We start from the raw sequence: 67,923 nt of genomic DNA on the forward strand, positions 1-67,923 counted from the left end.
AATGTGACAATGAATATATATATGTTCTTGTATAACTGAAAAATTGTGCTCTACACTGGAATTTGACACAACATTGTAAAATGATTATAAATCAATAAAAAATGTTTTAAAAAAAATAATGCTTGGTCATTAGCACAGTCTTACTTCTTGCAAGGGCATTTGTTTTCTGTGAGCCTAGACACCCACTTGGGTTTTTTTTTTAGCCAGGAAGCAATTTGTCCTCAGCAATAAATGCTGAAAATAAAAGTTCCAAGGGATTTTGAATCAAAGAAAATCTTATTCAAAGAATAGCTCACAGCCCTAGAGAATAAACCAACTTGAAATTAATCTGTTCTAAATAGGTTTCCTATGTTCTCTCCATACACCATGGCTGGATTCTAGCTATGCACTGTTTGATATAAGGAATTAAAGGTTAGCCTTTCTCCCTAAAATAGAGTAAATTGTGATTTCCCTTGTATCCCTGCTCACCTCCTCTCCAGGTAACTTCTGAAGAACTGAACAGTATAATTCATAATATAATGACCTGGGTTGTGGCTGCAGTGACCAGTGTATTATACCCAGCCATCACAAAATACGAAGAAAGGTTGCAAAATAGTATATACCCAATGCCTGATGATTCCACCCTCTCTTCAGATAGTAAGAGTTGCTGTAGCACATGCTGTGAAACATTTCTATATGAAGCAAGTAAGATGGTTCAGGCAGAGCCCTGTGCAAAGGCAGCTGACAGGTCAGTAGGGCAACCAGCAACACCTTTAAAACCATCTTCTGCTCATAATGAAAGAACAGTTGTGGAAAAAGCATATGACAGGAAAGGACACTTAGGAAAGGACCCTAAAATCCCTGAACGTAAATATAGTGAGACTGCTGAATCCTACAAGCTTAAAATCTGTAAATCTGATAGTCACCTTTTTGCACCTATTAAAACAAGCACAAGGAAATCTAAAGATGCTGCCACTGAAACAGATGGCTTACAATGCCCGCTGTCTTCTGATGAAAAAGCAAAAGCTGTAAATGAGATGCCGGAGTTAAATAATGTTAACTTTAAATATCACCTAAAAGGGGAAACTGAGCGGATTTTAGAAAATGTTTTTCATGAAATGGTGTCTGAAGTAACCCAGTCCATCCCCACCCTTTCCTCTGTTACGGCCAAAGCTTTGGTTGACCAAACTCACACTGACAAAGGAGACTTGCTCTCCACTGTTGATATTTCCTCAGCAGCTGCTGAAATTATGGAAAATGTGCTTAAGAGGCTACAGTCTGCAGTTGAGAAAAAATGTATTGAGGAATTTTCACAAGAAAATGTGTCAGTTCACTTTAAATCAGACTTAGTCAGTGGAGAAAATTTCTTTTCTCCAAAAGAAAAAACTTCAAAAGCTTCACTGCCTTATGCTTTGGAGAAAATGAATGATATTGCAGACGATATGGTTCATGTGATCTTAGAAAAACTGACTGCTCTTGCATCTTCTAAGCAAAGTGAACTTACTCATCTTGAAATCACACCTGACTCTGCTTATCAGCCACTCAGGAAAGAGCCAACATATACGTTCCTTCAAAGAGCCAGCAAGAGGAAATCCATTGCTGAAGATGATGCTGCCAATTTGATTGGCAAAGAAGAAATACAAAATTTAATGTCAAGTATTTTTTCCCAGCCCTCTCTGGTTGGTTATATAAAGGAAGCAATCAGCACTATACTAGGTTATATACAAATTGGACTTAATAATGAAAGGGTCATTGCAAATAAAGAAACAGTGACCATCTTTCAGCTACTTGGTGATATCTTGGCTCAGCTACATCAGAAGCCAGTGAAAATAGATGTCCAGAAGAGTAAACTTACCAGAATGAGCAGTCCTCCTGGCACTGAAGAAGAGAATAGACTCACCAGCACTGGAGTAGTTAATGGTCCTAGAAATAGATGCCTATTTCCACCTATTAATGTTCCTGGCATGGTCCTTTATTCTGAAGATGAAAATGAAGAAATAGACAAAATTGTAGAAAATGTATTGATTTCAACTATCAAAGATGAAAAAGCGAAATTACAAGAACAGTCTCCTGATCACTGGCTAACAAGGGAAAATGCTGGTTTTAAATACAAAAGAAATACAAACTTACTTACAAAGCCTGCTTATCAAGACAAAGTAGCATTTCACAATTGGGGATTAAATACTGACCTTTCAACTTTTAATATTAAGGATCTTTTTAAGGACAAGCCAGGTTGGAATAAAGACATTTTGTTTTTCAACCAAGAAGAAACACATCAAATACAAAAAGCCTCTGAAAATATAATTACAAGTGTTTTAGCACAGACACTCAAAGATATATCTTCTGGGCCTTCTGATTACTTAGATTATAAAAATGGTAGAGAGACTTCACTTCTTACCTCAGGAAAACCACAAGATCTGTCACATCAAGAATGGATGGACCAGATGTTCTCCATGTCAGAAATCCATACAGTAGCTCAAGAAATTGTAGATGCTATATTAAAAATACTTCACATAGCTTCTAGTCACATTATCGGACATTCTTCATCAGTACGTCAAACTGGTCTAGATAATGGTGATGTACCAAATAAAGAGCCATTAGAAATATGGTTTGAGAGTAAAAGGAAGATGAAAATTTTATCTGCACTTGGCATAGACCCTACAAAACACCCCTGTTTAGAACCTGGAGCAAGTGGATCAACATCTGAACCTGTAGTTTACATTAATGATAAGATCATTTATACAATTTTTAAGAAGCTGAACTCATTTATTTGTCCAAAATTACAAAACTGCTTCAAACCAGAAAGCCATGCTGCCCATTCAAACCCTGAACCTGACAAGAAATCTGTGTTTCGATTTTACCTTAGTGCTTACACAACTAAAGTGGTAAAAATTGTTTTGGATGCTATCCAGAAAGAACTACAGTACAATAAGAAAAATATAAATCTTAGGAAGAGTAGCCCTCCCAAGAACTTTAGAGATACAGGATTTTTTGCTGACACTGAAAAGGAATTAGACTCTTTTGTCACAAAGCTAAATAATGACATTATGACAAGTTCATTAGCAACTTGCATTTGTGAGGTATTAAGTGGGAACACAGATAAAAGCAATATTTTACTCCCTTCAAATAAGCTATGGTCTAAAATCTCATATGGAACTGTTGACATTGATCAACAAAAACTTTTGCCTTCTCATTGTCCTCACATGCAGGAGGAAATTCACACATATGCGAGATTGCAAGTGTTAGATAGAATTGGAGATACCTTATATGACATGCTGTGCAAGCTCATAGGAAACCATCCACATTCTCCCCTATTTGGTGATCAAAACGAAGAGTGGATCACTGAGAATTTGAGAACAACCAGTACATTGCAGTCCAATATTAAGTTTATTTCTCATACAATTCTAGAAGATATTGTTACAAAATTATGTGGTATTGAGAAAGACAGCATTTTCAAAAATTCGGAACTTAAAGGTATGTCAGAGTATATTGACACTGACAGCCTGTCATTTGCTTTACTTCTTCAGGAATTGAGCAGATGTTCTGATATAATCTCCAGCATGGTGTCCAGTGTGACCCAGCCAGGTTGTCAAGAGGTGACTAATAACAAGGGGAAAACTACTGTGCCCAAAACAGGAACCACAAAAGGAAAGTGTCTAAAGAAACTGAAAACCATGGCTTCAGATATCCTTGAAATGGTTTTTGCTACATTGGAAGGGTTTGCCAATAAAAATTTAGAAACTCTGGGCACTGTGATCAGTGGAAATAAAAAGAACAACAGGACATACTGGGAAAGTGGAAATACCAACATTTGTGGTAACGCACTTGAAAAACAGTTGCAGTCGACTTTATACATGCATGCAAAAAAAGTGTCAAGTACTATTTTGAAAGCTATTCAAACTGAATTAAATGTGAGCTTGCCAGATTTGGAAACATGCATAAGCAAGCCACTACAGGAGAAACAAATGCTTAAGACTCTAGTCAATTTCATTTTAGATGCAGTTTCTCCAGATGTATTTAATGAAACTGAGCCAGAAGAGAGAGGCATTGAAAATTACAGATACAGGCCAACCTATGGAAATTTTCTTCCTGGAGGAGCGGACCCAGACTCATATCTAGAAGATCCTACAGATAGAGAGAAAGAAAATGCTGGAGAGGAAAGACCAAAAGAAGAAGAAACTAAATCAGATTCTCTTCAGCAACGAGAACTAGAAAGAACATTTAAAAAAATTGAAGTAGAACTCAAAGAGTCACAGAAGTCCCCAGTTGTGCCCATCATAAGAAATATTTTGAATGAAATTTTTCAGAATGATTTAATTGATCAACTAAAAATGCGTCCTCTTCCCCAGTCCCATTTATGTGACATTCCTCATGCTGGTGATGAGCCAGTTGCTCAAACATCTGTTCAATCCCTGGATAAAACAGTGGGCCCTTTAGTGTCTGAAGCAGATGTAACCATTGTTGCAGATAATGTTGTTAGAACCATATTTCAAAAACTTTATTCTGCTGCCATGACAGATAGAAGTGTAAATGAAAAGTATAATACTGTCACTTTTCCAGCAAATCTCTCTTTGCCTGAACATGCCAGTGGAGCAAAGGCTCCTGTTTATTCTGCCATACTGGACAGAAATCCGTGTACACTTCAGTCCACATTCAGTATTGGTAAACTGACCAAAATAAATGTAGTTGAAGATATTATACAGTCAGTATTGACAAGTTTAGAAACATTTGCTACTTCTAAAGTAAAAGCTCTATTTTGTCCTCATGTCAGCTTCACAGTTCCAATAGCTTTACCTTTACAGCGGGATGAGACTGCTTTAAGCCAACCACGGATATCAACCAAAGATTCATATTCTGATGATCAATTTTCCTATTGCTCAGTGGATCATAATAAGTCAGGAAAGACCACCTCAGTGTGTCAACTGACTACTTCTAAATTAAATATATATGCAGTAGAAGTGGCTAGACAAATTTTACAAGGAATCAAACACAAGTTAGATAAAGAAATAAAAAGTCCATTCTTAACTCATAATGTTGTGGGTTCTGAAAGTATTCCAAGTCAGATTGTTAACACACTGTTAGATATTGTGTCTACTAAAGGCAAATATGAAAAAAATACATTTGACAGAGAGACTGATCGAGATCGGTCAGAAGATATTGTTGAAAAGCTGTTCAGTAAAAGTGATTATCGAAAAAAACTTCAGTCTCAAATACAAGATACCATTGAAGGTATCTTAGTTGACATCTGTGAGGAAACAATAGATGAGAATAATCTCCCACTTGCTGTATCCACTTTTAAAGGTAATATAAGTGGGAGACATTTAGAAGCATACTCTGAAACGGACCCTGAGTATGCAAATAAGGCTATTCTAACACTTTTAGTTCCTAAGGAGTGTGTTGCTATGATTTCCAATGAAATGGTAGATATTGTTCTTCAAAATCTCACTTCTGCTATCATTCTTGGCATAAATGCGAAGGATTCCATTTCTCCAAGATTTCCCCTGATATTTTCTGGTGCATTGCCCAAAGCAGAGCATCAAAAATCCCCTGTGATAGACTCAATGAATGAAAGGGAAAGGGGGAGATTTCCATCTGCAAAAAAGGAGAGAGATGTACAGCTGAAATTAGCTTATTCTGATGATAATCAGACAACTGTACTTAAGAAACAAGATGCCAAGAAATCTCCTGACCCTTGTGAAGAAAATGCTCACTTCATTACTAAAAGTATCTTGAATAGGTTAAAATCTTTTGCCACAGAAAGAATAGATTTGCTATTTATTCTTGATACTGAGACTAGAGAAAAACCATATGTTGGCCCAGAATTTACATATTGTAAACGAGACGACAGCATATTTCTTGAATCAAACCAAATGCCACTAGATGTGAATATCCCGAAAATATCAACAGCTAAAACCGTTCTCAGTCAAGAGGTCACAAATTACACATTTGCTAATTACAGAGAAAAAAATGGACCTGCAATTCATATATCACCAGCTGGTCTTAAGGAATATGCTGACATAATCGCCAAGACTATTTTGACGCTTATAAAAAATGATGTAGACCTAGAAATCCAAAAGATGTATTCATATCAAAACAATACTTCATTCCAAGAAAACATCATTGCAAGTAATACTGTCAACAACATCTTAAAGAACTTACATGATAAAATATCTTTAAATGCGAGTGGTTTTTACTCAAAGTGGGACCCTGGTCTTTTTACACAACTAGCTCTACAAAATGAAATATTGCCAGGTCAAAGAAAGATGGAAGATAACACCGAACTGTCTCTATGTTCAAAATATTCTGATCAAAACCAAGTTATATCAGAAGCAGAAAACCAGAAAAGGGTTTTGGAGGAAATATTTAGAAATGGAGAATCTAGAAAGGAAAAAACAACTGCTTTGCTAAGTGCAGTTAAGGAAATTTTAAAGAAGGTGTATCAAAGGGTAATGGAAGACATAGACTATTGGCATCTATTTAATGAACTCCCCCACTTTACGTCTGATAAAATTAAAACAGCACGAAAAAAAGCCTTCCAGTCACATATAAGCAGTGTTGCGAATGACATAGTTGAAAGTGTTTTCAGAAAAATGTTCTTAATAATTATGACATCTTTATATGAAAACAGTGAGACCAGGGGAGAATTGGAAGTATCTGGAAGTGATGAATTACTGATGAATCCATCATCCTTTAGGGAACTGAAACAAGAAGGAAAAAGAAGTGTACCCCCTGAAACTGTGATACCACAACTTTATTCTTACACAGGCATCAGAAGTGTCACTTCGTTGAAAAACACCTTATTGCAATTTTCTCCATTGCAAGTGGGTGAAGAATTGGTGCAAAAGGTTCTCAGAAAGATCACAGATTTTGCTTTGCTGAATCTAGGAGAGAGTTCGTCCCCTAAAAGTCAGTCTGATGAAATTCAGTATCTGAGGCCATGCGGTTCTAAAGCTAGTCCCAAGGACAGCCCTAAGACAAGTTTTAAAATAAATTTTAAAACAAAATCAAAAGTTACTTCTTTGGCTAAGTTTGGAACAAAACCGCAGCTAGGACCTAGTGGAACTAAAGCCAAATGGAAAACCAAGTTAGGTCCTAGAGAGAAGACTCTAAGAAGCAGGTGGTCCAAGACTGCCATTGGACTACCACACCTGCTATCAATACGGGATGCCAGAAACCCCTTAGTAAGAGCAAAACTCCCCACTGTGGAACTAAAAATGTATGCCAAGGATATAGTAAGTAATATTCTGGAAACAATTGTAAATGAATTTCAAGAAGTGAGGCAGAATAGAGCAATGGTAGAAGTAAATGCTTTACCTTCTGATCAAATCGTGACAGCAAGTGAAATAGTTAATGCAGTTTTGCAAGGATTATATGCTACAGAGAGCAATTTGGCCAACCCAATAAAAGGCGCATACTCAGATGATCTCAAACTTTCACAGGGGTATTTTAGTACAATCTCTCTTGCAAATCCAGAAGCCCATTTTTCTTTGGAGAATGTTTCTTCACAACTCAAAAAAATCTTTCCTAAAGAAGATATTTTTAAACAAATGTTTGATAAATGGCAAACAGAATCAAGTGACATGGATAACGAAAAGTATAAGCTGTTGATGGTAGCTGAAACTGTTTTGAATGAAATTTCAGTGAAAGCAAAAGAATTAGAACAATCTGTTTCACATTTAAATTTGTCACTTCCTGGGCCTTGTGAAAGCAGGCACCATAATTTTAATGGCACTGCTTCTAGAACTGAGGGTTCCCAAGCACAAATTAATGTATTTGGCCAGGAAATTGTTGAAAAGCTATTTGAAAAATTAGAATTGTGCTTCTTGACTCAGATGTTTACAACAGATAGTGACGAAACACTAGAAAGCAAAGAAGAAACTACTGCTAGAAGTAAATGTGGTTCATTAAGAACAAACAACCTCAACAATGTACCAACTTATAACACAAAGTTGAAAGACAAAAAGGTGGGGGGCTCTGGCCACCAAATCGCTCAAGAGATCTTAGAAGGGGTTCTGAACACCTTAGAGTCATTTGCAGACCTACAGTTTAAACATGTCTTTACACATGCTTTTTCTGAAATTGTGAGAACACCTATTGAAAACTTTTTTGCTGTACAACAGAAACCATTAATGAAAACGATATTGCCCAGGTTACAGCGACTGAGTAAGTTTACTGATGAATCTAAATCAAGTAGTATGATTTCCCAGGAAAACATACAGAATATACTTGTACTGCTTTACTCATTCCATTCAGAATTGCTTACTTATACTGTTAATACTGTCAATGACATGCTTGGTATAATTAAGAACAAACTAGACAAGGAAAAATGCCAAGTAGAGCCATATTCAATTAGCATATTTGAAGAAAACATTGTAGCAAGTGAGAACATCAGCACCCTGATGGACCAGTGCACTTATTTCTATGAGCTGATGATCAAAAGCCATTCAAAGGAAAGTCTGCTTCAAGGAGCTATAAATGCCTGCACTGTTAATTGGTCCAGATTTGCAATCGGAATGGGAATGTCCACTTCAGAGTCAAAGGGAGTTAGCTGCCGGGATGATCCTCCACAAATCCCTGGCTTATTGTTTTATTCAGAAGAAGATAAGAAAATAAAGGACAAGACTTCCTCAAGTATACCTTCGTGTGTCAGATACTCTGCAGGAGATACAACTAAAACCACAGAACCAATGGAAGGGCTCAAATCAGAGCTTAAACCATCATATTCTAGAAGTGAAGCCCAAATCTTCAGTCATTTTAATCAAGCTGTGAAAGGAAAGTGCTCTCTCCTAGAAAGCACTATCTTACAGAAACCATCTCAGAAATCCAGTGACTCTGCACAAGCAGCACTAGAGTACCCCATGTCCTTCAGAGAAATGGAAGAAGGAGAAAGTCAAAAAGTGCTTCACTGTGAGCCCCCCAAACCAGTTGTTCAGCCAAACCAAATACAGACAACCATTTCTCCACTCAAAATATGTTTAGCTGCAGAAAATATTGTCAATACCGTGCTGTTGAGTTATGGCCTTCCAAGTCAAACCCCACACACTAATGAAAGTATAGAAACTATGAAGCCATTTTTAATATCAAAGGAAAGACCTTTCTCTGTAATATCTGGAGAACAAAAGGATGAGAAAAGCTTGCTTAAAATTTGGGAAAAAAGAGTCAGCTGTGAAACTGAAGAAGAAAACAAAAGCTTTGTGGCAAATGGAGAAGATTCCACTTTACTGGAAAAGTGGAAAAATAAATACCCAAAGTTAGAGAAAATAGCAGATCTTGAAGAAGCTGAAGTCATCGCTTTTGCAGATCAGGAGCTGGGACCACATGAAACCCATTTAGTAGCAAGATATGTTACCACATCTGTGGTCACTTATTTCAAGAACTTTGAAACCAGAGGTGAGTGATGGATGACTTTAGAAGAGTTAGCATAATTTTAGGGAAAAAAAGTAAATGATAATTTTAAAAAACTACATTTCTGCTTCTCTGAATATAGCCTTAGATTTGGGGTGGCTGTTCATGGTGTGATTTTCAACTGGTCAGAATGCTAAAAAAAAAAAAAAGTGACACGTTTACATAATTTTTATATGGAGGAGTGTTTTTCAATTTGTCTTATCTACAGATGAGGTTAAATGGGCATAATTTAAAGTGGGATATTTTGGCTGGACATGAGGTATGACTATGAATGATGTCTTGCTTGGGACATACAGCTCCTCTAAAGGCAATTCCCAAACAGAAGTTCCAAGAGGGTTTTTTTTTTAAGTTCTTTTTAAAAAGGCTTCTTACATTATAGTCAGACCTCATACATAGTTAATTGACTGTAATGATCCAACTTCTTTTTGAGGTATACAGTTAAAGTCTTTGCAGTTATTGGTTATAGAGTTCATAATAACAGTGGCATTAAACTTCTTGTTCTGTTCGTGTTCCAGTGTTCTGACCTAAATTCTTTTTAAATATAGAGTAGACAGTAAGCACTCTAAACCCATGCTTACAACTATAGTATCTACACTCCCTTTCTATGAAAGCTTACATGCATATATTGGGTTGAACCATATGAAATAGCCTTTTTATACGTCAAAAAAACTGTCAAACATCAGCAGTTCATTCTGTTCAGTGTATTGTGTATTGTATAGTCCCAAATGGGATAATTAGCTGAAAGCCAAAAATGTTTTCAAGAATTATATGAGATCTCTAGATATCACTGGAATCACCCTAGCTCATTGCAACTCTAAAGCTGGAAATCATTTCTCTGCCCCAGGATTTCCAACTTCTTAAAGCAACATAGCTATCCAAGGAAGAAACCAGAAATTAGAGATTTGAATACTCATGGGCTATTTTCCTAACTTCCCAGCAGAAGTAAAGATTCCACAGGTGGGAAATAGAAGTTTGAAGAAAACCTAGTCCCTTTCTTGACTAGGTTTTTCTATTTCTTGAGTGAGGTACATTCAAAGTGAAATTCATATATAAAATATTGCCAGTATTCTGAATGTCAACATTTTCCCTTAATGCATGTTAAAATAGCAATGTTTTCTGTTTTAAGGTCCTCTTGATGAAAAAGTACCTATTGTCTCCACACTGTTAAGCAAAAAACATAAATCAAAACAGCCTCTAAGAAGCATAAATAGTGATTCTTCACTTAATCAATTTTGTGAACATCTCACTGAATTGGTTATCTCCTACATGATTTCAAGCATTTCCAATTGCACTGAAGATGGTGGAACAAAACAGAAATCACTGGAAAACCAAGATGCAACTTTTAGCAAAGTTATTTTAGTTCATTCCCAAGTGTTTGAGAGCCGGTCAGTTTCTATCAGAGGGCTTGCTTTAAGCATTTCTGAAACCATTATTCAAATCCTTTTTAATAGTGACATATTAAAGGCAGACACTACACAACAAGTGGTTTCTGTGAAAAAAAAATATATTTACTGCGCAAAAGAAGTTGTGGCTGACTTCGATGATCTCTTTCAGGATCTCTTGATAGGAGTGATCCATGTTCTGTCTAAAGAAATAGGAATAAATCATCACCTTGACAGCAAAGGAAGAAAAAAATCACCTTCCATGGTTAAAAGCCATAATTTGCCCATTTGCAACAAAACCAAAACTATGAAAAGACAGATAGGTGCCAGAAGTTGGAAGTCAGCTCCTACTCACCAAGTTAATCAACTAGCACAGAAAAATAAACTAAATTCCCTAGCATGCAAGTTGGACACTCTGGTTGGCAGCCTAAAAACTCAGGAATCCAAAGAAACAGTCGACAAAATTTTCAATATTGTTTTCAATTTGTTTTTGCCAGATGAATGTCCACATTGGGATATGGATTCTGGTAAAATAGCAAGAAAAATGTTCCTATCTTCAAATAACCAGGAAAGTCATAGAATTCCTAGAAATAACCTAGGGCTCTCCCCAAAGTCAGTTTTTCTTCTGAATGTTGTGTGTGAGAAACTTATTAGAATACTCTTGGAAGAGTGCACAACCAACAACTTCCTTACAGATGATCCTCTTTCTGATGAAATAGCAACAGAACGTCAACTGTTCAACATACTTCAAAATGTAGAGGAATATTGCAGGGGAACAATGGACTATGGCTCACCATTTGAAGGATATGTCATGTCAGACCTTTTGGAAAATCTGGCAGAAATAGATCAAGAATCCATGCTTAGTATTATTTCCCATAGATTGGTAAAATCCTTAATGGAAAAAGTGTCATGCGGTATACAGCAACCTCCCAGAAGTCCATCTGTTACAAATAAGCATTTGACATATAGGACAAGAGTGAGATCTAGTTCCCCAAAAGTAAAAATGCCACAAATAAAAGAATCAAGACAGGGTAAAAGCTCTGTAAGATTCATGAGTTATGACAACAAGCCTCCAACAGGACCACTGAATAATCTTAGGTCGATTCATTCCAAAATTCAAACCCCATTTGGTAAGCAGTTTTCAGGGAAATTCTCTTCTCTACCTCCTCTTCGAAGACCAGGTAAAAGGGAAGTGAATGCAAGAGCCATTCTTAACATGCAATATCCAGGAGGCATGAACTCGGGAGTTTACTCTGCCACATTTCTGGAAGAAATAATTGCAGACCTTTTTCTTAACCTCTCCACCTCATTGCAGGGCAAAAATGTAAACATCACTGAAGCTCAGCTCAAGGAGATGAATATATTAGATGTCACTTCTGTGGTGAATGAGTTTAATAACGCTCAAGTCACTGTTTTACAGGGTGTTGATGAAAGGATATATTTCCCACCAGTCTATAAAGAAACGGTTAGTAAGATTGTTGACTCTGTTTTTAATGATGTTTTATGGGAATATACGTTGCAAGTTACCTGTGGCAATTATCTGGCACATGCTGCCACTTCAATAGCAGAACAGATAACTAATGACATTTTGAAAGAGAGTGTAGACTACCAACTCCCATTGTGCTTTGTAGGAAAACTCATGCCTAACTCATATTACCCTCTCAAAGCTGAAAATATACTGCAGAAACTTCAAAACAACCTGAATGAACTTAATTACCAAGGTCAGCATTCAACAGGCTATACTACCATGCTGTCACACTCGTTTTTAGAAGATGTCATCAGAAGACTATTATCTCAGCTCATTCCTCCACCCAGCGAGGCTTCATGCTTGGGAAATAAATACTTAATGACTCTGGATTTTAATGAGATCTCCACCTGTACAGTAAATAAGGTTTTGCTAGCCATTTCAAAGCACAAGATTTGGCTCACTAAATATGATTGTCAATATCTATATACAGAAAAAAACCTTCAAAATATGGTGGACTCTGTTTATAATAATGTTTTGCAGATGTCTGGCTCTCTTGTGTCAATACAGAAAAGTATAGAAAGCCAAAGCCCGATTATGGTTGAGCGAATAGCCAGTCTCATTATTCAAGAGATTATTGAAAATCATCTTCAACCCTTTTTGTGTGGAGAGGGCTTACCACATTCAACGACCTCATTGGATAAAATATCGAATATGGTTAAAGAGGTTCTCAGTGAAGTCACAGAGCCGCACAGACCCCAGAAGCCATCATCACTAGAAATGGACTTTTACACTAATGCATTTGTAGAAGAAATTGTTGCCAGACTATTATCAAAGGTCTTCAATCCAAAGTATAACACTGAGTGTGATTTGGATAAAATGACCCCAAAAATAGTAAACTCAATAAACAACCATTTTAAAGAAGCTAAAATCTGCATTCTTCATGATGACCAAGAGCAGCCGTTCCCCACTGTAGATGTAGACACTGTGGATGAACTTGTCAATTTAGTTTATGAGAATATTCTGAAACAGCAAGGGCTAGCCCTTGAGGTTGATGATAAAGAACTCAAAGACAGTGATATTTTTGCAGAAAATATTACCAATTTAATTGTAGCAGCTATTTCTGATTATCTTTTTCACCCACTGTTTTCTGGGGATTTGTTGGCTTCTTCCTATGCTACTTTAACAGCAGAGAACGTTTTTCAGAACATCTTTAGTAGTATCAGTGAACCTACCCAGCCAAGCCATCATTTATCTCCTTATTACACCTTGCTACCATACACGTTTTTAGAAGACATAATCAGAGTACTATTATCTAGAATCTTTCCTTCTGCATCTAACATGGTTCCACACAGTGAAACTCCAAAAAATAGATCAGAAATTAATCACAGTGAAATCTCTTCAATGCTAATCAGTGTTATTAGGAGGAAAATTTCCCAACATGAAATTCGACTTTCAAAAGATGAAGATGAAACCGAATCTATTTATTCAGAGGATGATGCTCAGCATCTCGTTGATTCCATATTAAGAAATATCTTGCAAAACTCTGGTTCTCAAGAAGCAGTTGAGCATGATATTACAAGCCAGGACAATGTTCTTATTGACAGGATAGCAGGTTTTATCATTAAAAATATCTGTCAACAGCATCTTCATCCATTTGTGTATGGAAAATTGTCATTTCCTTCATCATATACATACTTTGATGATACGAGAAGGCAACATTTTTTTGCCAGTGTTTACTCCTCAGCCTTTTTGGAAGATGTGATCTCTGGGGTTTTAAGCAAAATATTTCACAGGGTGTTAGGAATTGTGGAAACAAAATCATTAAGAGAGTCAGAAAAAGAACTGTTAGAAACAGCTGAAAAACTCATATATTTGATAACAGAAGAATTCTCAAAAGGTCAAGTTAACATCTTAGAAGATGCTAAGGAACAACTGTGTCTTCCACCAGTAGATAGAGACATAGTGATCAAAATTATTGACAGGGCATATAGCAAAATTTTACAAGAATATGAACTGGAACCTAATAAGGACTTTCTCAGTGACACAAAGACACTGGCTGAGAGGGTAACTAAAATTATCCTGACTGAAGTTTTTGGTTTCCAAATTCCTCCAGATTTTATAGCAAACCTGTCTTTTAAATCATATTCAAAACTCAATGCTGATGTTTTGATAAAGAGAGTTCATTACGCGATCAGTAAATCAAGACTCCAAAGACAGACTTATTCAACATATACCACCACATTATCACATACACATTTGGAAAAAATAGTCACTCAGATTTTATCTCAGATAAGTCCATTGAACTGCAGTGCAGAAGACCCAGACCTTTTGCAGGCAGACTTTAGCGACACAGTTGTGAGACTAATCAGTGAAATCATGTCAGTAATTTCTAAACATGCAATATGCATTATTAAACATGGAAATGAAAAACAAAATGTGATATCAGAAAAAGATATCCAGGCTATGGTTGATGCCATTTATACTGACATTTCTCATTCAAACTTATACCAGTCTCTTTCAAAAGATAAAAAAGGCATAAGTAATATACCTGTTACAAAAATAGCGAGTTATATCATAAAAGAAATATTTAACCATCATCTTAAGTCATTTTTATCTGGAGATAAAACACATCCATCAGGTACAGTGGATCAAACATATCAACAGAAAGCAGTAGAGCCTAAACAAAGAGAATTATCTTTCATTGTGAATTCAGCTGTCTTTTGGGAGGAAGTAATTTCTGAGATTTTATGCAAAATCCTTTATGTATTCTCACATAATACCATGGCCGCTGAAAACCCACTTAAAGCAAAAGCCAATGTTACTGACATTGTTATAAGATTAGTAAAATCAATTGTGCTGGAGTTCACCACATCACAAATTTTAGTTGCAGATCACTTGGATGAAAATCTGTATTTTTCAGAAGGATATAAGGAAATGGTTAAAAAAACTGTCCATGTTATTTGTGAAAAAATATTGGATGATTATCAATCTCTGATTCATATTTATAGAGCTATACAAAGTGACGCTGTCAGTTTTGGGGAAAAAATATATTATTTGCTGTTAGGAGAAATTTATGATTATCAAGTGGAGTCATTAGTTTCAGGAGAATTAGCAACTTCTTCGTATTCCTCCCTCCGAGAGGAGAACATCATCAGAAATATACTCAACACCATCAATGATGATAGCCATGACTTTTTGCCATCATGCATCACTGTATTGCCTCATTCCCTTTTAGAAGATATGATTTACAAGCTCCTAGCACATATATTCCCTTCATCTGAGACTGAAACAGAACTAAATAAAGAGGTGCCACCAGATTATGAGTTTGTGAATGCAGCTTCAAAACTAACTGAAGATATTATAACAGAAATTACTGAACATGAGATTAGACTTGCCAAGGCAGAGGAGCATGTGGAAAGTTTGCAATTAGGGGCAATTGATAACTTTGTTGATTCCATGTGTAACAATATTATGAAAAAAATTAAGTTTGAAGATGATGCACAGAAAGATACATGCAAAAAGGGAGGCCCATTCCTTAGGAGAATAGCTGGTTCCATTATGAAGGGAATTGTGGACCACCATCTGCAGCCATTTTTATGTGATGAAGAATCATCTCCCAGTGAGTTACTCGAAAATGACCATGTCATTGAACTCTTGAATCCTAATAAAGAAAAACTGCAGCCCTTCCCTCAGGCTTCTGTGTACTCTGCTACATTTTTGGAAGATGTCATAATTGACCTTGTTCGCAAATTTTATACCCTACCAAGTATTGCTGAAGATCCTAAGGACAAAGCAACATCAGAAAGAGACCTCATGGGCCTGGCTATAAAATTTGCAAATGCCCTGATAGGAGAATTTAGAAAAAGTGAAATTAAAGTTCTAGCAAATGCTGAAAAAATGTTTTCGCTTCCACCAATAGATAAAGAGACAGTTGATAAAGTATCTGATTCTGTGTATGATGAGATCAGAGAAATACATGGATCTAAAAATGTTCAGAAAGATCATAGAAGTAACATTGCTATAGAAATGATTGCTGCTTTAGCCAAGAAGGCAATCTCTGCTTTCAAGATTCAGCCACTTTTTTGGGGAGACTGGTCTTCCACCTTCTTTTCATTTCTAAATGTGGATAGCATCATCCGAAGAATTCAACACCTACCATATAAAACCTTTACAAAGATAAACAGAAGCTTGAAGGAGAACCAAGTTTCTTCACTAGAACAATTATCTACACTTACTCCTCTCACCTCAGGCCTAAAAGACAAAATGGACACTTTGGAGATAGATAGAAAAACACTTAATGGAAAAGAGAACTTCAAAAAGAAGGAGGCGTCAGTGAAAACAGGCAGCACCCATGAGCCAATATGCACCAATATAAGTAGCATTATGCAGAGTAAAGTAACTACCCTAGCATCATGGTCAGTTGGAGGTTTGGCAAAGAAAAAGAAAGGAGATGAAAAGAAAAAGGAAAGTTCAGTTGGAAAAGATAATGAGAAGTTATCAAAAGTTACTTTTCCAACAACCAGTGTGAACAGTAAAGATACTCGAGGGCTAGATTTGGGTACAGCACTTACAAAGAGTAAAACCAAGAAGAAAGACCATTTGGCTAGAAAAAATGAGAAAGGGCAAGGTGATGAGGTATGCCAACGTCTTTCAGTAGCTACTGATGATACAAAAATTAAGAAGCTTGTCCTGGAAACAGATTTTCAAATAGTTGATAAAAAGAAGAGTGAGAAGAAAAAAGAAAGTTCATTAAGGAAGGGGGATAGACTTTTTGAATTACCATCCCTGAAATCCAAGTTGAGAAATAGAGAGAGCCAAGAGAAAAGGAGAGATTCTCCATCTTACACAGTTACAGATGACAAACAAATCCTGCATCCTAAACATGTCCAAAATATCACTGAAATTAACAGAAATGTTTTAGAAATATCTTCTTTCCAAGGACCAATGATTGATTCAAAATCCCCAAACCCTCTAGGCGATAAAGCAGCACATGTAACTCAAGGGGATGGCAACGATTTTGCACAGCGTGCTTCAATGAGTTCAGCTAAGCAAAATGCTCCTGCAAAAAAGGAGGAGAATGAGAAAAGTGAAGATAAGGAGATTAAAAGTAAACCTAGTAAATGGGACAACCCTCAGAACCCACCAGAAAATAAACCCAGGATTTTCCCTACTAACTTTTTAGAAGATGTTATCTCTGAAATAGTTAACAAATTGATTTTTTCTTCCTTACTGGATACAGATGATGTATGCCAAAATGCAACCAATGATGTAAATCAAGCTGAGCTCTATGACACGGCTCTGAAACTGATTGATTCCCTGTTAAAGGAGTTTTCAGATGCTCAAATTAAAGTATTAAACCCAGATCAAGGAAGTAAGTTCCTCCCATCTGAGGATAAAGTTCCATCAGTTCATAAAGCACCTCTCAGGCAAAAAGAACCATTTGTGGATAAAACACCTCCCAAGAGAAAAATAATTATGGATAGTATACCACTCATGCAGAAAATGACACCTGCAACTAAAATACCTTCTTCAGATCAGGCACCTTTTATGGCTAAAAAACAATCAATCAATAAAATATTGGTCAATAAGGTTGTTCACTCCTCTATATGCAATATTTTGCAGGAATATAGATCTCAAGACTCCATTTGTGAGGACATAAATAGTAATGTTGAAAAATTAGCAAGAAGGCTGGCTAATGCAGTAATAGAAGAAATTTTTCAGCATCAGCTAAACTTGCTACTTTATGATGAGGTTCCAGATTCAGTGTGTTTGCCTCTAGACTCTAAGGAGGTTATGAAAAAAGTCCATAAGGTGGCCCAAACGGCCTGCAAAGAGTGTCAAACATCATTGCCATACACCATAATGCTGCCTCATGAATTTTTAGAAAGTATAATTTCTTCTCTTCTATCAAAAATTTTCTCAACAGTAGCCAGTGCTAAAGCAGAAATATCTGAGGATGATTTGTACACAGAATTGAATTTCCTTCAAATGAAGTTAGCAAGTACAGTTATAACAGAAATTTCCAAAGATGAAGATATGATTATACAGTATGTAGAATCCCTATGTCCTAATGATGATGAAGTTATTCAGTTAGTGGTTCAGGCTATTTATAATAATCTCTTGCCACAATTTGGATCTCAAGAGAGCATACAAAAGTGTATCAGCAGTGGTTGCAGAATCCTTTCAGAAACAATAGTGAATTTAGTTGTACAGGAAGTGACTGGAAATCAGTTACAAAACTATTTTTCTGGAGAACTGACGCCACCTCAGTGTACAGAAGTTGACAGTGTTGTTGAAAATATCCTTAAAGATGTTATCCAAACCACTGAAGTTCCCCAGCCTCAGCCATCACAGGCTTACAAACTGCCCTTTAACATAATAGAAGAAATTGCTGTAAAATTTTTGTCGAAGCTTCTATCTATGTTTCCAAAGGCAGATAAGAGACAAGATAATTCTCTAAATGCTGAAATGCAAAAAATAACCTCAAAAATCTTAAGTTCATTCCAAGAATATATCTCTAAAAGTCAGATTACAGTAGTACCACAGGTCAAAGAATCACCCACTGTATCTTTAGCAGACAGTGCAGCTATTGAAAAAGTAGTTACTTCTGTTTATGACACTATTTTAAAGCACTCTGGCTCCCATATTTCAGTGTATAAAGATTTAATGGGTAAGAGCAATGTCCTGTCTGATATAATAGGATTTTTAATGGTGAAGGAAATTTCCAAGTCAGAATTTCATCCTCAAGTAGAGGAAGAAACATCAAGTTCAGAGTTAGTTCTGGAAGCTGTCAAAATTATGGAAAAGGTGGTTAAGATTATTGATGACCTTAAGTCAAAGAAAAAGCCTTCATCCAAAAAAGAGGCTGTATTAGATGCCAGGATTTTAGAGGAAGCACTGGCCTTGTTCTTGGCTAAACTAATAAAGTTGCCAAGTGCCTCAAGCAAAGATGCTAAAAACTTATCAAAGCCTGAGTTAATTAAAATTGCATCTCAATTGACAAAATCTGTAATAGCTGAAGTTTCCAGAAGAAACGTTAGTATTATAGCTGCTAATCCTGAAGAAAACTTTTTAAATCCAGAAAGTATAGAAATTATTTCTCAGATGGTCAATTCCATTTATAATCGTGTACTACAGCAATCTGGAACACATGAAGAACTTTATTATGACATGAAAGGTGTAAACCACATCTTTCCTAAAGTGACTTCTTTAATTATCAGGAAACTTTCCAGTTGCCCATTAGAAACAATTAGCCCAAAAGAGTCACATGCTAATCTCTTTGGCAATCTGGACGTTGGTCGAATTGTTGAAAAGGCATATGAGCATGCTATCAAAACGGAACCTGAGCAAGAGCAAAAAGGGGTCGATCAAGATTTAAAGGGACAGGAGCTTTCAGTTAGCATAATTCCTCACCATGGGAAACAGCCAATCAACATTGATCCAGACATTGTTGCAGAACACTTAGGGGTCATTTCTATAAAAACACAACCTCTCGAGAACCTGCAAATGGAGTGTTTGGCTAGAACTGGACACAGCATTGAAACACTGAGAAAAATGTCAGTAAGTGGGAGGAGTTACTCAACTGCCACACCTGATGAGAGAAAGAAAGAAAGACGTGTCTCTTTGGATGGGACAGGACGACTGAATGTAAAGCCTTTAGAGGTAAGTGCAAAAGGCGGTGGTGAAAAGAAATGAGCAGTTAGTGAGACCTGGCTGTCCTTCTAAGATTTCCTTCTTCAGGTAGGTCTACATGAAAGTATTTGTAAAATATGGTCAGTCTTCTCTTGCCCAGTCCAGTAGAACTCCAATCCTGTTTTCCTGGGACTAACCCCATCAGCAGTGTAGCTCAGTGTAAAGGTGGCAGGCTAGTTTTCCATTAGCCAGTCAGACTGAACTGCCATTTCCTGAAGAATGAGAATGCAAAGAAACACCCTTACCAACAAACAGGACTGAATGGAATTGTAGTCTTCATTTGGCAACTTAGAAGAAATGCAATTTTTACAATCACCATAGTTCTTTTTTATGGATACACATTACCATAATACTATACGGGTCCAAAAGGGCCAGTTAGAATATCACCTAAACTGGCCTCTATTAGAGATTGAAATCTTCGAACTTAAGGCTCTACAGTAGTATTGGTTTTTACTTAGCAACATTCATCAACAAACATTAGATGGTGAGCTCTTTAGCATTTGTTTCTTCCTATTTCGCTTTTGTTACATAACACTTTCCCAATTCTCCATATTCTTACATCCACAGGATGTACTCAGTTTCTTTCCTGTTCTACCCTTGTCCTAGACCCAGTTGTCTTCAAGCTGCTATTTTTAATGAACTAGTTCCTCTGCAGTTCCATATTTTGGTTCCAAATGTATTTAAGTAACAGGGACTTGAAATGCCAAGATGCTGTCCTTGGTACAATGCAACTTTTGAAAAAGTAGTTATTTCTACTTTAATATACTGATCTTAGTTTATTGATCTTAGAGATGATTTTGCCAGGAGATGGAGTTACACTGATCCAGCCCCACTATATAATTTAATACCAAATCCCCTAGGTATAAATGAGCCTCTTGCACTGATGGTGTGCGCTCACATACTCACATACCTGTGGCTTACAAACGGAGCAAAGTTCTATAGAGCCAGCCTTCCTGGAGCATCAGCCTAGGAGCATGTTTTCCTTAGCATTTTTATCGAGCTCACTGAACTAAGTCTCACAGCTGGTGAATACACTGTTTGTCTCAAATATTAAGATTGTGATAGACACTGATGGAATCTCCTTGGTCCTTGGTTTCTTGGACTAGATGAAGGTCCTTTCTAGCTCTAAAATGTCCTTTTCTCTCTGCGTTCTCAAAATTACATTAGCATTTAGTTAGTAGTCTTTATTTGTATATAACTAATTCCTTGTTAAACAAAAATCTGTCTAAACTATAGAACCTTACCCCCAAGTCATTACTTCTTAACCATCTGCAGAAATTATCTATCAGTTTTTCTTGGTTACCAGCTTCCTTCTTTTACATCCTTCATCAGTACTTTAACTATCTCTTTTATAGCCCAGAGGAAGTTGGAAGAAAATAGCTAATCCAAAACAACTACCCCTGCTAATCTTAAGGGGAGCAAGAGCTGTCTTGAGGAAAATAGATATAGATAGCTCGGCTTATTTTAGCTATCTGTTTTAATACTTTACAGCCATCTGGATAGCAGTGCCATCCACCCCCAGCATGCCGATGGGGGTTGCACAAAGAATAGACCAGTGAATCTAGACAATTCCCAGGCTATTCCTCAGTCAGAATTCCACAACCAGGGCTCATTTACTATGTTGAAGCACCAAAACTTCCCAGCACACTAGACACATGCCTGTTAAAGGCTCATGCAGTGTCACATTCCAAAGCCACATAGAATGAGTTTTGATTTTTTGAACTACTTTCCTGCCACCACAGATAATCAAAATTGATTATTTTCCATTTCTTGCAGAGTTCTTTAATTTTCTTTTGCCTAAAAGATATTCCTTTAAGGCAGCATTTATCTGAAAATCTGGTTTGCAGTGTGACAAAGAGATTTAATATTTATAACTCAAATTAATTTAGAAGTTCTGTGGCACCATCTAAGGCTACATAAATGGGAAAAGTCATTTGTTTAATTATAACTGTCACTTCCTTAATCTGTCTTTAACATTGGAAAGTGGAAAATGACACTTGACTAGGGAGGTGAGGAGAAATGAAGATTTACCCTTTAAAGCTTCCTTTTGAAAATACGTTCAAAGGATTAGGGTGCGGAGGGGTGAGGAGTGAATACTCAAAGGCCTTCAAAATATTGGCTATTATTCATTTTTTAAAAATCCAGTTCAGCCAATAACTTGTCTTTTTTCATGAAAATATCTGTATTTGACTGCTCTATTAGTTCCCTACTAAGAAGTTTTGAAAAACATCTTATCATATCTAAATCTGTTACAAAACTTTCAAGGTAAATGATGAAAACAATGTAATTAAAGTATTTTCACATTTTGCATTTCTTGGCAAGTAAAAAGTAAGATTTGAAGCAAAAGAAAGAACCCTAGTTAGGGTCTCTTCTTTGGACTGGAGTGATATTCTTGAATGAAAAAAAATAATAGAAGTGAGCAAATATTGCTTGTGATTTTCATTTATTTCTTTTAAATATATCACTAATATATAAGAAAAAGCACTTATACTTCTATATTAGAAGATAAATAATTTTACTAAATTGAAACTAGAAACCATATGAAAATTGCCTATTACAATACAACCACAGAAGAAATGACTGAGGCGATTGTTTTTAATATTCATTGTCTCTTTAATTCCAGACTGCTAGTAGAAATTCATTTGAAAATTTAACAAAGCCTGACATCAGCAAAGTGGAGCTTTTAAAAGACGTCCAAAGCAAAAAAGATCTTATCATTCGGTTGGTAACTCATGATATTAATCAAGAAGTTTCAGAAGAGAGCTTAACTTCTGATGAAGATGAAGTTGTTTTACACGAGGTTGTAAAAGAATTTCCAGAAGCCCCACTTGAAGATCAAGTAAAAGAAGAGGCTCTCCCCAAGTCACTGATGAGCAAGAGCAATCTGAAAAAAATTTTGTCACTGGGAAAATGTTGTCACCCCAAATCCAGTGTAACTGCAATTACTGAAGCATCACCAACACAACGCACAGAATCTGAGCAGACACAAATAAGAACTGTTTCTAAAGTTGATGTAACTACCTCAGAATTCTCAACTGACAGAAACTCTTCCTCTTGGGAGAAAAAGACACAACTGAGTGTAAGTGAGAAATATAACTATCAGTGACTGGGTTTCTATAGAAAGGGTTGAGAGTTTCACAAACTTAGTCCAAGTAATATACATTGGGTAGGAAGAAAAGGGCATAAACTGGATGTAAGCAGTCTCTCCCAGTATTTGCAAGTCTGACAATATTTGCAACAAAAGGGAAATGATTAACAGATGAAGCCAGGAACCTCAATTGAACAAAAACAGATCATGGGAAGAGTCCTAGGCTAATTAGAAGGACAAGAAAAAGGGAAAATGGAAACCAGTTAGGAGAAATGCAAGCTAATTATTTTAAATGATAGATTGCATTCTTTTTTGTACTCTGACCTGTAAATACTCATTGGAAGTCTTGTGCACACAAACCCCATGCCAGTGGGCAGGACCAGAAGATGGGCTGGAGGGGAGTAAAAAGATTCATGCAAATTCAGCCTACCTGGGTTTGAATTCTGGCTTTGCCACTTAGTAGCTGTGTGACCTATAGACATGTTACTTAACCAACTATTTTCTTAAAAATTATTTATCTAGCTTGTTGAAACATAGCAAGTTAGTCAAAATATGTTGAATATTCCTCCTGTAGTCAGTCCAAAAACTCTACTATCACCTTGATACACAGCTCTTGTCCCTGGTTCTGTATCCTTCTAGTGATGGTCTGGGCCTCACTGACCTCTTGGGTTGGCCCTGCCCCCAAAATTGCAAACTCTGATCTATTTATTGGGATCTATTTATTTACAGGGAAGCCATATGAAGTTACATGACCAAAGTGTGCCTGGTCAGAAATACTGGCTGTAAAGATGACTAAGGAAATGCTATAGTGTATTTTACTTGACTTATTGCAAACTCTACTTTGTATATTATATGACTTGTACTTTTCCAGGGAATAGAAGTGAAATCCAGTTCTGAACCTACACATTACTTCATACATAGAATTATGAGTTCATCCTCATACAATGAAGAGGACCTGCCTTCATTTTCTAGGTACAGTCAGTTAAAGCAATACTAGTTAGCTAAGGAAATAGAAGTCTGAAATGAAAATTATGTTGATGGGAAGAATGGGCCCCTCAAGTAAACCTGTGAGGAAGCCAGTGTTTAGCCCTTCAACATCCCCTCACTCCCTCCCTAGCTCCCCTCTGTGGTTACTTCCTGGGCCTCCCCTTCCCATCTTCTCTCCCATTCCTGTTTATCTGGTTTCTACTTCCTTTGCCTGGGACCTGCTTTCTAGAATAGTGATCTGGTTAGCATAATTCGATTAAGTCTTTAATGTGTTAGGTTCTCAAACCTGGGAGACAAGCCCTGAGTCAATAGTGCCCACACTAATGGCCTGCCCAAAGGGGTTCCCACTTAGTTCCAGTATGTGCCTCAATGCTCAACAGTGTGGCACTGTCTGAAGACTCCCCAGAATGGAGGGGGTAGTGTAAGTTGGAGCATTCAGGGAAGAATTCTCAAAAGCAGTAGAATTTGAGTTGGGCCTTAAAGGATGGATAAGATTTAAATAAGACCATGCAAGTTGGAGAAGACCATAAGAGAAAGGCTGGACAATATCTATAGAGGACAGGGAGGGACAAAGTACAATGCAGACTTGAAGTCTGATTAGCACTTTTTCTAGAATAGCCAAAATGTGTCTAAAACTATTCTTATGTTTATAAGAGTATTCACAAACTGGGAACAGTAGCACATTGTATCATGGGAGAAACAGGGTATAAGGAGAAAAATCCACCTGGTTGTAACTATATTCTTTTCCATCTGGCACTATGAAATTAAGATTTCCTTTTGACCTGATGCCATTTTAGGACATTTACTCCTGGCCCACCCCTGGCCCTGTCTCCTCTCATGATTGTTTTAACATACATCATTAGTAATGCAAGCAAATCTCAATTATTTGTATCATTGCATGAGAGAAGGGGGAACATATAAAACTAAGTAAACTCAATGTGGCAGTCATTTTTATTTGATTTGAGAACTCAGAGATAACCATTTCAGGTTTGCATCTATATGAGTAATGACTTTGACAGATTGTTCTTTAACTAGTATTCTTTTATATAAAATATAAAGAAAATGAAACGTCTTTTATCTTTTTTTAGTAATGATGATGAGCGTCCTTCAGATCCAAGTGCCAAAATAACAGAAGGTTTGATTGATTTTTTTCTTAATTTAAATTAGATAGTATTTAAAAAGAGACTTTGTTCATTGCATTGATGAATTTTCCTATTGTCAAACCTGAAGTTAATACTGAGTTTACCAGTAGGTTGATCTATTTTGGGGGAGTATTGAGTCAGTTAACTAGTTAACATGAGCCAACAAGTTTGCTTTTTCTGAAACACTAATAGGATTTCATTAATATGTAGTATATGGTGTGATATTATGAGTTTACAGGTACCGTGTTGCTGTAATATCCATCAATTAAGGGTTTATCACATCTATATGTGGACTAGAGCCCATGCTACTAGGATTAGTCATCTCTTTGAGTATCTGCTTTGTATAACTAGCTTAGTCCTGGTAAAATATATTTAAAAGCTTTTAAAGCTAAATATTAAACCTAAATTTATTTGCTTATATTAAATCCTGGCTAGGGTGGACCCCACTTTATTTTTTGTCTCTGATAGAACTGACTCATTAAAACATGAGTTGAGTTTTGGTCCTCTATTCTTTTAAACCTCAAAGGGTCAGTGTGGTTCTAACAATCACAGTACTGGCCTAGAGGTAGGAGTATCACGTTTATTGCAAAGATGGCCTTGGAACTCAAACCACAGAGCTGGAGTTGGCTTTGATTATTTCAAGCCTGCACCCACTCAAGAAGTTACTCAAGAAAGCTAGCCTCTTGACTTGGGACTGGAAATAATATTCATTAAAAGATGAACCATAGACTGGAGGTAGGTTTGCCAGAATTCCATAAATAGGTCAGTCAGAGGATGATATATCACTGATGTGTTTCCTGTATTATGGGATCATAGGCTGTTAGAGATAGAAAAAAGCTATTACAACCTCATTTTAGAGATGAAGATACTGAGGTTCTGGGTAGGGGAGTGACTTATCCAAGGTCACACACTGAGTCAGAATGTAGATCCCAAGTCTCCTAAACCTGAATGTACTGCCATTGTTTTCTTCAACTTCATGGCACTGAGTCACACTTAGTTCCTATATCCTTTGGTAATATTGCACCTGCCCAGTTCATTTGTTCATTCATTCACATTCACCAGAGATTCACAGAGCACTTTCTTTGTGCTGGACACTGTTCTAAACTCTGAAGATACAGCTGTGAATAAGAGAGACAGAGTCCTCACCCTCATTCTAATGGGGGGTGGGTAGCAAGCACAATAGTTCTAGGTAGGAATGAGTACTTCCATCTCACCCAGGGTAAAAGCCAGGGTCCTTACAATGGCTTACAAGGCTCTACGTGGTCGGGATACCGCTCTCCCTTCCCATGACCTCTCTGCCCACCTCTCCTTATGATCCCTCTTAATCACTCCACTCCAGCCACATGAATGCTCAGACATGCCAGGTATTTTCCTATCTTGGGGTTTTTGTACTTCGTGCACTGCCTCAAACATTTTCCCAGGTATCTGCATAGCTCTCTCCTCACCTTCTTCAGGTCGTTGCTCAAATATCATCTTCTAAGTCAAGCCTTCTTGAGCACCCTCTTTAAAAATGTGACCCCCAATGCCACCCCAGCACTCCCTGTCCTCCTTCCCTACTTTAATTTTCTCCTAAGCACTGTTTGGTGAATTAATTGAGTAAAGATAGGATTAAAGCAGGGAGACCTGTTAGAAGGTTTTCATAATAATCCAGCGAAGAATAATTGTGGCTTGGACTAGGAGGGCAGCAGTGAAGATGGTAAGAAGTGAACAGATTCAGAGTATATCTTGAAGGTAAAGTCAGCAGGACCTCCTGATGGACTGGATGTTGGATGTGAGAAAAAATAGACAAATAAAGATGATTCCCACAATTTTGGCTTGAGCAACCCAGTGACTTATGGTCCCATTTGCTGAGACAGGAAAAATTCAGAGAAAAAGGCAGGGAAGGGAGTCAGGACAGGAATTCTGTTTGCACTGTGTGAGACTGAGACATTTGAATGGAGAGATCATATAAGCAGTTGAATAGTTAAGTCTAGAATTCAGTGGGGAGGTCAGGGCTGGTGATATAAATTCTTCGTTTCAGAGTGGCCAATAATCTCAACTTGATTCTGATTAGCTAGAACTCCCAAATATCTGGAATATTTTTGTGCCCTCTTCATCAAAACAACATCCTAGATGTATCCAGAAGTGTTGCTATGCATTTAGCCTAGACACTTAAAAATGGATATTTAGAGTGATGGCCCTAATAAACCCAAATGGCCCCAATCATCAAAAAAAATCCGTTTTTTTGTGGAGAGTGGGTATAGCTCAATTATAGAGTGCATGCTTAGCATGCATGAGGTCCTGGGTTCAATCCCCAGTACTACCATTAAAAAATATCAGTTTAAATATGTGCAGTGTGCAAGACTTCCTAAGAGAGGAAAGTATATTCAGACACTTCAGAACAACTAGCAACTGATAATAAAATATAGGGGATATTCTAGTTAACTAGTTTCATCAGAAAATTCAACTAATGGTATCTCCCCCATGTTCAAGGTAAGTGAGCTTTTACTGTATTTTTTTTTCTAGAACTCTTGGCCCAAAGGATAATCTAGAGAGTCATCTCATCTTGGTCCTTTGTGATTGTATATGTATAAAATGCATATCAAATGCATACACATGATTTCATTTGGTCCTCTTGTGAGAAACTAGTCATATCCCCATTGTACTATGAGGAAACAGAAGTTATAAAGTAACTTGCCAGTGTTCACTGAGCTCTCTAAATAGTGAAAACTAAGGCTCAAACTCAATTTTTCTGATTCCAAACAAGTCCAGTGCTCTTTTTACTACCAGATGCCTCCCTAACTGTGGGTATTTTTGAAACTTCTTTCTTGGTATCACTTCTGCCCCCTTAGGCCAAATTCAGTCTCGGAGGTCTCCTGGAACTCAGGGGGTGCCTCCACGCTCTCCTGATTTTCACAGAAAGTAACTCTTTCCTGAGACCAGCACCTTCCTATCTAGCATTCCGTTAGCTGGCTGCTTCATTTAACTTTTTTTTTAAACTATCTAAAACCAGAGAGTTGTATTCCTTAGAAATCAACCACAGCCTAATTTCTTATTTTAGAGATGATGTCCCAGCCAGTGTCCTTCCACTGTGTCGCACTCCATCTTGTCCAGTTTCTGAGTAGAGCCAGGACCTGTGCCCAGAATTAGTGGCTCTCATCTCTTTCAGCTTTTTTGTTTCCCTAATTTCTGTGATTCTCTGATGAAATCATTGAGATTATTTTTGTGCCAAAATATGTACATGTCTCAGAAATAACTGTTTTCCAACATTGTGTTTTGATCACAGAAAGTTTTGAATGTCCAGATCCGGATAATTTAAGCAGTATTGAGGTAAATATTTTTCACTGGCCCCTCATCGCGAGCCACTGGAACCCTGATAGAAATAAGGGATGGCCTATGTGGTGTGCTTTGAGGGGCGTCAAGAAGTACTGCCCTGTTCACGCCTTCCCATACCTACATCTCTCCCAGCGGGGGCCAACCCCTGATTTAAGTCACTGTCCTTGTGGAAGCACACAGAGTTAAGCCCGTAGGACAGTTGCACTCAGTAGCTCGGTTCCTGTAGCCTCTGGAGAAAAGCTGAACAGGAGTGAGTCACAGTGCACCACCGGGTAGACCCAGGTGAAGGGCCTGGTGGGGGCAGTGAGGGAACAGATGGTTTGAAGAGGAAGGGGCATTTCTTGAGGGAAATGCGTGCTGATTCTAACTACTTTGCAAGGTACCCTTTACAGGCAGGCCACTTTGCAAAAATCTGGCCATCTCCTTAGTGTGATCCCAGGAAATTCCCTTCCCCTGAGGCCCTCTTAGGAAGTCTTCAATGACGGCTGAGGCTTCACATCCTCCAAGATCCTCCTCTCTATTTTGGATCACCTTTGCTTCCTCTTGGTTCACTTTAACCCCTCTCCAGCATGAGTAAACACACACACACACACACACACACACACACACACACACACACACACACACACACACACACACACACACACTACACCCCCTTATCCCACTCTATTTTTCTTCATAGCACTTAGGTCACCATTTAATCATTCATTCATTCAACAATTACTAATCAGGTGCCTATGTGCCAGGCGGTGGAGATTTAGCAGTAAACAAAGCAGACAGATATTCTTGCCCTCACCGTCCAGTAGACTATGTATTCACTTGAAATTAGCTCCATGATGCCAAGGGCTTTGTATTGTTCATAGATGTAGGCCCAGCACCTAACACAAGACTGAAATTAAGTAGACGCCCAACACACGTTTGTCGAAAGAACAGCCTTAGCTATCGGAGCCAAATTTAGTCTCTGTGTCAGGAGTTCCCCAGCCCCTCTCGCCATGAATCTGGTGTGTGGCCCTATTTGGGAACCACTACAAAGAGCGGAGGTTCTCAACCCTGGCTGCCTATTGGAATCATCTGGCAAACTTTAAATACAACTGATGCCCAGATTCGGCCCCCAGAGATTCTGATTCAGTTGGTCTGTGTTGCAGCCTGGGCCCTGGGAGTTCTAAAAGCTGCCCAGGTGATTGTATCGTACAGCCCATGTTGTGGACCATTGGCTTAACGTACTCCTATGAGGCCATTTAGTCGCATCTGCCCCTTCTCCTTCCTTTAGATAAGGAATTCTCAGCCCAGCTGCACCTTAGAGGCACCTGGGCAACTTAGAAAAGAGACCAATGCTTGCCCCATCCTCAGGGATTCCTGTTCTATTGGGGTGGGGCCCAAGCATGCCTATTTTTAATATTTCCCCAGATGGTTATGTTGTGCAGCCAGCATTGAAAACCAGTTCTTCAGATTGTCCCCGTCCCAGTTTATCCCTTTAGGTATCCTGTTTTACAATGTCTTAATCCATAAACTGCCTCGAATCCAGAACTTTTACAATGCTCTGCCCTCCACCCCATCAACATGAAACTTGCTTCTCTCATCTCACATGGATTCAGGCCTTACTTCATTGATTTGCCACTTCCTTGTTAACTGCCACCACCATGGAGTGGCTACCCTGCAGCCCAGCCACCCCCCGACCAGCCTATTTTGTGCCCTTTGGGATCATGCTGCTCCTGCATTCCAGGAGGTGATGAGGGTCCACAGAGCACAGCCAGCAAGTGAGCCACTATCTCTGCCCCACCACCTCCGGTCTCCAGCAACCCCACTCCACCCTAGTCTTGCTCTGGACCTCACAACTGTTAAGAATTATTTAAAAGGAGATCGGGTTATTAAAATGGACCTCCCCTTTCCTCCTTCTCCCCTTAAGACCTCAGCTATCATTATCTTTGCTCAGAGAAGAATCTAATATGTTTGGTTTATTCCAAGCTCCACGAGGGAGGGGGAAGATTGACTGACATTTTTTGTGACGCTTAAGCCCTTGAAATTATCCTACAGGGGAAGCCCTTGTCCAAGTCTGGGGCCAATCCTGGGTGTCGTAATCAGCAAGAATGATGAGAAGTCATGCCTGGGAACAGCCAAGGTCCCAGAAAATAATTCTGAGACTGCAGAGCACTGAGATTACTGTGTACAATGTCACAGTGGTTGTGCTCCATCCCTTGAGAGTTTCTGGGTGTTTGTAGTGTTCACTGCCCAACAGAAGGCAGAAGTGAAGCTAATATTTCACCTTTATCTCAGCAGTTTGTCACTCTCTACCAACGCAAAAGTTCCCTGGCCAGCCTATATACTTCAAATGACAGCACTCCAGGTAAAACATATGTATCATTTTATAATAAAGCTCCCAATTATGTCATTTTGTGTATAGGAGTTCTGATCATTCACCCCCTTACAGTGTGTGGCTCCTGCCTTGCAGCACCCCACCCACCACCAATATGGGGTTGAAATAAGATTACTTACTATGTATAAAGATTACAGTTTGCAGATTAGTATGCAGTTCTCTGACTTGAACCTCACAGCAACGGGGTGACAGGTACCAGGCATTCTACTAAGTGTTTTTCTCACATCCACCGTGTGGAGCATCATCTCCATTGTATTGACAACAGTCACTAAAGCGAAATAGCTTATCATACTGTGCTCCCTCTGCGCGTCTTTAAGTGCCTTACAGAGGAGAAAATGGAGGCAAATGACCTGCGTGAGGCTGCACAGCCAGCAAGTGGCTGAGCCAGGGCTCAAACCTCACAGGTCTTGTGGCTTTCATCCCACATTCTTTCTTCCTGCCAGTCAGGGCTACATCTCAGAATTGCATCTCAGAATTGGGCAGTGACCAAGGACAACCTGCAGAGTTCAGTAGCAAGTAGAAAAAAGAGACCATCTAGGTTGCCAACTAATGTGTCCAGTCAGATAGTAAAATCACATTCTTCTGTGCCTTTAGTTTGGCAGGGACATCTCCCAACCCTGCATTCTGCACATTAGAGGAACTCACTCGGGCAGCAGGTATAAGTTCAGATAACATTTTAACTCTAATAAGGGCTGCTGGAGGAAGAAATGCACAAATAGCTCACCTTGGGGTGAGATGCTCAAAATAGTAAAAAGCCCCACAGAGGATATTTATTAGAATTACAATGATGCCTGTTTATGAAAACCCACAAGAAAAGGGGCACTTATGGCCCAACACACGCCCATGACAATTTATAGTGTATTTTTTACAAATGTGATTTTATTGGGGATCCGAGTCAGTTCATGGTGTGAAGTGTTATTCTGTAGCACTCTGCATGTATTGTGGCCCATTCATCTTGGCCACAAATGCCCCAGGCATATCTCTCTCTCCAGGGTGACCAGTGCCAACCATGTGAACCCCACTGTGCTGCCCATAAGCTGATCAGAGCAGCATCAGGGTATCTGGAAGGAGAGCTGGTTTCACCAACCTGGCTTCATTTTGACATAATATCTAACTCCTACTTCCAGTACACTGTGAATGCCACATCTACTACTTGATTTCTCTTTTCAGCAGTTTTGCTTTGAAAGGAGTACAACTTGTTAGCTAAAGGCTTCATTGTGCCCCTAGGGATGAGCTTTGTGTGTGCTGTTAATCTATACAGTGCCAATCTTGATTATGCAGACTCTGTTAGTGACTACAAATCAGGGGCAGTGTCCCGAAGTGTCATTCAGAGACTGCTTGAATCATGATCACCCAGGAAGCTTATTTGCATAATCCTGGCCCTTCCCCAGACCCGCACAGTCAGAATCTCAGATCGTGTCGGGCATCTGCCTTTTTAACAGGATCTGCAAATTGCAAAACCAAAGCTTTATTTTTCAGAATATGGCCTTGCAGTAAGTACATGTCTCAGTTCTGTAACTGAGTCTTTGTCTTGCTTTTTTCAGACAAGATCTTTCCATTCAAGCCTTTATCTTTGCCTCTGCAGATTTTGACTTTTTCTTTATTAATTTCTAGGTTGTTCTTATTTTGTTTAAACTACCAGCACATTTCCAGTACTGCATTATTAATCTGAAAAGCTAAACTATTTTCCCCTTATTTGTGGGTAAATTTGCTATCTGCTACCTGAGTTTTAATCATAGATCATTGAGATTCCCAAGGTTATACTGCTAGAGAAGATAAAAACTAGGTAACCGCAAGAGTTATAAGGAGAACTTCATCTTTTACTTTATATCCCTGTGCCTTTCATGACATCCTGTCACAATGCATCACCAACAAAGATAAATGCTCATTTCTGTCCTTACAGATACAACCATCATTTTGTTGACATAAACTATGATATGTTTTAAGAGCCCTTTGCACAAAACAAGTGGTACAGAAAACTGAGTCCAAACAGAGACTCTTATTGGCCACACAAGTCCTTTTCAGCTCACACAAACAGATCACTTGAGGTCAGTCAACTGAAAATTTACCCAGTCAGGGAGAAATGATAGCCTTTTTTAATGCACTGCTGCTTTTGCCTGGACATCTGAAATGCATACCCATACTGTTGAGAGTTGAAAGTTACCTTGCCTTGTGTTTAGCTCGTCAGGCTTTTTGGACAGCTGTCTGCCAGCAGGAGGGAAGCAAGGCACTGCTGAGCTGGCTCAGGAAGCATCTGGGTGCAGGGAGTGCAGAGCTGGCCTGGATATCAGAAAGACTGGACCCCAGTGCAAATCTGGTCACTTTCTACTCATGTGACCTTAGACGAGGTGTCTAACCTCATTGAATTCCTCCTGCTTCCTTCCCAGGGGTATCAGAAGGAGCATAATAAAGACTCCTTGTGAAGGCACCTTAAAAACCAAAAGCTATTATATAAATGCTTCTTTCTGAATCTTAAATTATCAATCCCCTAGCCTGATAGCCTCAGTTGAAAAGCCCAACAGATGACCATATTTCTCTTTTGGTTTGTTCACAGACTCTGATAAGCCCAGCACTTCCAAGCAGGGGTCTGAAATGATGAGGAAGTTATCGTCTGCTCTATCCAAAATGTTCTCAGGATCTAATGCCAATGTTCCTAAATCTTCCTCACCCTCACCCCCTCACCAAGACAGAAGCTGAGGCTGCGACACCTGACATCAATAAGCATGCTGGCCTTCCTCAAAAAATAAATGGTTTTTGAAGCATGACATTGTGTCCTACACAGTAGTTCTCATAAATACTGAAAATCAGAGCTAAGGAAGTACAAAAAGGCAGCTGGAGAAAAGGAGGGTTTGATAAATGCTTCTGATAAGCATTGTGGAATGAAAAGAGAAGCCACGCCTCACATACAGATGCATCTGGCAGGCAATGTGGGCTTTAAACTCTGCTCTTAAGGGCCCTGCAGCCCTGCTGGGAAGGTAAGACTAACTTAGAAGCAAAAGTGTGACACCAATAAAACAGCGTGTCATCACATATTTTGGGTGCTCTAGGGGTTCAAAGAAGGGAGCCATTGCTGTGAGCTGGAGTGATCAGGATAAGTTTCCTGGAGGAACTGGGATTGAGGCAATCCTCAAAAGGACAGGAGTAGACAGGCCTGGAAAGTGCCAGGAAGGCTTTCAGCTTGGGTCGCACAGCTGCAAGCAGTGCTGCCATACCTGAACGACTTAGTTCAGCACTGTCCCATAGGGTGTTGTATGACGACGGAAATAGTCTATACATGCTCAGTCTGGTACGGTAGGCACCAGCCCCATGTGGCTGTTGTCACTAGTATGATTGAGGACCTCAAGTTTTCACTTCATTTCAATTTAAATAGCCACATGTGGCTAGTGGTTCCCTTAATGGACAGTGCAAGTCTAATTACTACACAGCCTCAGGGACACTAGCCAATTCAGATTAGGTCGAAGGGTTCCCTGAAAGTTCATTTCCAAAGCCTATCCCCAAACACATTGGGTGGCAAAGAGATGCAGAGATCTGACTCCTCAGAGGGGCTTTGAAGCCTCTAGGCATCCTCTTGGCCCCTTTAAGATAACGTGAACCAGCAACATGGGGGGCGGGGGGCTCATGCTTTCCAGTCATACCTGTGCCCCTGCACTTCCCAAAACTCAACTGATGGAGAAAGGAGAGGCCCCATCAAGAACACCGAAGTTAACGAGTCACAAAAAGCAAATCAGAACCTACACCTGCCAGCTGGCCTCAAATAGTGCTTGGCTAGAAACTGCTTCCGTGGGATGGAAACACCACTCTGGTACTGAAACCAGCAGTCCAGCCTTCCTCTATCCACTCAGTAAACATAAAGACAACCACTCAACCAGTCATCCTCATACTCCAACTTTATCCAGGAATTTAGGTCAGTGGAAGGTCTCTGTCTTATCCAAAATGCCCCAGTGAAATGGTTCTAGGCCAGTAAATTTCCTTTATGCAGTACCTGTAGTCCATAAATGTTATGTTAACTGAACTCTAGTAAGTAGAATGGCAGGCAGTTCTGCCCAAATATCATATCTACCCAAATTTGGCTGCCTTCATCTACTCACTTCTGCCCTCACATACTGAAGTTCATCACATGCAGCAGCATAAATTTGAAGTTATTTTTTAAAGGTCCATAATAATGACAAACACTCATCTTACATATATGGCTTTAATTTGTTTTTATTAAAAAGTAATACAACTCTAGTTCAGAATTGAAAAGTGACAAAAGGTACAGTGAAAAGTAGGGCTCTTCCCCTCTCCTCTCCAGAAGCGTTCTCTACTATCACTGGATCAAGTATCCTTCCCCAGATAGTCTATGGATGACAGTGTATTATTGTATGACTTTAGAAAGAAGTCTAAGTGAATAGCCTCCGTCAAAAAGGCATAAAAGAGAGAGGGAGGGAGATGAGAATGAAGGAGAGAGAGAATGGGAACATGCTATTCAACAGCTACTATTTCCTGATGTCACTGCTTGGGTCTGTTTCTGTGGTTGCATTTCTAGCTTCAAATAAAATTAGTCCTCATTTTAAAAAAATGCTTTTTTGTCTAGTGAACTAAATATCAAAAGGTGAATGAATACCAGGGAGGAAAGGCGCCTACCATAGCTGTTCGAAGCCTGCCAGCCAAAACACATTAAGAATGTATGAGCTGGTATCTACAGTCCTTGAAGATGGAACCACTTAAAGAAAAAGATGAAAGCACTAAAATACACAGCCTCACTTGCAATGAAAGAAAATTCAAATTAGAATAACCTGAAGGTATCACAATATACCTTTCAGAGAAGAAAAAGGGGATAAAATCATAAAATCCAGTGTTGCCCAGAATGTAGGGAAATAATTACACTTCAACTCTACAGTGCTGATAGTACCACATATTTGATCTTTCTGAAAAGCACTAACAATAAGTAAGACAGGCTATGGTTCTAGCTGAACTTTTGGACCTGGTAATTCCACTTTGGGGAATGTGGTCCAGGGGAAAAATATAAAATGAAAAAAATTGAAGACAGTATAAAACTGTTCATAGTAGTACTATTAATTATGAAGAAAAATCAAAACAATTCAAGTGAGGGACTGGTGTGGTGTATTATCAGGAAAGAATGCTGTACAGCCACTGGAAATGACAAGGGTAGTGACAATATAAACACAGAAATGCACATATAAAATAAGTAAAATCAGCACACAAATAGGATGTGTACTCTGATAACAATTACATGGTATACTATGATTTGGCAATCATATGGTATACTAATAAAAATCCAAAGGACTTAGAGATTTAAATTAATAATCATGAAGGGTTTTTGCTGTTGTTAGCTGCTAATAAATCCCTCTCTCTTGAAGAAACATCACAATCATCACCAACAATTATTAAGCCAATTACAACACTCACCTGTGGTAAATGGAACGATATCAAATGCCTTAGCTTCTTATGAGGCATGAGAAAAAAGAAAGCATTAGTTCAGACTTTCTTAAACTGCTTCTTTAAAGACAGTAGGTCATCTTCAGTCATCCCCAGAGTACTCTTCTACCTTCCAAGCTGGCAAGTGGTAACCAAATTTTTGACTGATGCTCATTATAGACAATATATTGGCCTTAGATTAAATATCCAATTACAATAGCTGTATAGCTGGGTGACAGCCATAAACTTTAGAATAACTTAATTAAAATGTGTCATATGCTTTTGCCCCTTTATAGAACTTGGCACATAATTTCAGTATTTTTAATGATTCATCTAGGGACCAATGTATCTTTGATGACATGCAGTTGGGTATACTTAGTTTACAAATTGCCAAATGCTTATTGCAAATATAATTATTTCCTACTGAAAAAGATGACCTCCTGTTACTGATTTTATGATGCAGTTTGCAGTAACACTTGCAGAAATCAGGGGCTACCTATTTAGTAAAGGAAGGATGCTAGGTTAAATCCTTTCAGTGCAAATAATCACACCCAAATATAAACTTAGAAGACACTTTACACTTCGCTAGAATGCCATTTAGACAATGACCAGGTTATTCCTTTCAAAAAGCTTCAAAACACATTTACAGAACATGTCCAGATAAGGGTTACTTCCAATTTAGGATTCAATGAGTCCAGAAACTGCCAGGACAGACCTTTATCAGGTACATGCTCCAACAGGTTAGAGGAAGCAAAAAGAGACAGACAGACTGGGGTATTACTTGGGCCACATAAAAGAAATACTGATATGCCAAGAACTATAAAGTATTCTTAACGAACTCTTCATTCACTGTGGCTGTTGAGCTTTGAGGTCACTGGGAATTTGCTCACCAATGAATTCCAACTGCCTTCTGTGAGGCGAACCCACGAAAGGAACAAGTAAACATCACTGTTATCAAAGATGAACGAAAACCAGTGGCTGGCTGTTTCAGGAGGGGCACAGTGCAGGGTGTATTTGTGCCTCTCAGTTCTCTAACTGCAGGGAGTATGAGTGACTGACAGCTGCAGCCACTGAGCTCCTGAAATACAACACTGCCTTATTTTCCACTATCATTGCATCTTCACCAAAGCCAAACTTCCCATGGTCTGCTCTCAGCCAATGACAAAGTGTAGCAGAGATATTAAGACAGGTCATTCCTGCAAGACACAGGACTTCCCCAAACAGGTGACTTTTGAGTCAGGGATGCTGCTGGGGAAGAAGCCCACACTCATGAAGGATAGCAAGTGGACCTGACACTACTTCACAGATGCAGAAAGTAGACAGTGAGACTCAACGGGGAGAACAAGACAGTTTAATACAATACAGCAAACAGCATGAGTATCAGCAGAGTTTTGCCAGTTGCCCTGTCCCCAAGTCCCACAGGGAGTGCAACAGGCTCGGATGGATGCTGCCTATGCAGTGGATTGCATCACAGCTAAGGAACCCAGGGTCAAGGGCCTGGGACTTTTTGAGCAATGAGTAAACAAACCAGTGCTCCTCCCCTGGGAAGCAAGATATTAAATGGTAGTCACACTGTGGTCACCATGCCCTACACAAACAGCTCAGTATCAAGAGACAGATAAGCTCTGCTTTAAAGACTCTCACCAAGAATGTGCAGGGATGCTCAGGGCCTGTGGTGGACTGCCTCTCCTGAAAGACATTTGCTTTGCAAAATGTTTTTAAAACTGCACCACATAGTCTAAGCATTTGCCTACCCACTCCTCTTTCCTTCTCTCTCCTCCAGTGGCGTTAGACCTGCATCTAGTCCGACAGCTCTCCCTGACTCCTCCTCATTTTCCCTCACAGGCATTTATGCTAATAGATCTCTTATATATCTAATCCTATCTTGGCGCCTGCTTCTCAGGGGACCCAAACTATCACAAAGGGTGCCAGTGATGGTCCAAGAGAACAGCCTGTGTGAGATGGGCTCTGGGACAGCTTTAGTCACCATTTAGTGGGCAAAATGGACACTGTCCTGAGGGGGACGTGAGGCATGGACAGTCCCAGGCATGGTGTGTCCAACTGCTACAGATTTCTCTGGAGATGACCTGGGAAAACTGACAGAAGGGTCTTGCAAATGTGGTGATTCAGACTTTTGAAAACTCTAGGGGGAGCGGGAATAAGAACAGACAGTGGAAATGCCTGGATATGGTTAGGTTGTACTGATGCCCTACAGCAGGGTAATGAGAAATGGATCACAGTTAATAAATAGCTCATGCTAAGTGTGAGAGCCAGAGGGCCTCCGCCGAGCTTCCAAAGAGGCCCTTAGTTCCTGCAGTGGAGGAGTGAACACAGCGGAGCAACAAAGAGGCCATGCAAGTGGCAGAACTACAGGGAGATTAAATACTCAGTGTTTAATATGATCCAGGTCTGCTTTGCAGTCAGGGCCACGTGACTTCATATGGTTGGAAAATCCTGGGACCCTGAGACATGGGGTAGGAACATCTGGCCAGACACCCCTGAAGGTGTTGGCTCTGCAGACACCCCCACCCACCCCTCAGTTTGCAGAGGGCGGGGGCCACTCTTCCGGAATAAGAGCTAGCACTTCCCCTGTGCTGGAAGATGCTACAGTGGGTGCTCCCCGCACCAAGTAATCGGTGTCCCCACTCTGAGCTGTGTCCAACCCCTCTCCTGGTTATCAAACTGGTAACTAGGATTAAATCTCAGCATTAGCTGGCTGAGGAAGGGCTGGGCCTAATAAAGGAGAGAGTATACCCCCAAACAGTTGCAAGAACTGGCTGGCAGTTACCAACAGGAGCGTAGGAAACACTGGGTTTGGCTTTCAAGGGCGCTGTTTCCAGAGGGCCACAAAAGCCAGAATTCAGAGTGGGGAGCACTTTCTCAGGATACAGGATTCAACCCCCTGGCCAGGACCACAGGGGATGAGAAGTCTCTACTAACTAACATGGCTCTTAGAGGCCTGGAAAAAGTGATGGCCACCACTAGACAAAGTAGAAATATCTGAGCTATCCTGGCAAAGGCCAGAGGAAAGAATGAAAAGGCCGAGGGAAGTAGGCATGCTGGAGTGGAGAGATTACATGAGGTCAAAAACCCCACCAGAGGGTAGTGTTCCACAGGAGGGCCCAGGAGACATTCCATTCACTGAGGCCATCAGGAAGGCACTGGTGAGAGGGGCACCACCATCACTAGGTTCAGAGGAGGCCTCCTCTGCAGGCTGAGGGTGGCAGTAAGAGACCATCACAGAGCTGGGGCCCCAGAGTAACAGACACAGGTAGAGGTGCTTATCCACCAGAAGCTAGGAGGCCACAGATACCAAAGTGAAGAGGGTCTGAAGGGCAGCCAAGGGACTTTCCCCTAGGGAGCTGTGGAGATGGCAAATGAACCACAGTGTCCCTAGGAGCAATACAGAGGGCCAACAAGGGGATCGCTCAAGATCCACAAGTTGAAAAAGACAAGAGTGGAGGAACAGGAGGGTTGCGGGAGGTTTCCCCAATAAAAAGTCCTAATTCCTTGCTCAATTTCCAGATGTCTACCCATTTTCAGAACTGGAAGAGGTAGTGGGGCCCCTAGGATGGACAATGGCAAGTATATGATTCCCCTAGTACTTCACCCAGATGGACCTTCAGCCACTTACCTGGGTGTATGTATACAGGGGAAAGAAAAGCCAGATGTCTGAGGAATACTGGACTCAAGATCAAAGCTGACATTGATACCTAGAGACCTGACACATTACCACCACCCAGGGGGCTCCCGGGGCCAAGTAACAACTGAAGTCCTGGCTAAGAGGACTCACAGTGGACCTGCAGACCTACCCAGTGCTCATTTCCTAGTCCTCAAGTGTGTAACTGGAATTGAACTGGTGGTTGGGAGTGACTCTTCACGTGGGTCCTTGGCTTGTAGGGTAGGAGCTGTCACAGTGAGGAAAGCCAAGTGGAAACCTCTGAAACTTCCCCCACCTCACCAAGGACAAGAGAGTAAATTGTGGTGGTTCCTTTCCCGTGTCGACTTGACCCAATTAGTCAATTAAACACTAATCTAGGTGTTGCTGTGAAGGTATTTTGTAGATATGGTTAACATCTATCATCAGTGGATTTTAAGGAGGCTATCCTCCATTATCTGGGTGGGCCTCATCCAATCAGTTGAAGGCCTTAAGAGCAAAACATTTCCCTGAAGAAATTCTGCCTGTAGACTGCAGTATCAGGTACTGCCCAAGAGTTCCGAGCTTGCCGGGGCCTTCCCTATGAATTTCAGGCTTGCCTAACCAAACCCAACAACTCTATAAGCCAATTATTTGATATATATATATATATATATATATATATATATATATATATATATATATATATATATAGCATATGTAGATACAGACATGTATGTAAATCTTTCTCTGATAAAACCCTAATTGATACATAAATCAAAAATATTATATCCCAGGGAGATGAAGTAGATGTGCCACTACTAAAAACTTGAAAGATGTGGAGTAGCAGCCCCTATGATATCTCTGCACCTATGGCCATATGAGGGTTCCTATATGACCAGCTGGAAGAGGAGGAAAGAGCATGAGCTGGATTTACAAATGGGTCAGCAGCTCAGTAAGTACAAAATGAAGACGAGTGGTCTCTGTATTTTAGCAGATACGTTCAGGGGTGGAGAAGGAAAAATTTTCCAATGGATGGAACAGCAAGCAGTGCACTCAACTTGGTATGGAAGAAGTGGCCTGAAGTGACAATGTTTACTGAAAATATACAGACTCCTGGACAGTGGCCAACAGCCTGGCTGTCCAATTGGGAGCCTGGAAGGAAAAGGCTGGAAGATCAGAGATAAGGAGGTCTGGTGCAAAGGCTATGGACTGACATGAGGGAGCCAGCAAAAGTGTGAAGATTTCTGCATCACATGTTATCACCCATCAGAGAGCATCCACCATGGAAGAGGCACTAAACCACGAAGCAGATACAATGACTTAGCCAGGTGCAGGGGCCTTTGTCAGTGGTGACCACACAACTGGCATGATGGACACATAAGCAGAGTGGCCACAACGGCTGATGGAGGCCCAACAGCAAGGATTCCTGCTACCAAGGCTCATCTATCGGATTACTCTGACAGGTGACTTTGGTTCAAGCACTCACCATCGGTCTTGCTGAAATGTTCTGAGAACTCCACAGCAATCTAAGACTTTTCCTATCCACCTTCCTTCTTTCTTTTCCTTTCTTCTCCAGAAGTTAGACCTATATCATAGTCTGACAGCTTTCCCAGACTCCTCCAGCTCCTGCTCCATTTTCCTTCATGGGCACTACCCCACCAAAATCTCTTGCACATCTAATCTAGGACCCATACTAACACAGCAGGTAATCTAACTTAGTGCAGTCATTATTAAAGTTCTCTATTTTGCAGGGTCAGAAATTCAATTTTAATAATTCAGCAGGCATATTAAGGGTTGGCCTGTGAACTAGCTCCTATCAAGCTCATAAGGGATTTCTCTCCAAATGAAAAAGATACAAGCCCAGGAGTGGGATTCCTGGGTCATACGGTAAGTCTGTTCCTAGTCTTTTGAGAAATCTCCACACTGTTTTCCATAGTGGCTGCACCAAACTGCATTCCCACCAGCAGTGTAGGAGGGTTCCCCTTTCTCCACAGCCTCTCCAGCATTTGTCATTTGTGGATTTTTGAATGACGGCCATTCTGACTGGTGTGAGGTGATACCTCATTGTAGTTTTGATTTGCATTTCTCTGATAATTAGTGATATTGAGCATTTTTTCATGTGCCTTTTGATCATTTGTATGTCTTCCTTGGAGAATTGCTTGTTTAGGTCTTCTGCCCATTTTTGGATTGGGTTGTTTATTTTTTTCTTATTGAGTCGTATGAACTGCTTATATATTCTGGAGATCAAGCCTTTGTCGGTTTCATTTGCAAAAATTCTCTACTTCAGGATGACACCTGCACCCCAATGTTCATAGCAGCACTATTTACAATAGCCAAGACACGGAAACAGCCTAAATGTCCATCAACAGGTGACTGGATAAAGAAGATGTGGTATATTTATACAATGGAATACTACTCAGCCATAAAAACTGACAACATAATGCCATTTGCAGCAACATGGATGCTCCTGGAGAATGTCATTCTAAGTGAAGTAAGCCAGAAAGAGAAAGAAAAATACCATATGAGATCACTCATATGTGGAATCTAAAAAACAAAAACAAAAACAAACAAAAACAAAGCATAAATACAGGACAGAAACAGACTCATAGACAGAGAATACAGACTTGTGGTTGCCAGGGGGGTGGAGGGTGGGAAGGGATAGACTGGGATTTCAAAATTGTAGAATAGATAAACAAGATTATACTGTATAGCACAGAGAAATATACACAAAATGTTATGATAACTCACAGAGAAAAAAATGTGACAATGAGTGTGTATATGTCCATGAATGACTGAAAAATTGTGCTGAACACTGGAATTTGACATAACACTGTAAAATGATTATAAATCAATAAAAAATGTTAAAAAAAAAAAAGAACTACTAAGCAGACCAGAGAGATATGCAACGGAGCTGACAAAGTGTTCCCATCTCAGTAAGAGCAGCTACTCAAAAAGCAAACTAAGCCCAAAAGCAGCCTGGTATGTCTGGAACATGAAAAGGGAGCTGGCTAGCCAAAAGGTGGAAATAACCCACATGTCCATCCACTGAGGAATGGATAAACAAAATATGAAATAACCATACAATGAAACACTATCTATAAAAAGGAAAAAAGTACTGATACACGCTACAATGGAGATGAACCTCAAAAACATTATAGTAAGTGAAAGGCACCAGACACAGAAGGCCACATGTTGTATGATTCCACTTGGATGAAATGTCCAGAATGCATAAATCTATAGGAACAGAAAGCAGATTGGTGGCTGCCAGGGACAAGGAGGAGGGAATGGGGAGTGGCTGCTTAATGGGTACAGGGTTTCATTTTGGGATGATGAAAATGTTTCAGAATTAGATAGGGATGGTGGTTTTATAACTGTGAATGTACCAAATGCCACTGAACTGTTTCCTTTAAAATGGCTAATTTTATGTTATGTGAATTTCACCTCAATAAAATAAATAGATAAATACGTTGTAAGGAAAGGATGTGGAGACATATCAACCAAAAAAAAAAAAAAAAGGAAAAAGGAAAAAAAAAGATGTCTATCATTTCTTACATTTCAAAGAAAGGGGGTGGGCAGGGGAGGTGGGGAGGGAGCAGGCTGATGTTAAGAATCCTGATCACATTTACACCAAGCAGTCTGAACCTAGTTAAGCCACATTTCTCTACTCTATGGTTATACTTGCCAACTGGAAAGGTCACTGCAAGGGTTCTAAACATCTAGCACAAAGACTGGAATTCTAGAATTGACTGGTATTTCCCCTTTCCTAGCCATTTCATCATAAACTGAGGTCACAAATTCAAGGACCATATTTATGAACCCAAATTTAGGATATGTACTCTGGTAAGTACCAAAAGCACCAAGCATATTCCCAGGGACAATGGGTTTTGCTGAAAAATCCAGGACATTTAGCTGTTAAAACCACAGCTCTCCCAATGATTCTAATACTCAAGGGATTGAAAGAATTCAGCCTCAGAGATGTTACATATAGAAATAGTAAAAACATAACTGAATTTCACTGCATTTTAAAAACACAGTTCATTTCCAATTGTACCGAGCAGCTGAACAGGCTGTGGCTTCAGTGATGCCTGCGGTCACTGGGATTAGAGGACTCCCGGTCCCGGGAGTGCCGGGCCCTCTTATGTCTGTGGGACTTATCTCGGCTCCTACTTTTACTTCTGTGACTACGCCCCTCAGAACGCCCGTTGTGCCGGCTAGAATGTGCATCTGAGCTTCGAGCTCTGTCTCTATCCCTGTTCCTTTCTTCTCTTTCTTCCCTCCTGCTGGATGACTTGTGCTCATGCTTGGGCTTCTCCTTCCTTGGCTCCCTCTCCCGGTCCTCTGCTCTGCCAGAGCAGCTTGTCCTGACCTCAGGGGAGCTGAGGTGGGGCTTCCGCACCTCCCTGGACTCTGACTTTGGAACCCTCTCCGATTTCTTGCTGCTGTGCTTTTTAGAGCCAGGGTCATCCTTTTCCTTTATCGTCTTGCTTCTGGGTGATGAAGAGGAGGCTGGCTGCTCTGCCTGTACCTCCTGGTCAGTCTTCTCTTTGTCTTTCTTTCTTTTCTTTTTTCCCTTTTTGTCTGGAGGAAAAGAGGAGCACAACAGTAAGACAAGGGAGATCGAAGAGATGGAGGATATGCAAAAGGAAAGCCTCCTTGGCAGCAGCGTGAAGCAGTCTCTTACTTCCAGAAAAGTGCCTCTGAGAAGCCAGGATGGATGTCTGTTACCCTTGATATGTCAAGTTGCTGTATAAGGCAAATCCTACCCTTAATTACCTCTTTAGAGACCCTACCTCCAAATACAGCCACATTCTAAGGTACTCGGGGGTTAGGATTTCAACATACAAATTTTAGGGGACAGAATTCAGCCCTAATGCTCTTAGCCTTCTGCTGATACCTCTCCTTTCCCAATTAAAGTAAGGTTCCCACATGCCCCACCTTCAGACTTAAGAACTGATTACCAACTCACAGTGAATGCTAGGAAGAGCAAACACTAAGACAACCCAGAATCTTCTCTTGGGTCTTAACGCTTTACCTTTTTTGTGTTTTTTTGTGGGTTTGTCATCTTCAGAGCCCTCAGATGAACTCTGTGAGGGGGTGTGAGCCCCACAGCCCCTCTCCTGGAGCTGTCTGGTCACATCATCCATTTCTTCTGAATCCTTAGGAGCCCGATAGTTAGACACATGATCCACCCGGATAGTTCTTCCTTTGATCTAAGACAGACAGGCAATGCTTCAGCAAAGACAGCCCTTCTATCAAACTATCTGAACTTAGCTGCACAAAGCCATTGTTTGAACCATACCCATTACCCTCCTGCTAATTCTACTTTTTGGAAAATCTCAAAAGCAGACCTGCCTAACAGGTGTGTCACAGCACATATACCTACACATTAATTCACTCAGGCCCCAGGGCAGCCGGGTGGGGCTTGGGGCAGCTGGAGCCCCCGGGGAAGCATCACTAGGCAGTCTCATCAGTGCACCCCCATGTGCCATACAAATACCTTCATGTTCTACATGCGCCATGAAGCGAAAAAAAAAAAAACCTGGGAATTACTGCCCCACAGCACAAGCAGCACGGAAAACTGTTAAGAATTTAGATGCACAAACAGTGAATTACCCTCAATCTGTAACATTAATTTACAGTGAAACACCATGAAAAAGCCTGGCAGCTAGAAGGAATTCCTGAAATGGAGCTCAATGCTACAGCTGCTTTCTCGACACGCAATTAGGATGAGGCCAAGGCAGACCAACAGTTGGGAGAGGGGAAGAACCTAGAAAAGACTTTCTTTTGTCTGAAGCCCTCAAATCGTGCTCTACCCTCAACCATACTAGAACAGCTGCCTCGCACTGATACGTTTGCTGCAAATCATAACTCATCAGGTGAAGAATCAAAAATTAACCCCTCACTTAAAATAAAAACATTCAGACAGATACATACTTATTCTAGAGGCAAAGTCATCCAAAATGTGAAGAGTCTGGCTTTCACTGTTCCATCCAAGGATAGGTTGTTATTCCTACTTTATGCCTGAGCACCTTCTGTTATCTATTCTATTCCCCATTTCAAAACATTTTTGAAAACCTTCCTTTTATGGTGACTCCCTTTCATGGCTGACTTTCTTAAAAACTAAGCCTAGAACCTTGTTCCACCCTGTCCTATAATCTCTAGCTGTTCCATACTGGTGCAACCAGTGACAAACTCTCCAGGTCAAGAGTCACCCCCCAACCTGTGACAATGCTCATTCAACTGCAGGGCTTTTCCTAAACGAGCAGAGGGACCATGTGGAGCACAGATAAGCCTCACTTGCCCCATCCCCTTCTCTTAGCCCAATGTCTCACTTACAAGGATGGAGGTGAGAGGGAACGGAGAAGAAAACTTCAGAATGAGTTACTTGTGTAGAATTTGTCATCGGATTTTAACTAGAGAATTTCCAAGTCCCAGTATTGCTAAGTCAGTGGAGATTTATGACAGACATCCATGGCTATGTCCTCAGTCATGAAACCATGAAGCCCCAAACCCCCTGACATGGGACAGCACGGTAGGGCAGTCTTTGCTAGTCTCTTTGTTCTCTGCTATATCAGAGATGAGAGTGGAGTGTGAGGAGGGAAAGGTGGGAAACAGAGGCCTGGTGGGGTGCAGACGGCATGGTACCTATGCTCTTGAGGAGATGGTTTGCTAAGAGATTGGGGAAAAGGAATGAGTGCTGGTGGGGTCATGAGCCAGTGGAATTATTTCGTGGGATCATTTCCTGGTCAGTATGTCCCCACACCTCTGCAACCTTCACAACACCCCCAGCTGCCCTTGAGCCTTTGGCTATCAGGTAGGAAATGAAACCGAACCCCTACACACAGGAAAAGTCCAGCCACATCCTGCTTAGTAAGCATACTCACCTTGATCCCATTAAAATTGTCAACAGCCAGAATTGTGCTCCTCTGGTCTTCATAGCAGAGGAAACAGAATCCTTTGGATTTCCCAGTTTTCTTGTCTCGTACCAGATTAATGTTAACAATCTCCCCGTATCTATTTATTTTACAAAAGAGTAAGACACTATTGATTTAAAATGTAAAAACTTTCAGATTGGATAACAAAACAAAATTCAAATTATATGGTCTGTACAGGAGACACATCTAGAACAAGTTAACATAGAAAGGTTAAAAATAAAAAGTTAGACAAGGATACATGAAGATCAGCCAATTAAAACATGGGTGATACTATTAAGATCAAAGATGAATTCAAGGCCAACAACAGAAAAAAAAACATTTAAATGTGACTATGAGGGCTCTTTTACACTGAAAAAAGGTCCTAATACATAACAAAGGTATGTCATGAAATTTTATACATAAATTAACAAATAAAAAAATTTAATTAAAAATACAGAGAGAAACTAATAGTGAAAGTTATGAGATTAACATACCATTTTAAGTTTATAACATATAATATTGAGAAAATAGGTCAGAGGAATTAATATAAAATTATACAATATAAATACAAATAAACATAATTAATAATATAGCAATTATACTGTTAACAAATATTCACAGCAGACTAGTAGGTATATAGATACATTTGATCTTACAAAAATATGACAATTTCTTCTCAAGAATCCATGAAACGTGTTAAAACTGACTATAGACTAGGTCTCAAAGTAAACGTCAATAATCTCCAAAAATAGCACACACCATGTTCTCCAATCACAGTGTTATACAGCTGGAAATAATAAAACAAAAAATACCCTACTAACTAGAACTTGAAACCTACTAAAGGCAACAACTGGACAAAAGAGAAAGTGAAACAAAATTTTTTTTAAAAAATCAATGGCAGACAATTTATAAAATAACAAAAATGAGAACATATACCAAAACGTACAGGTTATGGCTAAAACCACACTCAGGAAAATTTGTAACCTTAAAGAATTTTATTGTTAGAAAGGAAAGAATGAATATAAGAGAAAGCAAATCTAAGGAAAGCAGATGGGAGTTAATAAAAATAAAAGCAGAAATTAATTAAATGGAAAATAGAACAAATTCTACATTATTCTTCATAAAAAGATTAATTCCAAAAAGTTAAAGCTTCATAAATTTAAAAATACAGTCATAAAACCAAAATTGTAATTGGCGGACAGGTTAGAACATGAACATATATATATATACACCTTGGCCCGAAATCTAGCATCTTACTTAACAGAAAACACTAGAAATGAATTCCAGTCTGTTCCAGTGTAGGCCTCAGTAAAAAAAAAAATAATAAAAATAAAAAATAAATAAAAACAGGCCAGAATCCCCAAGACAGCCTCCTAATTCATCCAACTTCTTGGATTTTCCACATTAGGAGAGTTCCAGAACGATGTCCTGGGACTGATCAAGACTAGAACAAAAGCTTCAGCCCTCCCGATGCAAGGAGGTTTGTCAGCCCAGAATTCAAATAAATGGCTTTTCGGATGCCACAAAATGCATTCTGGAAGCAAACTACTCTAATGAGCCAGAAGGTAGGAAATGAAAGGGGACTTACTGTGAGAACACACAAATGATGTCTCCTTCAGTCAGTTCATAAGGAAGCCCTCCTAGAAGAGAAAAAGAAATCTCAGTTCAGCAAACATTTACCATATGTCTACTATGTACCATGCATGTACTAGGCCAGGGACTGGGGGCATGAAGAAGAGTAAGCCATAGGGTTTGCCCTCAAAGAACTCATGGTCTGATTCAATGACAGAAGCACATATAAGATGTAGCAGTAGTACAGAAAAAAGGAGTGAGTAACTTTGAGTGGAAAGGTCGGGGTCACCCCTAACCAAACTAAGCCTCCTCACACTCAAAATCTTATGGACAAAGCAGATAATACCCAGCTTCCACAATCTTGAAATTGTCTTCTCTTTCTCCACAGATTCACAGCTAAGATCTAAAATTAGTTTAAATATGCAGATATTAGCCCCACCTCACACAGACTAAGGATTATAAAATCAATTGTTAAGCATTTCATAGGAAATAAATTCATTGTTAAGCATTTCATAGGAAATAAATTCCCCTGCAAATGTTTCCTTCCTCATTTGTAAAATAGGAGTATCAGTACTCACCTCACAGAATAAAACAAGGATATAAAGTGCTTAGCACAATATCTGGTGCAATAACCTCTTCGAATAAACTGTCAAATTACTAGATGTGAGACAAAGTGAATACAGGGATGGTGATACGGCCATGGATAGAAGGAAGGAGCTAACTGGATTTGTAAAATAAATTCTGAGAAAAGTGGAATGAGTGGGGGAGGGAGTTGGCAGTAATATGGGATAGTGGCTAAGACTATAATATAAGTTCTAGAGTCCCATAGTTCTTGCTGATTCACTTACTGGCTATGTGACCTGAAAGAAACCCATTAACTTCTCTGCACCTCAGCTTCCTTCCCTGTATATTGGGGGAAGGAGGTAATGATAATAACGGTCTCTGAGAAATCAAGTGGCACGATTCTTAGCACAGTGAACGTCAGACAGTACTCATCATGAGCACTGATTTGGCAGAGAGAAAACTAGAAATGGGGGAGAAAAGAGATATGGAAAACGGATTTACAGGCAGACAGAGGAAGGAAATAAAAGAGGGTGGTGAATGTCGGGAAGAATGAAAGGCGGGAATGCTGAAATGTTAGGAAGCGGGCCAGGAGAGAATGAGGAGCCCTACGGAAGAAAGATGCGGGCCTTACCCAGGAATATCCAGGCGCTGTCCTTGTACTCGGAGTGCCAAGACACTTTCTCTGCCACCCCCAGCTGGACCTCACGTTCATTCAGCTCGTTGATCAACTTCACTTTAGTTAAAGGGCTGCAGAGGAGGCGGAAAAGAGGACAAGTAAGCGCGGCCCGGCCTGAGGTAAAGGAGAACAAAACTGGGGGACTAATTTTCTAGTCCCCGCACCACTCCCGCCCCTCGGCCCCTCAGATGCTCAACCACCCTCGCCCCGGTGGGCTACCCCCAGCTGCCTGTCCCCATTTGCTCAGACAGAACCTGAGGCCTTACTTCATCTCCGCGGGTTCGCGCTCGGCAACTAGGAAGCGACTTCCAGAAGAGGCTGCATGACGCATGCGCGGCCCCGATGCCGCGCGCCCATTGGTCCCTGCAGAGCTTGCGTGCGCCGGAAGAGCTCGGCCGCGCGGGGGCGGGGCGCCTGCGCACTCGCTCGGGAAGCGGCTTTCATCGTTCGATTAGGACTTGCTCTTCTGGAGAGTTTTTCTCTAGTCTCTCGCTTCCTCTGTCTGTGAAATAGGGCAAGAGTGCGAGCCTGGTCTGTTACAAGACTACCAGCTCCTGAACGACGCCTGGTATTGATTGGGTTAGCTATAAATGCCTGCTGAATTAAGACCGAAAAAGCTGCCTGATACCGCGATTTGAGTCCCAGCCTTCTCTCCCAGTGCAAATCCCCACTCTGGCCTTCCCTCCCAGCCGGTTGCTCATGCGCACACCCCGATAAGAGCATCCCTGTTCAGGAGTTACGGCAGGAAAGTGAAGAAGATATGTGAGAGGGTAAATCTTTTTTGTCTCGCAAATCCCGATGCGTAGGCAACTGACCAGTGTGCCTCCATAGGTTGAATTGAATACCCAGGTATGTGTGAAAGATGCTACCCCTTTTCCATAGTCTCTCCTACTTAAGCAAGAGGTAGAAATTGATATTGTTAAATTCATAGCTAACACTTGCAGATAATGCTTGATTGTGTGCTAAGCAATTTACATGTATTGGCTCTCCATCCTCAACAACCCCACAAAGTCTATAGATACAATTATCCCCATTTTATAGAAAAAGAAACAAATTCAGAGGAGTTAATTCGCTTGAAAGGTTCTCTGCCTCTAACTAGCAGGTCTGGTTGATTTATCCATTTTTACTGAGCATCTGTATTTGTCCTGTACAGCAAGTCTGTAGACAGGAGTTTGATAGGGTCCTCTGCCTTCAAGGAGCTAATAATATCATAGAGGAGACAGGATATGTTTGTTTGATAGGTTTCACTACAGAAATAATCAGGAACCTGTAGAAGAGATGGTGGCATATAATGTGTGATTTAAGCCATATTGAAGATTTGAATCCATCTTGCACTGTCCATATCAATATCTGGTTTCAGACCATGCGTGATCTAAAAGTGAAAGTCCAGAGCTGTGTAGTTCTCTATGTAGGCCTACCTCAGAGCCCCATAAACTAGGCACTTCATAAAAGCACCTTGATGATGAGGGACAACTGTACCCTCAGTGGTTCATCGTGTATCAAGTGTCTTGCCAATAAGAAGAACAGAGGTTGCCCACTAAGAACAGTTTTTCTTCGTTCATTCTGTGTCCATTCCCCTCCCCAACTCCAACCCAGCTATTCATTAACTTTGTAGGATTACCTTGGCAATGAAAACCAAACAGTGACAGATTGCATACAAGTTTTATCTGCTCCTAGAAACCTTGCGTTGCTTAGTTGTAGGGTTGAAATAGTCACTGCAAAGTGGTAAACTAGTGTGCAGCATTATCTGGCTGGATTCTTTAGGCGACTGTGAAATGAGAGAATTGGAGCAATATCTGGGCCTCAGTCATCAGAGTTCAGAAGGAAGCTGAAGCCAAAGAGGAGAGTGAGACCAACCAAATAATGGCCACCTTGAATGACAAACCCTGGTCCTCCTCTCACATTAAGTTCAGAGGGTCCTCTGGATCTCATCCCCTTTTCACTCAGACTTATAGATATCTCTAGGCATTATGTTATCTACCAATTCCTACCAATTGGAAGCACACCCATGGAGATGTCCCAGACAAACCGGGAAGATTTTCAGCTCTCCCAGCTTCTACTCCTTTCTCCACCAATAACATTCATTTAGCACCCATTGTATGCAGAGCTCATTTCTAGGTTCTGTGGGCAATGCTAAGGAAACTGAAGGCACTTCCCACATTCAAGGAAAGGCTGAACAATATGTCTAGCCAAATTCATCTCTCCACTTCACCAACCCACCACAGCTTTCTCTCCTGACTTCTCTGTTCCAGGCAATATCATCACCATTTTCCTGGTTGCCCAGGTTCAACAACAAGATGTCATACGTCAGTCTTCTCTCCTCCTCACCCAAAGATATCTATCCAATCACCAATTCCTAATAACTGCACTCCTATAGTGTCTATAAAATACATCTTGTCTACTCTCAGTGCTGTTTGGAGTCATTATCACATGCCTCCTAGCTCTTTCAGTACTCTTACAACTGCCCCAGCCCCTATTCACCAGTCTTTTCTCCCACTGCTCCCCACCATGAAGCCTCAACTTCAGGCAGGCTACACTTCTATCCATTCCCTGGAGGGCCCCTTTCATTATCCAATCTAGACACCTCTTCTGAGAGAGCCCCATACCCCTTGGCTACCTGCCTCTCTCTGATTGAAACCTGCCTTAGGCTCCAGACTCCCACCAAGGCATCCCTCATGCAGGAAACCTTTCTGACTTTGCCAGCCCGCAGTGATGGCTCCTGCTTCTGAATTCTGCAGCACATCACAGCCCTTTTATATTCTTCCCCTCTCCCCGCTCCTCATCCAAAAAGATTGTGAGATCCTGGAAGGTAAAGGCTCTGCATTTTTAAGCTCTCAGCACCTCAAACTTCAGAGACTTTCCTGCACACATAGCAAGCAACCAATACACTTATTGGTTAATGAAACTGAAAATACTCACAACTATGGTTACCTTCAGGGAAACACATGAGGGTATGGGGAAAGGGGCTTTTATTTTCCCATCGTTCCTTTCTATTCTGTTAGTATTTTCATACCTTTGTCCAGGTATCTTACCTTTATCACATTTTTTACTTTGTCACATGTCCATGTTATCTTGGCAGAGAAAGCATGACCTCAATTTTCTCATTTTTGTCTTTTACTCATTCATTCAACAAATATTTATTGAGCAACTATTATATGCTAGATATTGTCCTAAGTGCTGGGATTATAACGTTAAACAAGCAAGTGGAGTTCTTGTTCTTATGGAGTTTACATTCTTGTTGGGAAAGAAATAAAATAGACACATAAATATATATCTGATGGTGATAAATGCTATGAAGGAAAAATAAAGCAGCATTAGGGGACAGAGAGTGACAGAGTGTTACTATTTTATAAAGAGTGATCAGTCAAAGAAGGCCTCCCTGATAAAATGATATGGAGGCAGAGACCCACAAGAATATGGGAAGCAAGTCTTGGGGGTATCTGGGAGAAGAGTGTTCCAGGCAACTGGAACAGTACATGCAAAGGTCATGAGCAGGGGTGTGATTGAGAAGGCCAGAGTGAGGAGAGGAGCAGGCAAGGGAGAGAATGACAAATTTTTGTTTATTTAACAAAATCTGATTTAGTACCCACCATGTACCAGACACTGTTCTAGGTACTTTACACATATTAATTCATTTACTTCTCAAAGCAACCCTGAGGTAGATACTGTTATCCCCATTTTGCAGATGAGGAAACTGAGGCACAGAGAGATTAAGTTACTTGCCCTAGGTCACACAACTGGTAAATGGTAGAGCTAGGATTTGAATCCAGGTAGTGTGGCTCCAAAGTCTGTACCCTTAGCCACTATGCACAAGATAAGCAGGGGTCAAGGGAGCAGATCAGGCACAGCCATGTTGGGTGAAAACTTTGGATTTTACTCAATGTGAGGTAAGAAGCCAACAAAGGATTTTTAATCTGACTTACAATTTTAGCAGGATCACCTTGGCTGCAGACTGGTGGCAGTAGAGGGCAGGGGAGTGGGGGCAGTGCCTAGAGTAGAAGTAGGAATCCTAGTTAGGAAGCTCTGCAACAATTCAGGCAAGATATGAGGGCAGTTTGCCTCAGGGTCATAACAAAGGAGGTGGTGTTCCATGCTGGTCATTTTTAAGCTAAAAATATATATAAAAAATAAATAAGATCAACCTAACATCAACAAGACCACAAGACCCAGTCCCTGCCTTTGAGCAGCTCACAATGTTACCAGATGTGTGAATAAATATAATACAAAGGGATGAGTGTCATAATGAAGGCACAGGGGAAATGCTGTTGAACTAGATAAGGAGTTGATTAACTCGATTACTGGGGATCAGATGGAGCTGGGGTGGAAAGCAGATTGTTGGGGAAAGCTACAGAAAGGCAGGTAACAGTTGAGCTAGGTCTTGAAGGCAGTCACCATGTACATGGAAGACAGAGGGTGGGTGCCATGCAAAGTGAGCATTTCGAGCAGAAGAATAACCATCAAAGGCCAGAGCATCAAAGTGCGAAAAGTACGTGGTGTGACTAGGGAATGGAATGGGGCAAGGCATCCCATGAAGATGGAAGAGTTCAGGCCATTTTATGAAGGGCCTTGTAACAAGATAAAGCTAAGAAGTTCAGAGTCCAGTCTGTAAGCAGTGAGAAGCCTGATCAAGAGACAAGTTGAGGGGCAAGCCAAGTACTCAGAGACAAAGCACAAGGAAGGCCTGTCTTGGCTCAAGTCACAAGGATGTCTCATGTAGGCTGGCAGCATTTTTCTTGTGTGTGGTGGGGGCCAGCGTCCTTCATGAGGCTGGACACAGGTTTTCAAAGCCATAGGATGATGCCACACAGCTTTCACTCTATCGCTGGTCAGCAACTTACATTTCTGTAACAACATTCCAATTCTGGAGAGACCAAGTGACAGAGTTAAAAGAATATAGACTCTGAGGCTTGGCAGACCTGAGTTCAAACCCCAGTTCTATCACTTTCTTGCTGTTGAACCTTGAACAATTTAATTAGCTTCAATGAACTTCTCTGTGCATTGGTGATACTATCATCTCGCAGGGCTATGGTGAGGATTAAATGAGATCATGCATGTAAAGTGTGTGTGATAAAAGGTAGATATTACTAATATTAACAATAATCTTAGATAAACAACAAGGTCCTACTGTATAGCACAGGGAACTATATTCAATAACCTGTAATAACCTATAATGAAAGAGAATATGAAAAAGAATATATGTATGTATATAACTGAATCACTATGCTGTACACCAGAAGCTAACACAACATTGTAAATCAACTATAATTCAATTTAAAAAAAAACAGTAATCTTCTCAGAGTCCGCATACCCCCAGTTACAATCCCCTCACCCCTTCTGCAACTCCCAAATCTTACCCCCAGATCTTCCTCAGGAAAAAAGTCAGAAACGACTGCCTGAGAGTTGGAGGGCTGCAAATAAAATTCAGGCTAGAATGGCCCCTTGAGTGTAGTCTTTCTTGAAGTATATTCTTCAATGAAAAAAGCAAGAAATATTAATTGAATATGTATTTTCTCCCTTCGCCCCACCCCATTTCACAAGCCATGGGCATTAACGCCCCCCCACCCAAAAGTGTGTGCCGTATCACCTAACTCCTACTCTGTAGGAAAGGGAAGGATGTTGATGTACTAGTCCCAACAAAATAAATAAATAAAAGGAGCAAGAAAGGTCTGAGCCCTGAGTGGCAGATTCAAACATCTTGGTAGTCACTGTGTCCCTCTGGCCTGCATGAGGGCACAGCTGTAATGTAAAACAATCACAGCAACCCAGAAGTGCCCAGAAAAGCTTTCCTTTTAGAGACCTTTCCTATGTATATAGGTAGACAGGAGCAAAGCCTTTCCAAGGATTGCTTGCTCCCTGCAGAGTGCCTGCCCTCTGCTGGGCTTCCTGGTCATTGGCATTTGGCATCTCAGGCTGGCAAGCTTTTTCCTGGCTAAGTAGCAACCTTTGTAGTACTGCCACCAAATGTATCCTGGGCAGTAGACATTGCCAAGCAGCAATATAACCAGGACTCAGCTTTTGAAATGTCTCCTCATAATAACCCTTTAACTCAGCTTATTAGCTTCCTATTGCTGTCATACAAATTACCTCACATTTAGTGCTCAAAACAAGACAAATTTATTATCTGATAGTTCTTGAGGCCAGAAGTTCGAAATCAGCTTCAATCGGCTAACATCAAAGTGCCAGCCTGGTTCTTTCTAGAGGCTCTGGGGAAGAATCTGTTTCCTTGCCTTTTCCTGTTTTTAGAGGCCGTCTGCACGCTGTGCCTTGTGACCCCTTCCTTGCATCACTCCAACCTCTTGCTCTGTCATCACAGAGTAGGGACTGAGAGACAACTCAGTGGGAACAATGGTGTTTTGCACCACTGCAGGATCTCCTTCCAAGGCCCTCCTGCTAGGTGAGCATTCATCCTCTGTTTGCATATTTCCAATAACAGAGAGCTCAATGTTTTCCAAGGCTGCCCAGATTAGTTTGAATCAGCTTATGCATTCCTAAAAGGACAAGGTGGAAAACAGGAAACTGTTGATGGCTTAAAGAAAAGAATTAAATGTCTAGGGCATGAGCCAAGGAAGAGTAGACTGAGAGGAGCATCTGTTGAGGGATGGAGGGAGAAGAGACCTGGGCAGCAGAGAACACTGGTGTGGTAGGCTGAGTAATGGCCCACTGCCACCAAAGATGTGCACATCATAATCCCCGGAACCTGTGAATACTTTACCTTACACAAGAAAAGGTACTTTGCAGATATGATTAACTTAAGGATTGTGAGATTGGGGTATGGGGTAGGGATATCATGGATTATCCAGGTAGACTCAAAGTAATCACAGGGTCCTTCAAAAGAGGGAGCAAGAGGATCAGAGTCAGAGGAGGAGATATGATTACAGGAGCAGAGGTCTGAGTGATGCACCATGAACCAAGGAACGTGGGCAACTTCTAAAAATTGAAAAAGGCAAGGAAATTATCCTCCCCTAGAGCCTCCCAAAGAAATGCAGCCCTGCCAACACCTTGATTTGAGCCCTGTGAGACCTGTTTGAGACTTCTGATCTTGAGAACTATAAGACAATACATTTGTGTTGTTTGAACCACTATGTTTGTAGTTATTTGTTATAGCAGCAAAAGGAAACTAGTACAATCAGGCATCTGAAGGTGGGAGAGAGGACAGGACAACTTTAACGTGCATACAGATCACCTGGAAATCTTGTTCAAATGCAGACTGTGCTTCAGTAAGTCTCAGGCAGGGCCTGAGATTTGCAGTTATACCAAGCTTTCAGGTCATACCAATGTTCCCAATCTGATATACCCTTTAATTAATAAGCGGCTAGAAGACAATCAAGAAAAATACCTGTGGGACATTTCACAGTTCACAAAGCCTTTTCACATCCATCATAGCTCATTTTATCATCCCCATGGTGCTGAAATGTATTGTCCCCATGTCACACATGAAGAAGCCAAAGCTAAGTCAGAGAGGTGAATCATTTGTCCAAACAAAAGCACAGAAATAGTTTCCGGCTGGCCCCCAGTTGTCCTGACCCCATAACCTGCGCTTTTGCCATTGGACAGTGGTTCTCACCCCTGGCTGAATGTTAGAATCACCTGAGGACCTTTTAAAATTCCAGATGCAGAGGTCACACCCCAGACTAATGACATCAGAATCCCTTGGTGTGTGACCCAAACGTCAGTAGTTTTGGAATCACCAAGTGACTCCACTGCACAGCGAAAGTTAAGAACCTTTTCACTAGAGTGATGATTCTCTAAGTAGGGTCCTGGAACCAGCAGCATCAGCATCACCTGGGAACTTTTTAGAAATGCAGATTCTTGGGCCTACTCCAGACCTGGGGGTGAGGCCCAAGAATCTGGGTTTTAACAATTTCCCCCACCCCAGGGGATTCTGATGCGCTCTTGAGTTTGAGCATGGGCTTGAAAACGGCCATCTTGACTCCATGCATGGAATCAAGGACTGGGGGGGAAAAAGCACACCTTAGATCCAGGTATAAAATTAGACCAGGTGCTAAGGAACCAAAACCAGCCTCCTAATGGATGTCCCAAAGAATAAGAACTGTTTTCAGGTTGGCAACTTGAATACCAAGTCCCCACGCCACAGCCTTTCTGATCCTTTGTCGGAGAGACATCTGCCAAAGGCCCTCTCAGACTGTCAAAACATCCTGGAATATGTTTGCCTCCAACTCTGCACCTTGCTCTCCACTCCCTCACTTAAAACACTAACCTTTCCCATTTGTGCTCTCACCTGAACTGAGTAAATAAGCTTCTAACCACTCTGCTCACCACCCCTCTCTTCTTGGTATCCAAGATGAGAGTAGCGGGCAAAAGATTAGTTCTAATGTACCCGAGCAAATGGATATACAATCTAAAATAGAAGTGACCTGCACAGCCGCCCTCCCCGGGCTCATCTCACCTGCCTCAGCAATCCTGCCACACTCTGGCCTAACTCAACCCCTGGAAAATGGAAAATTCCACAACCAAAGATTCAAGCAGACACTTACCAGAATGCAGCTCACTGCCGCTTCTCCTGTCCCAGCGATACCTCAGGTCTACAGGACCAAGAAAGGGCAAGGCTGGTAGTCACAACTCATGACCAGAGACATGGCCCAAAGTGGTGCAGAAAAAGTTCTCAATGAGTGTATCCAACAGACAGCAGCTTTAGACCAGGAGTGGGCTCTATTCTAAACTGAATGGCAGGTAGTAATGATTTTCTCTTTTGTTTCTCCGGCCCTTCTGAATCCTCAACTAATTAAGATCCAAGGGATGAGAAATAGGGGATCAGAACACCCTATTTGAAAGAATTAGAATCTCATGTGTTAGGAAACAAAAGATAAGAAACAGCCTAAATGGGTGTTGACTCCCTTGAAAGTATGCTGGGCCCTAAAATAGCTTGCCTGCCCCACTTCCACTTCAACCAAATATGATCATCTTGCTTGATTAAAAGCAGCCATAATAGTAACTGAGAATAAGTTATTAAGCAAACACTTAATTAATGTGAGATTAGTTGTTAAGCTAGTATCTGAGGCTTAGGAAGAAAAGAAGTGGACATTTAATATTAAGCTATGGAGGAAGAAAAAGTGTGATCAGACTCAATTATATCTTCTACCAGACAGGCCACCTGATGAAGGCCCCATTCCCTCCAAACAAAGTCCTTGAAACATCAGTGAAGGGAGGGAGCCTGGTGAAACAACATGCCCCAGGTACTTGGGAGTTGTCTAGTAACTTGCTTGTCGGAGGAGGAGGGACTAGCCCAGGGCCCAGGGAGAGGTCTGCACTGGGATTGCTGCCTTCAGATAGCTGGAGAGGCAAGAGGCTGAGGACTGAAAACGAGAGGGGGAGTGATTCCTAATGACCAGCAGGATCCCAAAGATGGCAGTCTGCCATCCTGGACTGCCAGCGATGGCCGGGACCCTGCTGCAGCTCTGAACATACCAATCCTTCCCCTCCAACCCATGAGAATTTGAGCTGGAGAGCCAGCATGCCCTGGTGAGTGGAAATCCTGCCACTTCAAGACATGGAGTCATCTTTCCCATTTGGAGTGATCCTTGCTGTCCTGGCCTCCCTCATTATTGTTGCTAATGCTCTAGTGGCCATGGCTGTGCTGTGGTTGATCCACAAGAATGACGGTGTCGGTCTCTGCTTCACCTTGAATCTAGCTGTGGCTGACACCTTGTTTGGCGTGGCCATCTCTGGCCTCATCACAGACCAGCTCTCCAGCCCAGCTCAGCCCACACAGAAGACCCTGTGCAGCCTTCGGATGGCATTTGTCACTTCCTCTGCAACTGCCTCTGTCCTCACAGTCATGCTGATTGCCTTTGACAGGTACCTTGCCATCAAGCAGCCCCTCCGCTATTTCCAGCACATGAATGGGCTCGTGGCTGGGGCCAGCATTGCTGGGCTGTGGATGGTATCTTATCTCATTGGCTTCCTCCCACTTGGAGTCCGTGAGTTCCAGCAGACCACCTACAAGGCGCCCTGCAGCTTTTTCGCTGTGTTTCACCCACGCTTTGTGCTGGTCCTCTCCTGTGCTGGCTTCTTCCCAGCCCTGCTCCTCTTTGTCTTCTTCTACTGTGACATGCTCAAGATTGCCTCCATGCACAGCCAGCAGATCCGCAAAATGGAGCACGCGGGAGCCATGGCCAGGGCTCACCGGCCCCCACAGACTCCCAGTGACTTCAAGGCTGCCCGCACTGTGGCCGTTCTCATTGGGAGCTTCACTCTGTCCTGGACCCCATTCCTTATCACTAGCATGGTGCAGGTGGCCTGCCAGGAGTGCCACCTCTACCTAGTGCTGGAACGGTACCTGTGGTTAATTGGTGTGGGCAACTCCCTGCTCAACCCACTCATCTATGCCTGTTGGCAGAAGGAGGTACGGCAACAGTTCTCCCAAATGGCCCTGGGAGTGAAGAAGGGGCTCACCGCATTCCTCCTCCTTCTCTGGGCCAGGAATGGTGGCCCAGAGGGGTCCAGGGAAAGTTCCCATCATGTCACCACCATCTCCTACTCAGAACCTGATGGCTAAGATGGTGAGGGCAGACAAGTCTCAAAGTGCTTCTTCCTCCCCTCTCTGAGCCCCAACTAGGAGATCAGATGGAGCTGGGGGAACGAGAGCACTTGCTTCTGGCAACTGACCACCCTCTGCACCCCTTCACCACAGACTGAGAGGTAACTGAGGCAGGGTGCTGACTTTTATCTAGAATCAGTTTCCCCATTTGCAAATCTCAATTCCTCCCTGCCCTTCTTTTGCAATGAGTCTGTTTCTCCTGTACAGGAACACTTACTTAAAGCAAGAAGTATACTACTGAAAAGATTCTTAAAAATGAAATCTTATTTTTAAATGCATTAGAGCAGCACTGTCTAACAGAAATATAATGCAAGCCACATGTATGATTTTTAATGTTCTAATAGCCATGTTTAAACAGGTAAAAAAAAACCAGGCAAAATTCATGTTAATGTTTCATTTAATTCAATATATCCCAAACATTATTTCAACATGTAATATGAAAGATTATTGCACTATTGTTTTTTCATGCTAATTCTTTGAAGTCTGTTGTGTATTTTACCATTACAGAGTATCTCAATTCAAACTAGCCATATTCCAAATGCTCAATAGTTACATGTGGCTAGTGGCTACCATATTAGACAGCACAGCATTAGAGAAATGAGGTTCTATTCTTTTTAACTGCTTACTGTACTGATTGCTTTCGTAAAATAAGGAGTCCTGCCCTCCCTGATGTAAATAACACATTTTATGTAGTGAGGTTGCATAAATGTGGGAACCTGAATTAGATTCTAAAGCTTATCTTTTTCTACCCTTCATGGTGTTCAAAATAGTGTTTCTTTGGCAAATGGCCTGTCTTGTGATTATTTCTGCTGTTACTCCTCCCAATCCACCACCTTCCTAACTCTGTGGTGCCCCTTCCCCTAAGCTGGCTTCTTGTGTTGCTTGTAGCTGCTTACTGATGCTGATGCTGATCTGCAAATTCGGAGACACTGGAAGGGAAGGAAGAGGAAGAGGGGTAGATATCAAGAAAGGCTCTGCCAAGCTCTCCACACTGGACCCACTTTGCTCCTCAGAGCTACACCTTCTCCCATTTACTCCCAAATTTGCATTTTCCTAAGAAATTCAGTTATGCAAGAGGATGCCTCCAAAATGGCCCAGGAGACCAACCTCATCCTCCTTTGTTGTAGGTACAGAAGATGACTGTTGGCAACTGGGAATTATGCTCAGGCTCCCTCTGGGCTATCCTGGCAGCAGAAATTCAAAGACAGAGTGGCGAAGAAACCCAGGAACCACGCTCAGCCTTCCTGAGCTTTTCTGTCACCCTTTCCTAAACCTCCTGGTCTCCACAAGTACCATCCTAAAAGTTTGTCTCTTAAGGTCTTAAACTAGGCTATCTTCCTAGAAAGCTGCTGAGTGGGCAATAAAAAAGGGCAAGAAGAAACCCAAACAGTATGGATTAATTTGTCCAGGTTTGGTGCCAAAACAACCTTGGAAGGTTAACCCCTTGGTATCTCTAAAATGATGGCCTGAGGATGCATTTGAGTCCAATGTGTGATGGATAATTCCAAGAGGCCTGTGACAGTTTTCATTCAGATCTCAAACTATAATATTTATAGTATATGGATATAGTATATAGTATAGTGTATGGAATCAGCCACCCTCCTCTTAAAAGGACGGAAACCACACTATGAAGGGTTGCACTTGGGTTTTAATTCCCCTTCAATCTTAGATTAATTCCCAGCTTGCTTTCCTCAGCTGTTCAGAAGTTAATGTTCACCCCTCTTTCAATTTCTATGCTCTTGAAAATTCCCTTGGTAGCTCCAGTCACGCCATCGGTTAGTGTGCGGTACTTATAAGAAAATTCCCTTGTCCCTCTCTTCACCCTCTACCTTCAGCCCAGATGGCCTGTTTCTCACTGATCTCCTCTAATGCACATCAACCCTCCTTCGGTAGATCTTTTTGCAGGTTTTTCTTCTACCACTCTGTCTCAGGAGGGCCGTGCCTGCCCTCACCATAGTAAGCTTTACGTTACCAAAACTGAAGAACTCTTTGGCCCTCGAGTGGACGATGGAACCCAATATACCTTGAAATACTAAGCGCCCAGCAAGTACCAGTTATGCCAGCAATAAGGCTCACTCTTGGATTGGGTTATGAGTTACTGGCGATTAAGTAAAACACACAGTAACTGGGTTTGGGAACAAAATTGAAAGCAGGCTCACATCAATGCCCTCCTTCTTGGTGGTTCAAAGCTTAATTTCCTAGCCTTGCTGCAAAGGACTGACCTTGCCAAGGTAACACAAGCAAAGTGGAATGGAAATTAGTTATAGTAGAAAGGCAAGAGCTGAGGGAAGGCCAGCTGATTGTTGTCTTATGAGGTTCAGTCTAAAAATCCCTGCTATTCCTGGGAGTCAGTATGTGCGGTGGAAAAATCATAGGTTTTGTGGTCCAATAAAATTGTGATTCAGTCGTTTAAATTCTCAAAGCCACAGTTTCCTCATTAACTGGGGTAATGATGCCTACCTTGCCCAGTTGTGAGGATTAACTCAGATAATGTATGTAAAAATGCCTAGTAAACTACAGCCCATTGTTAATGCTCAGAAATGTTCTCTCCCTCTTAAAAATCCTGAAGAATAAAACATCCAGCTGACCAATTTAAAGGAATCCTTCACATCTGCAGCTATTATCACTTCCAGGACAAGGACAATTAGGCTCCAAACATGCATTCCTCAACTCCTGAATAAGGTTTTTAAAAAATGAGTGATGAGAGGTGACTCAGGCTGGAGAAGACAAACATTAATCTAATACCTTAGCAGGATCAAGACAGAGCAGATATAAACTAGGTGCTGTTATCATACACTTGGGTTTAAGAGTAACCACAATTAAGAACACTGTGTTTAATAAGCCACCAAGAGCAGAGATACAGAATGCTATGCAAGAGTCTAATGGCTTTCTTTGACACAGGCGTCTATACAGATAATGGAATGCACTGGAGTGGAAACATTTAGATTTCATTCACGCATCCAGTGGTGTCTCCTAATGGACTTGTAAAGAATCCACATCCTGTTTGGCAATTGATCAAAATAGCCAAAAGATATTAAGACCCCGTAGAACAGAATGCAGGTCAATTGGTCCCATCTATAATTTCCATGAACAGCTTATTGAGAATTTGTGATAAAAACTGTGACATGACTAAGTTTTATACTAAATCCTCAGCTAGCTAATGTTATGCTCAGCACATCTCAGTTTCAGAGGACTACTCTCAAGAACATAAGAACACACAGTACTCTGCACAGTGGCATTTTGAATGGTCTCACAGATATTAAGAGGCAGGTTGCCCTGATCCACCAACACGCTCCTGCTTCTCCATATGACCAGTAAGCCCATCTCAGAGGGCTGGCTAGCTAGAGTTTGCCTTGGGATATTATCTCCCTCTATGGAGACGTGTTCATTGGTTCACATGGGAAATGAACTTGTGACTTTCGATTTCATCCTCACTTGCTCAGTCACCGGCCAAACTGAACAGAGACCAGTGAAAATAGCAGGCATGAGAGATACTTGAAGGACGCACAGAACAAGAGGAAACATGGTGTCGACAGCAGGGCAACAAGAATAGCAATGGACCCAAGGTCAGACCCAAACCGTCGGCTGCCATCAGCCACTCACTTATTTTGTGACTCCTTCAGTACCTTCTGTGTCATTCTTCAAACTACTGACTGGTCTACAACCTTCTGCTTTTTCTTTTAATTGAAGTATAGTTGATTTGTATGTTGTGTTAGTTTCTGGTATACAGCATAATGATTCAGTAATACATACATATTCTTTTTCAGATTCTTTTCCATCACAGATTATTACAAGATATTGAATATTGTTCCTTGTGATATACAGTAGGTTCTTGTTATCTATTTTATATGTAGTAGTTTGTATCTGCTAATCCCAAACTCCCAATTTGTCCCTCCCCATCCCTTCCCCCTTTGGTAACCATAAGTTTGTTTTCTATGTCTGTGAGTCTGTTTGTTTTGTAAATAAGTTCATCTGTATCATATTTTAGATTCCACATATAAGTGATACCATATGATATCTGTCTTTCTCTGTCTGACTTACTTAATTACTATGATAATCTCTAGGCCCCTCCATGTTGCTGCAAACGGCATTATTTCATTCTTTTAAAAAAATTTAATGGCTGAGTAGTATGGAATCTTCTGCTTTTAATTAATAAATCTTCATTTATTTCTGCAATCGTATGAACTCAATGATGGTACCTACAAATGTCAACTGTCATTCATTCATTCATTCATTCATTCATCTGTCCATCCATCTGCCTATCTACCCTGCAAACATTTACTGAGAGCTAGGTGCTAAAACTACCCCAGCTTTGCTGGGATTTCTTTTAGAGATATATATTGATGTATACATGATATTCATTATTCTTTTCTGATTATAAAAGCAATTTTTGTTCCTTTTAGGAATTTCAGAAATACAGAAAATCATAAAAGTATCCATAATTATAACATCCAGAGATGATCACTGTTACTCTCCTTCATCCGTTTTCTTCACTTGGTATTATACTGTGCATATTTTCCCATGTCACTGTTTTCTTCAAAAACACGACTTATAATGGTTACATGTATTTTCTACATAAGTATATAATATTTTATTCATTTCCCTGTAGTTGTACATTTATGTTATTTCCAATTCCTCACTGTTAAAATACTACTGCAAATACCTTTGTGTAAAAATCTTTGACATGTCTGTTTAATTCCCTAGAATAAATTCTCTAAAGTAGTATTGCTAGGCCAAAGAATATTAAACACTTATAAGAATTTTGATTCATACTTTTGCTGGCATTTCTTAAAGTACAATGTTTCCCTAGGATATCTGCTATAAAAAGTCAAAAGTGAGCCATAAGTGAACAGACCACACTGATATGAATATCTCAAAGAAATAAAAGTGCATGGCTTCCTAAAAGCATAAACCATTCTGGGGGGTGCAGTTAACCAGTTGCTTTTTCACAAGAGAAAACCTATTATACGTCTTACTGCTAGAGTTGATTCACAAATTTAGAAATCTGGACTAACGGGACACAGCAGTTTAAGAACACCCATCACAGGGCCACTGCATACTCAATACCGCGCTGTGTCATAAACAAATACCAATTTCAGTGTGTTTGCACTCTTAAAATTTTCTGAGGTCAGTTGCTTTGTGCAATACCATAAAATGCTAAGTAGGCCTGAGAATATGAAAATATGATCACATGGAGCCAGGAGCCTGGTCTGGATACAGTTAAAGCCTGGAAGCCATAGTCTCACAGCCTTGCTGACGGGGAAAGAAGTGCTCCACCTAGTGGATCCACTGTGGCAGGTAAAGTGCATGAGAGTTTAACATGCTACTAATCAGCCATATGTTCGCTGGATTCACACGCTGTTGGGACCATAAGCAGCCACTGGGCTCAAAGAGCCCTCTCAAGAGCAGTCCTAGAAACGACTAACACAGCCACTAAGGGTCTCAGAGTCTGTTTTCTCAAAATGCCTTCTACACAATGGGGCAGGCAGGATTCATTTGCTCTAAAGCACTGGAGGGGCTAAAATCATGTAAGACCAGGTGGTTGGAGAGTCTCTTTAATTTTTTTAAGTTTGCTTCTATTTGGTGTCTGTTTCCCAACAGTTCCATGACTGAATCGTATTTCCCATTTACTCTAACAAATCCATATTAATTTCAGTTCTGTCTCGACTGTGTTGACATGACAGCACTAAAAAGTTGATAAACACGCTGAGATAACAGCCATTGGCCCAGTGAAATGCCATGCTGTCTTACAAAACTGTTCATTGTGCTCTTACCACTCAAAGTAACTTTGCAGATTTGCCCACAGAGCCATTCAGTAAATACTAAAGCACATCCTATGGAAAAGCAAACTGGTGTCATGTCATCTCAGAGGTGGTTTAAAAAGTAAGAAAACTGAACTAAGAAATTAGAGCTGAATGGCTATGAGGTTATTTCAAATGTGAAAAACAGGCTCATAATCCAAAATTTCAATTACTACTTTAAGATTACCAGGTCCCTTAGTAACCTTATGCAATGATGTGTTAAATTGTTTTCCTTACAATTTCTAAACAAATGGGAACACCATGGATGCATGAAGAGTGTTTATAATGAGTTAGGCACAGCCCCAAATACAAATGAATTCTGATACTGAGACACAGACTAGAGAGAAGAAATGTCCTTTATTGAAACCTTAGGAATTAAGGTGAATACAAGCGGCCATTCTAACTGAGAAGATATGAAGATCTTTTTTAAAGCAACTTTATTACTCTAACTTACATGCAATAACCTGACTGGGCTAGGCTAACAAAAATATTATCCCTTAAGTAATATGCCTTAGTGACCAGGAAAGAAGTATTTATAATTGGCTGCTTAGAAGTTTAATCATTCCTCCCATAAATTTGTTCATAAGCCCATCAACATACTGCTTTGCACTGAAGAGAGAGGGCGAAAAGTCTAGCCCCATGTCCAAGTTACTCAATTTCAAACGAGTGGCATCTGTATCAATAATTCCAAATTATTCAATAAATAAATAGCATAACGTACAACAAGTTGCTCTGTGTGGCACGAACTGTGCTCACTTAGACTGAGGAAGAAAGGGTGAGCTAGTGATGAAGGAGTTCACAGAGAAGAAAGTCCAACAAAGGAAAGACAGGGATGCAGCAGGAAGTGGAGAATAAGAGGGAAATGATATATTTGCAGTCATACATCTCCAGGAAAATAACTTAAATCCAGTATTACAGTTAAGTGTCAAAGTGTGGCCAACCACAACAACTACTGACCTTCTTTCTCCCAGGGTACTATAAAGATAGGGGAATTAATGAAATCAATATTTACTGCTCACCTGTCATCAGCTTTAAGTGACCCCGGACAAGGCTGAGTCAGTACACCTCTAGCATAATTATACGTATGAGCTCATGACCCAGACTGCCTGGGTTAGAATCCTGGCTCTGCCATTTCCTAAGAAAGTATTTTACCTTTCTGTGCCTCAGTTTCTCATCTGTGAAAAAGAATAGCACCTATCTTATAGGGTGGTTGAAAGGATGCAAACAGAATTTTATAAATACACTTAGAACAGTATCTGGCACATAATAAAAGCTATGTAAGTGCTGTTTTATCTGAGTCATCTCATGCTCTAGCCTCTCAACAAAAAAAAAAAAAAAGGAAAAAAAAAGTTGAAAGTTTTTTCATCTTTTGCCTTTGTTACCATTTCTGTTACTACCCTTTCATTCTGAGAACTTTAAAAAATCAATCAACTTTATTTTTTTAGAACAGTTTAGATTTATAGATAAATTGAGCAGACAGGACAGAGTTTGTCTTGTTTTGTTCTTGACAAACAAGATTTCAACCAAGGTCCTTAGTCCCTTTAAAGATTGTTTCCTTGTACTCACTGACTCTGAAACATTTCCCTTCTCAATCAACTTCAAAAGACACTGGTGGATCTATTTCACATCTGATATACCCTTAAAGTTATTTTTCAATCAAAAATTGAAATTCAAATAAACAATAGGGAGCTGTTACTTAAGGGAACTCTACGGTGAATTTTGTGAAACACTGAATTCTTCATACATGTGAAATAATCCCCTTCAAATGTTATGTGACAAGAGGCAAGCCCTTATCTACTCGCTGAGGCACCCTTAATGTCGCCTGTTTCACTACAGAAGTGGGTTAGCCCTTAGTGTTCAGTCAATCAGAATACTCTATTCATCATATTGGTTACCTGAGGGGGATACTATATTAATCTAAGACTAAGATAGGATAGGAATACTATAC

At 40.5% G+C, this 67,923-nt stretch overlaps 3 protein-coding genes across 3 annotated transcripts; 2 read left to right on the forward strand and 1 right to left on the reverse strand.

Moving 5' to 3' along the window:
• Positions 1-452: 452 nt before the first annotated feature.
• Positions 453-33,597, forward strand: LOC135320245 (fibrous sheath-interacting protein 2-like; the record flags this gene model as incomplete). The annotated part of the gene is made up of 8 exons (XM_064483157.1): positions 453-9,369; positions 10,511-19,896; positions 22,550-23,005; positions 23,886-23,986; positions 25,090-25,136; positions 28,409-28,452; positions 30,736-30,802; positions 33,387-33,597. Coding segments are annotated over 8 exons (19,161 nt in total), but the record flags the coding sequence as incomplete, so codon positions are not given.
• Positions 33,598-43,873: 10,276 nt separating this feature from the next.
• RBMX2 (RNA binding motif protein X-linked 2) lies at positions 43,874-49,947 on the reverse strand. Its single transcript, XM_010991558.3, has 6 exons — positions 49,883-49,947; positions 49,572-49,687; positions 48,393-48,444; positions 46,775-46,904; positions 44,923-45,100; positions 43,874-44,468 (listed from the first exon to the last, which is right to left on the reverse strand). The coding sequence occupies exons 1-6, from the start codon at positions 49,945-49,947 to the stop codon at positions 43,966-43,968; spliced, it is 1,044 nt and encodes a 347-aa protein (XP_010989860.2). The 3' UTR covers positions 43,874-43,965.
• A 9,174-nt stretch (positions 49,948-59,121) lies between these two features.
• Positions 59,122-60,190, forward strand: GPR119 (G protein-coupled receptor 119). The gene has a single exon (XM_010991559.1). It carries the CDS (start codon positions 59,125-59,127, stop codon positions 60,130-60,132), a length of 1,008 nt encoding a protein of 335 aa, XP_010989861.1. The 5' UTR covers positions 59,122-59,124; the 3' UTR covers positions 60,133-60,190.
• Positions 60,191-67,923: the final 7,733 nt, after the last annotated feature.

The sequence above is a fragment of the Camelus dromedarius genome, chromosome X (assembly GCF_036321535.1).
Source record: "Camelus dromedarius isolate mCamDro1 chromosome X, mCamDro1.pat, whole genome shotgun sequence".
NCBI lineage: Eukaryota > Metazoa > Chordata > Mammalia > Artiodactyla > Camelidae > Camelus > Camelus dromedarius.

Excerpts from the sequence above, each read along its gene's own strand:
- GPR119 (XM_010991559.1), top strand. The coding sequence starts at position 59,125 with ATGGAGTCATCTTTCCCATTTGGAGTGATCCTTGCTGTCCTGGCCTCC.
- RBMX2 (XM_010991558.3), bottom strand. The coding sequence starts at position 49,947 with ATGCGTCATGCAGCCTCTTCTGGAAGTCGCTTCCTAGTTGCCGAGCGC. Across the intron at positions 48,445-49,571 it reads CAGCGCCTGGATATTCCTGG|GAGGGCTTCCTTATGAACTG; the intron begins GTAAGGCCCGCA and ends TTTCTCTTCTAG. Across the intron at positions 45,101-46,774 it reads ACAATTTTAATGGGATCAAG|ATCAAAGGAAGAACTATCCG; the intron begins GTGAGTATGCTT and ends TGTCTGTCTTAG.